Here is a 70,941-nt window from a genome sequence, read left to right on the forward strand (position 1 = left end):
ACTTGTTCAGAGGTTTGCCATTGCTTTCCTCAGAGGCTGAGAAAGTATGACTTGTCCAAGATCACCCAGGAAGTTTGATGGCCAAGCAGGAAATCAAACCCAGACCTCCAGAGTCCCAACACTCACATCACAACACCATGCTGGCTCCCCATATATGTATATATATCTGTGAATGGTTGAATACATGGATATCAGTGGGTATGGAGGGCTGTCTGTGCTTCAGCTCTTGTAATTCAAGTGCCTGATCAAGGCATCAGATCCTGCTGTCTCTTTCTCTTCCTCTTTGAAGGATGACTTAGGCGGGTTACAAACTACCTGTTTGGGGTGGCCTGTAACTGACCCTTTCCCCGCCGGATCGGGGCCTCAGCTGCCACAACAGCAGCCTCTGAGGCCCCATCTGCCGCTTTCCAGGCCGCAGGGAAGCTGCAAAAGGCCGCCTCCCCATGGCCTGAAAATGGGTGTCCTTGGGGCTTCGAGCGCCCAAGGACACCCGGCAATGGCGGGGACCAATAGAAAGGGGCCATTCGGCCCCTTTTTCATTTGCGTCACTGGCACAGCCATGTAGAGGCTGCGCCAGCGATGCAAATCCTGGAAGGAGCTCCTTCCTGCGCCGCCAAAAGAGCGCCCCAGATGCTCTTGCGCGGTGTGACTACATCACTTCCACGCCACCTCATTTGGAGGTGGCGCGGTCGTGATGTAGTCATGGCGGCGCCCGTGTGCATTGGGCACCACAATTTCTACACGCTCCATGCGTATTAGGGTTAGGGGCATCAAGAAGTGACGCCCCTTTCTAACCCTAGTATGCGCAGAGCACATACTTTTTGCCCATATGTAATGGGCCATAGTGAGCCTTAGTGACAAGGTTTCTCTGGATGTACCCCATTGTGGATGTCAAGGGTGGAGGAAATTTTGGCATTCCCAAGTATTTTCCAGGCTGCAGGTCACTAGCAGTAAGACATTTTAGGAGTTATCTAAAACAACCAAGGGACCAAAATTTCCCCTCTCTTGGCCTACATTAATGTGTTCTTTATATGCAGTGTTGCTTTTGCTGTTTCTTTCTGCCTGGCCTGTCACTATCTCAGCCCTGAATGTGGAATATTAGGCTCTACCTGATAAAAGCATACCTCTTACTCCTGCTTTTCTTTTGCTTTACCAAGAAATGCCTGGCTTGCCTACCTCTTTGATTACTGAGGATTACAACAATATTTTTCAATATGGTAGCTGTTTTTACATGGGGGGGGGGGAGGGAGCTGAAATAAACACAATAAAAATGTCATACCACACAAACAGTCCTTTCACAAATTCACTACTGTTGGCTCTCTCTATCCATGGATTTTTTATCCATGGATTCAACCATCATAGTAGACCATAAGCTGAACATGAGCCAACGGTGTGATGCGGCAGCTAAAAAAGTCAATGCAATTCAAGGCTGCATCAATAGAAGTATAGTGTCTACATTGAGGGAAGTCATGGTGCCACTCTAATCTGCTTTGGTCAGGCTCACCTGGAATATTGTGTCCAGTTCTGAGTACCACAATTCAAAAAGGATCTTGAGAAGCTGGAGAATGTCCAAAGGAGAGCAACTAAAATGGTGAAGGGTCTGGGAACCATGCCCTATTAGGAGAGACTTGAGGAGCTGGATATGTTCAGCCTGGAGAAGAGAAGGTTAAGAAGTGACATGATAGCCCTCTTCAAATATTTGAGGGGGTGTCACATTGAGGATGGAGAAACCTTGTTTTCTGCTGCTCCAGAGAATTCACCTCAACATTAGGAGGAACCTTCTGACAGTAAGAGCTGTTTGACACAGTGGAAGAAGTTCCCTCAGGGAGTAGTGGAATCTCCTTCTTTGGAGGATTTTCAGCAGTGGCCCGATGGCTTTGATTGTGAGTTCCTGCATGGCAAAAACGGGTCGGACTGGATGGCCCCCGGGGTCTCTTCTAGCTCTATGATTCTGTGCTGCCCAAAAGTTACATTTTTCAAAAAATAATAAAAATAATAAGGCACAGGAGAGCATCACATTGTTTTAAATAAGAATTATCCTTCCAAGTGCTTGTAGATGTAGGGGAATGGTTTAGGATACCATGATCTTTATTAAACAAAAATTAGCACACTTCACCTCTGTGAAGCCTGGCTCATATATTGTACTGTACCGACAGTGTAGTGTCCTAAATGTCCTACTTAAATGTCCTATTTCCTTCTACAATTGTGGCAACAACAACAACAAATTTTGATTTCTTTCCCACCCCTCCTCAAGGTAGGGTCCGGCATGATAAAATACAAAACACAATTAAAACACATAAACCCTTATTCAAAATACAATATTATAAAACCATTAAAATGCACTCATACAAGTACATATATAAATTAAGAAATCATGATTTAGCACTTAAAATGCTCCTTAGAAGGGAACAAGGAGTTTCATCCTGGCATTGATCTTTTTTTAGGTGGCACTCAGGTATCTCATGGTTGCCTCTCCTCCAAGAGAAATATAAAAGTCTCTGTTTTGTTTCTGACTTCAGGGAAAGTGGAGCCCTTTCCTTTCCTTGACATCTGTGAGTTCCATGAAAATGTTGAGTTATGAAATAGCATCCTTTCAGAAGAAGCAGAACCAGTGTGGTATATTGCTTTGAACGTTGGACTAGGACACTGGAGACCCAGGTTCGAATCTTCACTCAGCCATGGAGATTCACTGGGTAACCTGGGTCAACTCACACACCCTCAGGCTCAGAAAACCCTGTCATGGGGTTGCCTTAGTGTAGCCATAAACCAGAAAATGATATGAAGGCTCACAACAATAATAAGAACAATAGTAAAATCAGGACTTGCAGAATCAGAGAACTGTGATTTTTTTTTAATGTGGAGGATGATTGCATTAAGTGCCATGCCCCCCAGGCTCCCTTGTGTGCTTAGCAGTGCCTCCAGTAGCATGAGAGAAGAAAAGTGGGGATTTTCTCAGCTTTATGCAATCATACAAGGACAGTGTAATTCAATTCACCTTCTTCAGACTTCATGATGAACTTCCTCTGAGTATTTCTGACCCTGGGACCTTAGGGCCTAACATTTCTCTAAGCTTACAAAAATCAGCTTTCCTGGGTGAGACAGAAAAGACACAAGAGTCTATTGTTGTGAATTGTCTCAGTTGTCATGCAAAGTATTCCAGCCTGGGGTGAACTGGGATGGGCCCTTAAGACCCTTTGCTGTTACAAAAGATCTGGTCTGGTAAGAATGTAAACTGCCTGATAAGTAGCAACACAATTGCCTCCACCCTGGCATCATTTTTATAATCTCTTTTTTACTAAATGTATCTTCTGGAGGCATAATCTCTAACCATATTGCCTTACCCCCGCCCATCACAATGTTTTTTAAAAAGGTATCATTTGCTCTCAATGAAGAGGAAAAAAATATTTAGCTTTAGAAAACCTATCACAGGGTTTTCTGAGGAGTGAGCGTGTGGGTTACCCAAGCTCACCCCATGGGTTTCCATGTTTGAGTGTGGATTTGAACCCTGGTTTCCAGAGTCATATTCCAACACTCAAACCAGTACACTATGCTGATTCTGCCAAACCTCTGGTCTATTTCTTCTCGATGGCAGAGGTTTCATAATTCAACATTTCCATGGGATCCCAAGATGTAAATAAAGGCTGCCTCTTCCCTAGATGCAATCACAGCTCCAGATCTTTTCCCAATTTTAAGCAACAACTTGATATTTTCTTTTTTTAGAGTGCCTCCATGTTGGGGAAAGATCATCCAAAAGGACAGGGATCAATCAAGGATTGAAGACATCTCAGCTTTACTTGTTGGGGATTAACAAACACACGAACCAAGAAGACAACTATACTCACATAAATCTAACATGATTTAAAAACCAGATGATAACTTAATGATTTTTTTCTGACCTCTCCTCTTTCTCTCCCTGGATTCATACAACTTCAGGCTATGTTTACAAGGTGTATATGAAACATAAACTAATTTTGGGTTTAGACTTGTGTCCCATCTGCAAGATATCTCACTGTGGATGTATATGCAAATACAAGCATTCCAGAATCCCAAACACCTCTGGTCTGAAACATTTCAGACAAGGTAGACTCAACCTGGACAGGCTTGTGACTCCAGTTTTACACACTGGGAACTAAATATTTCTCTTCATTGAGAGTAAGATGCCTTTAAGAAAACCAACAACATTGTGATGGGATGGGTGGGGGGGGCAAGGCAATTTGGGCAGAGATTATCCCTGCAGAAGATAGGCTTAGTAGTAACATAGGAATGTCCCAAGAACAAGGAAGGAGTGGGGTAAGCTGTGTTGGTCCTTATCCACCCACCAGTTCTAGCAGTTTGCATTCTTTCCAGGAGCAGATCTTTTGTAAAGCTGAAGGGTCTTAAGTGCCCATCCCAGATCCTCCCCACACTGGAATACTTTGCATAACAACTGAGACAATTCACAACAATATACCCCAGTGTCTTTTCTGTCAGAACCTTAGACTACAGGAAAACTGGTTTCTGTAAGTTTAGGAAAATAGTAGGCAATGTCCATGGTTAGAAATCCTTAGAGGGAAGGGACATCTAGGGATAGCCGTGTTGGCCATATAGCAAATCCATTAACACCCAAGGAGTGATACTTTCATTGGATCAACCAAAATGCACAATTACACGTTGCAAGCCTTCAAAGTCACACTGGCTTCTTCATCAGGCAAACAGAAGAAAAAAAATTAAAGATGTTAGTCATAGGCCTGCATTTTCTGTACTGTGTCTTAGTTCAGATGGTAAGGAGGATTATGTGCAGGCTGGCACCTTGGAGAGAAGGCAGTTCATCATGTTGTGGGAAAAGTGGGTTGGATTAGGTGGAATGACTTGAATGACTGTATGAAGCTGAGACAATTCTGTCTTCTCTTATCCTGTACTACTGGAGGCAGTACTAAGCACACAAGACAATGGGAGGGATAAAGGCATAATTTTCCTTCAGATTCCGTGAGGGTGCCATCTTTCTCTCTTCCCCACCCACCAGTCCCTTCCTATGCCACTTTGTTCTTGTTGTTAACTGCCCCTGAGTTGATCCAGACTCATGGTGACCCTGTGGATGAGAGTGTGAGTTGCCCAAGATCACCCAGTGAGTTTCCATGGCCATGCATGGATTTGAACTTGGGTCCAAGCTTCTTTTCTTCTACCTCCCTAACCCTCGCCTCATGGTGCCAGTGCCACCATGCCTCCCTCCCTCCCTCCCTCTCTCCCCATTTGCCACCTGCCTACCACTTTCCCCTTTCCATTACTCCCCACCCTTTTGCCTTTCCCCCTAATTTGCAGGTGGGCATCAGTGTGGTGTTATGGTTGGATGACTGGACTAAGACCCTGGGAGACCAGAGTTCAAACTGAGTCATCTGAGTGAATCATACTCTCTCAGCCTCAGAGGAAGGCAAATGCCCGCTGAGTAAATTTTGCCAAGAGAACCCTGTGATAGGGTCACAAAGCAGCATTGGCCCAGGCTTTCCTACCCCCAGGGAGGAAGAAAAGAGCAGCCACCTTCCCCAGCCCCATTCTTTCTATCTGCTCCCTTCTACCCAGATTGGCAGCAAGGCAAGGTGAAACCTAAGGAAGGAAGGAAAGAAGGAAGGAAGACAGAAAGGCCCCTGGGCAGTGGATGAGAGTAAGCCATGCCATTTGAGACACCTCCTTGCTCTGCCCATTAGACTATTTGGGTTCCTGAGCCCTGCAGGCAAAGAGGGCAGCCAAACTGGCCGAGAGGTTGGGATCTTTCCCTCTTGACCTCTAGAAAAACAGCCTTGCATCCTTCCTAGGTCACTAAAATGAGTACCCAGTTTGTTGGGGCAATTGGCTTACAGATTATAAACTGTTTACAGAGTTCTTACATGCACTGATATGTGGTATAGAAATGTACTTGCTATTGCTGTTGCTAACAGCAGAAGAGCCCTGACCCATCCCAGGTTTCAGTCTCCAAGAAACTGTGCAGGTCTTAGGCACACTAAATCCTTCAAAACCTTTTCAAAGTTTATAAAAGGGAGACAGTTCAGAGACATGGCTGGGTTGGTCTGGAATATCAGGGTTCCAAGGGATCTTGAAACTGAGAGAAAGAACGCAAAGGGATCTTGTAGCCCCTTTGAGATGGGACAGCGTGGTGCAATGGTTTGAGCATCGTAAAAGGAGTACAGTGCAGAGACATGGCTGGGTTAGTCTGGGATATCAGGGATCCTGTAGAAAGCATCACCTTTGAGCCTAACTGAGAGAAAGGCTGCAAAGGGCTCTTGCAGCACCTTTAAGAGCCAGTGTGGTGTAGTGCCTTGAGTGTCGGACTAGGAGTCTGGAGATCAGGGTTTTGAATTGAAGATCAGGGTATGCTTGGCTGGGTGACCTTGGGCATGTCACATTCTCTCAGCCTGAAGAAGCCTGCCAAGAAAACTGTGTGATAAGGTTGCCTTAGGTTGGCCATTAGTAGGGAATTACTTTAAGGCATGTAACAACAAGCGCCTTTGAGCCTAACTGAAAGAATTTAAAAGGGGTCTTGTAGCACCTTTGAGACTGAGGTCCAATCCTTAGTACAGAAATCATCCAGTTTGAGACCACTTTATCGGCACTGGCTCAATGCTAGGGACTTATGAGAACTGTAGGTTTGTGAGTAATTGAGCCTTCTTTGTGCTCTGATGCCACCATCGACTACAGTTCCCAGGATTCCCTAGCACTCAGCTAGTCTCAAACTGGATTATTTCTGCAGTGTGTTTTGAACTTGAGGGAAAAAAATGGAAAAGGGATCTGTAGCACCTTTGAGCCTAACTGAGTGAAGGAGGCTGAAGCATTAGCTTTCATAGACCTGGTTGACTTCCTCAGGCGCATGCAACTCCCTCTTGCTATAGTCCTTCCTGTTGTTGTCCTTTCTATCCCCATCTCCTCCTCCTTTGCACACTCTCTCAGCCCCTTGACCTGAGTGGCGCATGCAGTTTCCAAACCCCAGAGGCCGCATGTTTTCTGCACACAGGCATTTTTGGCCCACTGTTTTTAGTTGCAGGGAAGCTTGAAGGCCAAGAGCCAGCATGGTTTGAGTGTTGGACTAGGACTCTGGGGACCAGGGTTCGAATCCCTGCTCAGATGGGACACTTTGGGAAAGTCTTTTGTTTTAGAGCATTTTGAATATCTTTATCTTTTTAATTGCATTTGCTCCTTTTAACAGGTAACTTGTTTTAATATTGTAATAATTTAATTCTATTTTAATGTACTGTTTTTGCATGTTTGCAATGGCACTTTTTTTTAATGTTGTGAGCTGCCCTGAGTCTCAGTTTTGGAGAAAGGACAGGATATAAATAAATATGATGATGATTATGATAGTCACACTCTCTCAGCCTCAGAGGAAGGCCATGGCAAAGCCCTCTCTTGCCAAGAAAACCCCAGGGGAGGGTCTCTTGAAGGTGGCCAAAATTTGATTGGAGAAAGGCAGACAATGGGGGGGAGGAGGAGACTGCAACCCCAAGCAACCAGTCCTGAGCCTACCAGGGTTTTAAAGTTTCCCGGGAAAGCTGGCACCTTCTTTGCCTTCTTCTTCTGCACATGGTGAGAATCCAGGGAGTGGGATCGAAGTGGGGGAAACAGACCCCCTTTATTCTTTTCACCTTGGGGACCTTTGGAAAGGGTGAGAGAGAGGCCTCAATGTGTGTCTCAATATATTGTCTGTGTTGTTGTTGTGGGCCTTCAAGTCGTTTCCGACTTATGGAAACAAGGCAAAGTTGTCTTGGCTAATTACCAACATATTAATCTTTTTGCTTCAAGCTGTTCACTTCAGCCTCTTTTTGTGTGTGTGTGAGTATTTGTAGTTGTGTAGTTGTGTGCCCTCAAGTTGAAAGTCTCCCTCTCTCATATATCTGTATCTATAGATATAGATATATAGATATCATATAGTCTAACCTTGGTCTCCAAAGTCTCTCTCTCTCTATATATAGAGACAGACAGGCAGGCAGAGACTTTGGAGGCCAGGGTTGGAGTGTGTGTGTGTGTGTGTATAGTGTTCAAATCCAAGGGTTTGGCTCTAAAGAGAAATGCAAAAGTGTTTTTGGATCCCAGCTGCTGGGATGCCTCTGTATTGGCTAGGATTGATGGGGGCTGAAGATGAACAACCTCTAGACTGGCCCAAATGCTGGTTAGGAAGGCTGCAAAGGGAGGGTTTGGGGTGAGAAGGAGAGGTCAAAGACAGGGCAGGCACTTCTTTGCTGGAAGTTACTATCTATCCCTGTTTGTGTGTGAGAGAAAGGGATATCCTGAATATCCTCAAACAGAAAAGGTTAAAGAGAGAGAGAGAAACGTTTTATATGGTCTGTGTGTTTTTAGTTACGTTTGTTTTAAATCTGCATTTAATGTTGTTTTAATTAAATGATTCTTCTGCAAAGTTTTTAAAAATGTTTTTATCCTGTGAGCTGCCTTGGGTCTCTTTCTACGAAAAAGGCAGAATGAAAATGATACTACTACTACTACTACCACTCCAGTGCATGGGGTAGAGGTTCACCTGCCTCTCAGCTTTCTATTCCATTTATTTCAGATTAATTCCCCTTTTAATATATCTTCTGGGCACTTGAGGGTAGTCCCTGAAATAGAAAAACAAGTAGTTTTTCCATTGCATGGATCCCGGGTGACCAGATGTCCTAACCATAAAGAGGGACAAGACGCCACAAAATGTAGGACGTTTGAGAAAAATGAAGGACATGACCCAATAAATGATAAAAACACTTGTAAAAATGTCAATTCCTGCTTTTTTAGTCTTGCTCAAAATGGAGGACACTTGGGAATTCCTCCTGATTGAAATGTAGGACATGTCCTGGAAAAGGAAGATGTCTGGTCATCCTTCACTGATCTCCCCCAGGTTGCATCTGCACCACGCAGGTATTGCAGTTTGAAACTGCTTTAACTGCCATGGCTCAATGCTATGGAATTGTGTAGGCAGGTCTGTGGGTGCATCTACACTGTAGGGATAGTGCAGTTTAACACCACTTTTAAGTGTTTTTGTTCCATCCTTTGAAATCCTGGGATCTGTAGTTTTACCAGTTCTTCTAGCCTTGTCTGCTGGTGCCTCACAAAGCTACACATCCAAGGAATCTGTAGCATGGAGGCCTGGCTGTTAAAGTGGTGTCAAACTGCTTTATTGCTACCATGTAGATGTGCTGTTCAATAAGATGGGATGTTTCCCTAGGTTTTCCACAGCGTCTTCCAGGAGGAAATAGGTTTCCAGTCTATCCAGAGTTGGTTTGGGTTGGCTTTTGGGGCTTGATCCAGTCTCTCAGAGGAGCTGCCTCAGTCTTCCCAACCTTCCCAGCTGAGGCAGTGTAGTATAGTGGTTTGATTGTTGGAGTATGACTCTAGAGTCTAGGGTTCAAATCCCTGTTCAGCCATGAAAACCCAGAGTGACCTTAGGCAAGTCACACTCTCTCAACCTCAGGGGATGGCAATGGTGAACACCCATTCTGAAGAAACGTGCCAAGAAAACCCTGTGACAGGTTTGCCTTAGGGCTCCGTAAACTGGAAACAACTTGACTTGATGGTGACAAACCCCACCATCAGGACCCTGATTCCTGTAGCTTTTTAAAAGCCAGGCTGGCTTTGACCCAAAGGTCCATCTGCTCTGGAAGAGTCTGTTCTTAAACCTATTGAGATTTCTCTCAGTACCTGTCTTTTGCTTCTCACTTCAGAAGCAAGATGCCCAAAAGAAATAGAGACCGCTCGCTGGAGGAGAGGAGTTTGGAGATTGTGGCTGAGAATATGAAGCATGTTTGGGCCAGAGATTACAGGAACAACCGCCTGAGTAAGTACTACTGTGGCTGTACTACTACTATGCTGTATACTTCAGCAAACTGGGGGAGAGAAAGTCACAAGAAGTGGGTTCTTTTTCCTCCTAATACCTAAATAACTCATTGGCCACTACACTCACCAAGTCAACCTGAAGGTAAAGTCAGAGATCTAGCCATGTTAGTCTGGAATATCAGTATGCAAAGGGATCATGTAGCTTTGAGACTAAAATTATGCAAAAGAACTTGCAGCATAAGCTTTCAGTAGACAAAGTATGACATCAGGCCAAGTTGCAACTGACTTAAGAGAGCCAATGTGGTGTAGTGGTTTGAGCATTGGACTATGACTCTAGAGACCAGGATTAGAATCGCAGCTGAGCCGTGGAAACCCACTGCAAGGATAGCAATGACAAACCCCTTCTGAAGAAACTTGTGAATAAAACCCCATGATTCAGGGTTTTATTTATGCAAGCCTTTGGCTTTTAACTTGTTCTAGCAGAGGAAGGGTTTTTTTTAAATGGGGCGTGTTATGTTTTAACCGTTTTAAATTAATACTTAAATGGGGTTGTTTAAGTTTTTTTGATCATTTGTTTGTTTATCTCTTGATTTTTTTTTAATTTGCATTGCATGCTGATTTGGATAAATGAAATTGTGATTGAGTGTGATTGAGACCTCTTAAAGATTTCTTCCAAAATGCTTCCAGGGGAAACGTTTGCTTTAATCATTTTTCAATTGTTTATTATTGTTTCTGTTTTAGTGGCCATACATATGGATCTGTGCTTTTTTAACATATTGGGGATACCTGGAGAGTCAGACTGGTCTCCTCTTTTCTTTCTGTTTACTATTCCCATATCCTCAGCGAGAGATTTTAGAGGCAGGTAATTTTTACCTTACCTTTTGTAGGCAGCTGTACACAGTTACAGTAGGGTTGTCTAACAGAACTCAGTCTTTCGCAGATCAAGCTTTATTGCATTGACTCCTCCAGTTACATTGCTGCAACCTTGCAACAAAAGTTAATCTAGCCCTTCCATCATCCTCTCAATGCCAATGATGCTAAAAAACTTTCTGCTACATAGAGGACCAGAGGAAAGGGAAGACTGGGCAGGTATAAAAAGATTTCTTTTTCTGCAGTTTTTCTAACAGAGGTATGCCTACTAACCAGGTCTCATCCTACTTAGTTCCAGGATCAAGTGGGATCTGGTGCCTTTAGGATACTTAGTCCTCGTACCTGACATTGTTCTCATTTCACCAACCCATCCTGGGTTGTTCCCCTTCTCTCTGCCCACATAGCTGGCTTCCATGTCCAGAAATTGATCCTGTACCTGTGGAGGACCGGGCATCTCACACGTCCCCTGCTTCATTCACTCATCGTGCCCCAAATGACAATACTCAACCTCTCCTTTTGCTCAAAGTTGGTCAAGAAGGATACTGCTCGAATCATCACAATGCGTTGCAAGGTAAGCTTACGTGTAACAATGAACTGGACATGGTGAAGTCGAAGGCCCACAAAAAACTGGATATGGATTTCTTGGGGAGTGTAAAATTAGGCACTGAGTAGAAGAAGGAAAAGCCTTTCTCCCTGCTCAGCCTGAGAAACTCAGGAGGAAGGACTTCTGGAATTCAGCTGCACAGTATGTAGTGATGACTGCCAACCTAGATGGTTTTAAAATGAGAATACACATTTATGAATGATTTGGCTACATCTCTGATTCCTTCTTATAACAGAGACATTATGCCTCTTAATATTTGAAAGGGTGGATGCTGTTCCTCACGTGGTCTTCTGGTGGCCTTCCCATTGAAACATCTCGATCGCCCTGGGGGAACAGAAGGCTTGTCAAAATGGGATTTGGGGGATGGTCCAGAAGGGCTGCACTTAGCTTCCCCCCCCCCCCCGAACGGGATAGGAATCACCTAGGGAGGCTATGTTGCTAAAAGGGCCTTGCTTTGCACTTCTCTCCTTTCCTGTGGGGGAATCCTGTTCCTGGTGGCACCTTTGTGGATTGTTTGGACCCATTGGCATTCTAGCATATGACTTTGTTCTGTGAAATCTATGTGGAACAAGGAAGAGGGTTGTCTCTCTTGTGGCTCTTGGGAACTGTCTTAATGTACAATGGTTCCACTTACCTCTGGCAAGTGAAAAAAATCCTATTTTGTTAAGCTTTGTGGAATCAGCTACAATGAGTGTATAATGACTGTCGCAACTTAAAATTATGTGCTGTTTTGTTGATTTAAATGTTATTAGAGAAAACACACACAATGTACTAATGTTTTTGTATGGTTTTTTAACCTGTTCTGATTTTAATAATTTGTCCCATTTTTGGAGGAAAGGACAGGATATAAATCAGTAATTTCCAACCTTTGGTCCTCCAGATGTTTCAGATTTCAGCTCCCACGATACCTGACTATGGTCAAGTTGTCTGGGGCTTCTGGGATATAAAGTCCAAAAGAAATGGAGTACCAAAATTTGGGAAGCACTGATACTAATGAATAAAATAACAAGTGCCCTGAGGTCAAATACTTAAAGAAAATGATAAGAGAAGGGTGAGGATCAGTGGGTGCTCCTTGCTTTGGCCAAAGTTGTGTAGTTGAGGAGCACACTACACTCCCACATGACCAGTGTGCAAACCACAATAAATGATGCCTTTGCTGTCTGACATGGTTTTCTGTTCCTTGCGGCAGAATCTCTCTTCGCTGAATCTCCATGGCTGCAAGTGGATACCGGTAGCTGCTCTAGTTTGCCTGGTGGAAGGTCTGCCCTGCCTGGTCAAACTGGACCTCTCACAGACCCAGTGCAACAAAAGAGTGTTATCAGCTCTGGCCTCCTCCTGCCGGCGGCTTCAGGAACTCGACATCTCCTGGTGTGACAAACTGTCTCTGGTTTCTCTTCCCCATCTGGCCTATGACTGCACTCAAGAGTCTTTCTCTTGCCAGGCATTGGAGAAGCTTGCTGCTTATGGACTGGGTGGCAGGGGAGACCAGTTTTCGTCCCTGGCCTTCATGCTGCTGGCATTATCCAATCTGAAGCACTTGGGTCATAAATTTGTGTCTGAAGCCATAGTAATGATCCACAAGCGGCAATTTGAGAAGGTTCCGTTGTCCTGTGGCATTCCCAGCCTTGCTGAGGTGTCACAGCTGGTGATCTCACCCCAGGTGAATGAGGGGAGATCCACATTTTCTCTGCCTCTGTTGAAAATAGATAAAGTTGGCCAGTCATGCTTGCCTATAGTTACGGCCATGTGCCCACTTTTGGAAAATGTGAAAGTGCAGATTAAAGACAACTCTGCCTTGGCCCCAAATTTCTTCCATTGCCGCCATCTTACTCACTTGAACCTCTGCTGTAGGAAAGACAGCCCCAGGGACCTGAGGGACCTTTTGCCTGTGACAGCATTCCTTGGGGCCCAACTTCAGTCCCTCTCAATCTGTAACTTCTCCTTTGTTGAAGAATTCTCTTTCCATGCTCTGCTGCACCAGTGCCCCAAGCTCCAGGAGTTTGAAGTTTCATTCTTCTCTCCTCCAAGCCCTAGGCTTGACAGGCAACCAGATGCTGAGACAATGGGCTGCGATTCCAGCCTTCCCCTTGAATTTCCTCACCTTTCTTATTTCTCCCTGGACTACTCCAAGAAGGAGAATCCCCTGCCTCGCTACCACACCATCATGTTAAGACAGTGTATTGTAGGCCTCATGAAACAATCTCCGTGCCTAAAACGCTTGATTTTTACCCATCTGCCTTTCTCCCTGGATCAGATATTTAAGGAGGTGCTGAACCCCCCTGGAGCTGCCTTGCAACAACTCTGTGAACTTAGTTTAGATCAAGTCGAGATATCCAAGGACACAATCCATCTACTGTTGTCTTTAGAGAATCCACTAGACTACCTGGTCGTGAATAGGTGCCCAGGCATAAATGAGAAAGACTATGAAGAGTTCCTCAGTAAAGCTATCAGGGAGGGCCTTGACCTAAGTATTGATTGGCAATGAAGAGCCCTCTGTAGAGATTTTTATGGGGGGCTGGAGGTAATATGCTATTTATGACAAAGCACAGCTGAAGAGTTGACTATTATCAGTTCTTTGATAAAACATTATATCTTAGTAGGCTGCCACCCTAATCAATAAGGTCATGATTGTATGGGGCTCTTCCTGTCCAAATTGTACACTTCATCTTGTCTGTTACAAAACTTACTGTTTCTCATTTCTCCCCTCTTTAGGGGATAAAAAGAAAGATAAAGGATCTTAGGTTGCACATGGTATAGCAATTTGTAGTTCTCTCTTTGGAACAGCTGCCTGTGCCACATTAATATACTAAATAGTACTTTTATATACTATCTTATAAATACAAAATGTAAACTGGAGGGGACCTTATAATTCTCTGACTGTGAGGATTGTCTTTACTACAAATTTTCTGGCATCTTGAGTAAACACACCAGGGATGGGCAACCATGGCCCAGACGAAATTTGTACGTTCTAACTCCCAGCAACCTTAGCCAATGGTGAAGGATTCAGACATTTGGTGATAGTGTAAAAATTAGCTGTTAGAGTCTTAGTATACTATATCTTGTGTTAATAGGGGGTACAGTCTCATCCTGCAATCTGTGTTTTAGGTCCATTTTGCACTATGCAGTTAACTCCTGTTTTTGTGAGGCACTGAAGTTCTCTTGCCAAGACATATCATAAAACCACAGATCCCAGCACTCCAGATGATGAATCCATCACAGTTAAAATGATATCAAAATGCTGTTCTATATGAACAGATGTTGATCTTTGAGGATCCAAAGGAGTCATTGTTAAATGTCCTGCAAAAGGATAACATGACTATACCTTGTGGTATTGAAATTAATATGCTGATATGATGCAGAGTTATTTAAAGAATAATTTAAGGTATTTATTGAAATGTGGAAAGTTTGAGAAGCTATTTTTGATTGTAATAGGTTTTATAATATATGGTAAGAACTGATAAAATGTGTCACTTTATCTGAGTAGTAGATAAAGATAATATAAAATAGATTTATATTTTTGTATAACATTTGTTTTTATATGTTGGATGGTTGAAATAAACAGACTAAAAACACAATGAAAATGTGTGATTTGGGGACTTCCGGTAAGATGGCAGAGCAGAAAGCAGCCTATTGCAGTAGCGGGTAATAGGCAGCGGCAATTCACGTCCAAGTAGCCAAAATAACAACAAATCTCCCAAAGGGAAGATAAAGGGGACCCAGACAGGCCCATCGGGGGTCCTTCTAGAGGGTGGATTATGACCAATTAAGAAGAGCTAAGGTCGGTACGAGATACCCCGAGAAGACGAGGGCGACCGCAGACGTGAAAGTGAGGCTTTTAAAGCAAAGCTCTGCTGGTTTATTTATTTTTTTTAGTAAGTTCCCTAACCCAAGAAGATTGGGGGAAGAGTAAGAAATAGAGAGGAAGGACAGTCAAGAGAAAATGCGTACCAAAATGCTCCTTCATGTGGGTATGGGTTGGAGGAGATGGGCAGCAAAAAGCAGCTCGATCCAGGATTTTCTGAAAGCAGAAATCCCTCTGTGTTGCCAGTGTGGCATAGTAGCTTGAGTGTTGGACTGTGACTCTGTAGACCAGGCTTCGATTCCCAGCTCAGCCCTGAACCCCACTGGATGACCTTGGGGAAGTCACACTCTCTCAGCCTCAGGGGAAGGCAAGGCCAAACCTCTGAAAAAAAATTGCCAAGAAACCCCCATGTTATGTCTGGCTTTGTGCCCCTGTAAGTCGGAAACGACTTTCAGGCACACACCACCACCACCAATAACCACCACACTGCATTATGGACTGCAGGTATAAGTAGCGGGACAGAACTGAGATACCAGTTCCCATCACAAGCACCCCGAATGTATGTGGACTGCGGGTTTAGACCCTAAATCTATCTGGTAAGATAGCTATCCTTGATCAAGGAGGTTCCCTTTCACCCACAAGAGAAGAGCCCAACACACTGTACAAGGAGCAAAGAACAACAACTGTATTAGCATAAACCAGAAATCTATAAGCTCACATTGATACAGCAAGCATTAAATCCATCAGATAAATTAAAATTGTTGGTCTCAGTAAGAAAAAGTTAAAGTTGAGAACCTCCCCCCCCCCCCCCATAAATTTATGATTTTGGAAAGCAATGTAGAATATTAGTATGAACTAAACGCCAATGAATAAGGTTAGGAGAATAAAAAAAAGACACAAGAAATAAGAAAGACGATAGAATATCAATGAACAATAGAAGCTAAGTATATAAGACAATTTAAACTAGCAAAAGAATACAGTTGGAAATTAAATGAGAATTTATTGCAAAAAAAAGAGATGATCATCCAAAACATTAAAACTATACTTGGAGTGAACAACTTCTTGAGGGCGAAAGGAACATAGTGCATAATGTATAATATATAATACATTCAATTTATCTTTTTTACTTTTATTTTATTTTTGCTAAAATTATATAAAAATTTAATCCTGAGTTTAACAAATGGTTAATAAGAAAGGGGAATTTATCTATATCACCCGCTGAATAAAGTCACTATATGAAGATGGGATATTTTATTTGTATTTTTCAATTTTGGATTTTTTTCCTTTTCTTTCCCTAATTATAATGGAAATAGAGATGATAATAAGACAGAGAGATAATTTAATTTGGTTTGTGACATTTATTCAAAGTCAGTTTTTGCTACGGATTATAATCGATAACTATTACACTAGGAAGTCATGTTTTATGTTTGTAAGAAGGAGACTGGTAGTATATTAATGGGTATGTATGTATGTGTCGATATGTATCTATGTTATTGTGAATGTATGTAGATGTGTAAGTGAGTTTTTGTGCAAGTTTGTTCTAGTTTTTTTATAGTTGCTGTACATTTTAATGTAACAGTAATAAACTTCATTTAAAAAAAATAAAAATATATTTCGAAGAAAATCTGAAGAAAGAAACAGTTGCAATTATGGTTTGGGAATCATAGAATCATAGAGTTGGAAGAGACCGCAAGGGCCATCCAGTCCAACCTCCTGCCATGCAGGAAAGCATCCAAAGCAGTCATGCATGGATATTTTTTATCCAACAAAATTGTGAAATGAAAAGAAAGAGGAAAGAAAAAATACAAAAAAATCATGAAAAATTGAAAGAAAAAGAAAAAAGCTTTACAAGAAAATCCTTCAAATATATCAATAATAAAAGAAATCAAAATGCTGCAGAAACAAATCTCAATAGATGAAGCAATGGAAATTCAAAATAAACCAAGGTATGTGAAACAAGCTACCGGTTCATTTCTGGGCACACTTCAAAGCGCTGGTCACGATCTATAAAGCCCTACATGGCCTTACGCCCAGACTATTTGAGAGACCCTATCTCCCCATATGAACCTACTAAAGCCCTAAGAACTTCAGGAGCAGGCTTTCTCTCAATCCCACCACCATCACTGGCTCGCCTGGTGAAGACATGAAAGAGAGCTTTCTTGGTAGCTGCTCCCATCCTCTGGAACTCCCTTCTGTGGAAGCTAGGTAGGTCCCCTCCCTGCTCTCCTTTCACCAACAGATGGAAATGTTTTTATGCAGGCAGGCTTTTTAAAATTATGGTCAGGTGGCTTTCATACAGCGAGGGGGGGGGATATTTTTAGATTACGCTTTTAACTTTTGTCTGTTTTCAGTTTTAACCTTGTAAGGTAATAAAAAAGACCATTAAAATTAAAAAAGGTAATTTTAATGGTCTTTTATAAATTTGTTTCAATGTTTTTTTTTTCCTATGAGCTGCCTTGTGTTCCTTTTTTGGGAAAAAGGCGGCATAGAAATAAAAATAAATAATAAAATAAAATGATCTTTTCTATGTCTACCAAGCTGGGTTCCATGTTCTGGAGCTGATCCAGCTGATGGGTGGTGGGGACCAAGACAATTATGTAAGGACAAATAATTTGTTGTTGTTGCTGCTAAATATTATTATATTGTAATAATATTTTTGCAATATATATTAAGAAGAAAAGTTAGTTATGTGAAAGAAAGGGAAATAAAGAAATACTAACCAGGATCTTTTGTAACAAAATCTAACAGTGACCCACAACAGCATGCTGATATAGTAATAGCAGAGGCAATAAATAAATGAAAAATAATTTCAAGAAACCGTTTCTAGAAGATCTGTCTTTTTTTCTCCCTGAATGGGTTGTTTGACAGAGGTACTGAAATCCTCGGTGCTGTCCCAGCTCAATTCAGGGGTCCAGGCATACTATGCTTATGGTTTGGATAGCAATGGAGACCTGTTGTCGGCCTTGATTGTTATGCTGCCTGCATTACTTTAGGTCCTATATTTGTCTCACAGGCTGTGGTCATGATCCACTTTGGGTATATACTCAGGTGCCCTGTGGGTTATCCTCCCTCCTTGAGTCGGCAGAGTGAGTGATGTCCATGGATACAAATGGAGAAACCTCCAGGCTTCCCTTGGATCTCTTTCTCTTGTCAGACATTATAGAACCTCACTGATTACCAGTTGGATGTCAATGGAGACCTGCTGTTGGCCTTATCTTTGAGTTGCTAGCATTGCTCCAACTGATGTCCTTTGGGTCTGGCATTTGACTGAGACCCTGTGGTCATGATCCATACACAGCACTTTTGGTATGCTCAGGTGTCTTGTGGGTTTTCTATCTTCACTGAGTTAGCAGAACATATGATGTACCCCCACACAAATGGGGGGAGCTCTGGGATTCCCTTCCCCTCTTTGTCTTGCCAGGCATTACAGAAGCTCACTGTTCATGGGCTGGATATCAAAGGAGATCTTTTGTAGGCCCTGATCTTTGTGCTCCTCTAATATTGCTTCAACAGAAGTCCTTGCACCTTACATTTGCCTCAGAGATGGTGCTCATGATCCACAAGCAGCACTTTGGGTATGTTCAGGTCCACTGTGAGTTTTCCTCCTCCCTTACTGAGTCAGCGGAGTCCATAATGTGGGGGGAGCTACAGGCTTACCTTGGCAATCGTTTGCTTGCCAGGTATTATAGAGGCTCAGTGCTTATGGCTTGATAGTGATGGTGACCTGTTATCAGCCCTGTTCTTTGTATTGCTAGCATTGCTGCAGTTGACATCCTTGACCTTCCGTTTGTCTCACAGGTTGTATTAATGATCCACAAACAGCACTTTGGGTATGCTCAGGTGCCCTGTGGGTTTTCTGCCCTTACTGAGTTGGCAGAATGTGTTACATCCAGCTACAAATGTGGGAAATTCCAGGCTCACCTTGCCCTCTTTCGCTCACCAGACATTACAGAAGATCACTGATTATGGGCTGGGTGGCAATGGAGACCTCTTGTTGGCTTCAATCATTGTGCTGCTAGTATTGTTCTAGCCTTGAGTCCTGGGTTTGTCCGAGAGGTGGTGCTCAGGATCCACAAGCAGCATTTTGGATGTGTTCTGGTCTCCTGTGGTTTATCCTCCCTCCCTGAGTTGGCAGTGCGTGTGATATCCACCCACACAAATGGGGGAAGTGGCAGGTTTAGCTTGGCTCTCTTTCTCTTGCAAGGCATTACAGAACCTCACTACATAAAGGCTGGATAGAAATGGACACCAGTTGTGGGCTCCAGTCATGCTGCCAGCATTGCTCTGATTGAAGTCCTTGAGTCCTGCATTTGTCTCAGAGGATATGGTAATGATACAGAAGCAGCACTTTGAGTATGCTCAGGTGGCCCTGTGGGGTCTCGTCCCTCGTTGACTTGGCAGAGTGTGTGATGTCTACCCAAATGAACATGATGTCTACATTTACTCTGCCACTGTTGCAAATAGATGATGTATGCCAGTCATTCTTGTCTGTAGTCAGTACCATTTGCCCACTTTTGGCAAATGTGGAAGTGCACCTTGGTGACAATTTTGCCTTGGCCTAAAATTTATTTCAGAAGATGTGGTAATGATCCAGAAGCAGCACTTTGGGTACACTCAGGTGCCCTGTGGGTTGTCCTCCCTCGTTCAGTTGGTAGACTATGTGATCTCCACCCACATAAATGTGGGGAAGTCCATGCTTACCTTGACCTCTTTCACTATCAAGTCATTACAGAATCTCATTGTTTAGAAGCTGGGAGGCAATGGAGACCTGTTGGCAGCCTCAGTCATAGTGCTGCTAACATTGTTCCAACTGAAATCCTTGGCTCCTATGTTTATCTATAGCTCTCCCTCCCGTTTGGCCTGGCAACTCCATTGGTGCTGATACCAACCTGGGTAGGAATTGTGAGGGCCTCCAAGGGCTACCCAGCCCAACCCTATTCTGCCATGCAGGAACACAAAATCAAATAATTCCTGACAGATGGCCATCCAGCCTCTATTTAAAAACCACAAAGAAGGGGACTCCACTATTCTCCAAGGCAGCATATTCCACTCTTGTCTTCAGGAAGTTCCTCCTAATAGTTTCTATGATTATAGTTTTTTGTGAGGTTTTCGAGTTATGTGGCCATGTTCTAGAGGAGGTGCTTCCTGAGGTGTATCCAGCATCTGTGGCTGGCATTTTCAGAGAATGCTTGTTTGGAAAGGAGTTCTGTGTACACACACACACACACACACACACACACACACAGAGTGTGACCTGGGAAAGCAGGAGTGATTTGCATGTGTCTTGTTCTGTTGCTAATGGCAGGCCTCAGGGTGGGAGGGTCTGCAAAAGAGGATTAGTGTCTGCTTCATTAGAGCTCATTGTCTAGAATAGAGAACACAAATCACACTGAAGAGGCAGCCACAATCAGGTAGCATAAGAAAATTCCTCTGGTCTTTGGAAGGAGGGGGTTCTTCAGATGGTAAGGGTGAGAATGCCCAGTGAAAACAGTGGAGATTGTCAGTTTTCCATCAACATAGAAAACTATGAGTGTATCTACACTGCAGAATTATAGCACTTTGACACTATTTTAACTGCCATCCTTTGGAATTCTGGGATTTGTAGTATGGGAAGGTATGTTCCTCTGGCCTAAAGCAGTAGAGCTTTCTAGCAGAGAATTCAGGAAAGCCCTTAGCAAACTACAGATCCCAGGATTCTACAGGATGGAGACATGCAGTTGAACTAGTAGCAAAGTGCAATAACTTAGTAGTGTGGATACACCCGGAGGGTGAGAATTCTGTTTCCAGTGAGACGTCAGCTTAAGTCAAAGTCAAAGGGAATTGTCCTACTCTATGTACAGTCAACAAAAGTAAAGCAGCCTAGTTTGAAACAGTGTTTCCAAGATGGTACATTAAAATAATGTACCCTCCTTTCCCTTCTCCCTGGGAGTGACAGCACTGGCGCAGACACCCGCAAGGAGGAAGGGACGGGGGGGCGCCTCCTCCTCTTCTCACCGTGGCTGCCAGGCAACCACAGGGAGAAGGGGACGGGACTGCAAACCCCAGCGGGCTTTGCGGCTGCAAGTCCCGCCTCTTTTCCCTCAGCGGCATCCCTAATTGTTTGGGAGGCCGGGAAGGGGCAGGACTTCCGGCCACAAAGCCCGCTGGGGCTTGTAGACAGCCGAAAGTCCCGCCGCTTCTCAGCCTCCCAACCAATCAGGGAGGCCACGGGCGGGACTTTCATCCCCAATGGGGGACACAGCCCAACAAAGGTTGGGAACCACTGTCCTATTGCCTTCTACCTTACCAAGCATCATTGTCTTTTCTAATGAATCATGCCTTCTCATGATATGTCCAAACTATGACAACCTCAGTTTAATCATCTTGGCATCCAGATCTTTACAACTACTGTTAGTCCTCCACATGCATAGATTGACCCATCCATGGCTTGCTTGCATATATGCCAGGGTATATACTGGGACTTGAGTATCCATGGAGCTTAATTTCCTGGAACAGTCCCTAGTGGATACCAAGGGCCCACTGTATATAAGCAGTCAAAGGAGACTTAGGTCTAAAACATACTGGTCTAAAACATACTGTAGAAATAATCCAGTTTGAGATTGCTTTCACTGCCCTGGCTCAATGCTATGAAGTTCTGGGAACTGTAGTTTTGTGAGCCATTTAGCCTTGTCTGTCAGAGAGCTCTGGTGCCACAATAAACTACAACTCCCGGGATTTCAAAGCACAGAGCCAAGGCAGTTAAAGTGGTCTCAAACTGGATTATTTCTGCAGTGTGTTTTGGACTTGGGACACTAGCGCTGGAACATGAAGCTACTAGAAAGACATGGGAAAGTTAGTGGGGGAGATTTAGCATACTAAATCAATCATTAAATCAAACAGCTAATTCAAATACAATGATGCTGAAAGGGGGATATTTCTAACAAGCTATGATTATACAAATATTACTACGCCAACAGCTTTTCAAGAATGAAAGAGGTGTTTGTATGCTGGGGATCCCATTTCCTCTGTTCTTCCCTCCTTTCACTTTTCTAGAGAAGAAAGCAGCATCACAGATGAAGATGGGTTATTTCTAACCCTCTTCTCCTTCCCTTCTATGTACTTGGAGAAAAAAAGGTGAAATACCCCTGTTCAAGAACGTGGATGGGAAAAGAGATGTGGAAATGCAAGCACCGTTTATGACCCACCCCACATCCATTCCTTCCAAGTACAATGGCAAAATGCAGACAAGTGTGCTGATTAATTCTAGCTGTTTCCATTCTCATCTGGAAATGGTCTTTAGTTAAAGTAAAAGGCCTTAATTGCCCTTTCAGGACAACTTCATCTGCAAATATTTTTGATAACTGGGATCGTTCAGTTCTGTGACTTTACAACTTATGGTGACCAAGTCAAACTTATCACATGGTTTCTTTCCTTGGCAAGAATTGTTAAGAGTTTTGCCACTGTCTTCTCGTGAGGCTGAGAGCACGTGACCCAAGATCATCCATTTGGTTTGGATGGTCAACCCTGGTCTCTAGAGTCATAGTTCAAAACTCAAACCATTATGCCATGATGGCTCTTCAGTATAATATACTGCTGCTTACACATATGAGCACATGCACACACCACTGTGTACACTGCAGTTAAACTCAGAGGGGAGGTTAAGGGGAATGGCTGATAATGCTTCTTCCTTGAGCCAAAATGCTCCAGATGTCCGGTTTTAGAAACCTTGACTCCAGTATAGAATTGGCCTAGACTCACTGAGTGCTTAAAACATTTTTGGGGGAGGAGAGGAGCATTGAGAAATTTCATTTCTAGACAGCTTTAGCTATCAAAACTCTTTTTCTTTCCCCTAGGGGAATAATAGCATCAGCCTTGTTTTGACCAGCCATTTCTATTCTTAGAGTGACTGTATGGTGGGGAAAGACCCTTCAAAAGACCATCAATTTAGCAGAGAATTCTGTGAGAGGGAATAAAAGATCTTTGGTTCACCTTTAGTAAGGAAACACCTGGTATGAGGAGGCTTGGAAATGGAGGGTATAAATATGGACTATGCCTTTGAATTTTGCTGATGCTTCCTTGGTTACTTCGAGCCTCAGTCTCCTCACCAGTCAATCACTCTACCTTTCCTAGAAGGAGATCTGCCTGCCCCATGGAGCTACTCACTCGTCCTGAGGTTTGGGAGGAACAGGGCTTTTGGGTTTCCAAAGCCAGGTGCTCTATAAAAAGGCAGCCCAAGAAGAGGGAAGGAGGACTTTACCTTCAATTGGTAGATTTTGTTAACTGCCTGGATCAAGGAGCGAGGAAAACAGAGCCCAAATCAACCTGGGGGGAAAAAAGGCAAGAAGGACCCACACAAGAGGGGCAGCCAAGGTAGTATACACTGAGCTTGGCAAGGATCTCTTGCCTCACAGCCAGGCAGCCAGGGGAGCATTTCCACTGTCTCTTTGCCAGGTGAGTTTCCCAAATGGTGGTATTCCTGCTGATCTGCTTACTTTTGAGTAGCCTCCACCATGGTTTGGCCAACCCAGATTAGGTATCTACCTAGTCACACATTCTCAGCCTCGGAGGATAGCCATGGCAAACTCCCTCTGAACAAATCTTGCCAAGAAACCCCCATGATAGGTTCTCAATAATAATAATAATAATAATAATAATAATAATAATAGGATTTATTTATATGCTGCCCAATCACTGGGAATCCGGGCGGCTTACAACAGAGGGGATAAGAGACGGTTCCCTGCCCTCAGGCTTACAGTCTAAAAAAACATGACACAAAAGGAAAAGGGAATGGTGGAAGGGGGGGAGGAGGGGATCAGGTCCAGCATTTTTTTCTCCCTCTGAGGCCTGGACCAAGGCAGATGGCCTGGAGGGAGGGCTCTTCTTCAGGCTAGCCCTGATGGAGCTGGGCCTGCCTGGTCAACTCCCTCATAGGCCGGAAGATGACAGTTATGGAGGGAGGAGTCTCCTCTTCCAGGCTTAGGTCACCATAAATTGGAAATGACTTGAAGGCACACAACAACAACCCCAACATAGGAGCCCTGGTGGCGCAGTGGTTAAATGCCTGTACTGCAGCCATTCACTCGAAACCACAAGGTTGCGAGTTCAAGACCAGCAAAAGGGCCCAAGCTCGACTCAGGCTTGCATCCTTCCGAGGTCGCTAAAATGAGTACCCAGACTGTTGGGGGCAAATTAGCTTACTTGCTAATTAGCTTACTTGCTGTTCACCGTTATGATCTTTGGAATAGCGGTATATAAATAAAAAAACACAACAAAAACCAAAAAACAAACAAACATACACACACACACTGGAAGCTCATAGGATAAAATGGATCACAACCTTAACTTCCAGAGCAACTAGATAGGTGTGATTAGCACAGCTGAAAAACCTCCATGACCCAAAATCCCAGCCAAGTAGAAATCTTTATTTGGGAAAATGGACTCCAATGCCAGGCTCACTGATAGTCTGAAGAGCTTGCCATGGTGAATTTAGTTGGTTTGGCTTGATTTGGATATGGATCTCTGAATTGTTCTCCAGAATACAGACCTTGCACCCCATTAAATAGGCATCAGATTCTGATTCCTGTAGAGGCTTTGTGATTTGTTGTATTTTCCTCACATCGTGGCTCTTTTAAGTTCCCCCACAAGTGTGCGTGGTTACTTTGGTTGCTTTAGATGACTCAGGAGCTTCCTTTCCAAGTCACTTTCTTTCCATGCCAGTTGGTGTCTTGCAATTCAGGGTTAGTAGATAAACAGTAAATAGAGCCAGTGTGACATAATGGTTTGAGTGTTGGAATACAACTTTGGATACCAGGGTTCGATTCTCAGCTCGGTCATGAAACTCACTGGGTAACCTAGGGTAGGTCACATGCTCTCAGCCTCACAGGAAGGAAATGACAAACCTCAGCTGAATAAATCTTGAGAAGAAAACCCCATTGAGCCTTAGGGTCTCCATAAGTCGGAAACAACTTGAAGGCACACAAAAACAACAACAATAATAACAAAGCACAATATTGTAAGACTTTCAGTTATGAATTACTCTTCTCCCGTGTGCCACAATAGTGTTTGTAACCTTAATTTCTTCTTCAAATAGCATGCCCCAGCCTCTTCCCATCTGCTTTTCAAACTCTCCCTAGTTTTTTCATTCCTCTCTCATGTCTCCAGCTCTAGGTACTTCATGCCCAAGAAAAAGACTGTGGACTCATTGCAGCGTTTGTGCTTGAAGTATGTGGCTGAACATATGGAAGATGTCGGTATCAAAGATTATGACACGGACAATGTGGCTGACTACCAGTCTTGTGACACCGTAGGACCCTTCCACATGTTGGGTGAGAGGCACAGGACAAGTGGCAGGAGGGGGACAGAGGTGTCAAAAGGGGTTCATGCTGCTACAGAATCAGTCATTCACTGGCATGGCATAGTTGTTTGAGTGTTGGACTATGATCCTGGAGATCAAGGTTCAAATCAGCCCTGGAACCCCACTAGGTGACCTTGGGAAGTCACACTCTCTCAGCCTTGGGGGCTGGCAATGGCACCCTCCTCTGAACAAATCTTGCCAAGAAAACATGATGATAGAGTCACCATAACCTGGAAACTACTTGAAGGCCCACAACAACAACAAAACTGGAAAGGGTTGCTGTTCCAGTGTGGCACAGCAGTTTAGACATGCCACCAGAAATCATTGCCTGACTGATGTTGTGATTTTTAGTTCCTTCAGCCCCTTCAACCAGCATGGACAATAGTCAGGAATTCTAGGCTTTTCTGTACTATGATGACAATGACAAGGCCACCTGGAGCCACTTAGGAGAAAGATGACCCCCACTTTCCCAGTTGAGGTTATATTGACTTCTTTCTTCCAGAGTGCCTGCTGAGAGACTAACCTCTCCGTCCCACCCCATGACATGCCAATCCTCCAGTTAACCTCTGAGTCACACTCTCTCAGCCTGAGAGGATGGTGATGGCAAGCCCCCTCTGAAGAAACTTGCTAAGAAAACCCCATGATACAGTCACCTTAGGGTCACCATACGTTGGGAATGACTTGAAGGCACATGACAACAACAAAACAAAATATTTGCCCTTTCCAGCTGACTTCTTTGTCCAGGAGCTCTTCAACCTAGTAATAAAGAAAAAACGTTTGACTCCTCCTGTGTTACGCTCCCTCCTGGTGCCTCTCCTGACGAAGCTGGACTTCACCTTATGCTCAAACCTGGTCAACACGTCACTCATCCAGATGATCATAGTGCGCTGCAAGGTAACTGGGGTGTGTGTTCATCCCTGTCTGTGTATTTATATGAAAGAGAGAGAGAGAGAGAGAGAGAGAATGTGTGTGTGTGCACAAACTGGATGGGTACTTCTTGGACAAGTTCTGTCTTTCAAATAAGAGTTCTGTTCCTGTTCTTTCCTTGCCTCTATGGACCTCTTGTTACTTCTGGGACTTTGTTGGGCACAATGTCCCTTGTTTGACACTGGTTAACAATAGAAAGTCACAGAACACTGCACAGTGGGCTTTTCCTTATATGATAAATGCCAGGAGGTGGTCCTATTCAAGTACTGTACATATAGAAGACTCTAAAAAAAGACCAAAAGGATGCTTTACCTATCAGATGTTGTATGGGGTCTATTTCCCCTTCTTTTTTGCAGTCTCCCAAATTATTTGGTTCCTACTTGACATGCCAGGATATTCCTGCTCCCCTATCCCACCCCACCTTGGTGATTAAAAACAAACAAACAAACAATATGTGTGGGTGTGAACTGTAATTATTAAATTAAAAGATATAGCTGTAGAATAGGTATGTAAAGTCTGTAGAATAGGTACGTAAAGAGATCTTGTAGCACCTTTGAGACTAATGGAAAGAAACAAATTGGCAGCATGAGCATGACTTCAGTCTACTTCCTATGTGAGAGTCAGCATGATGTAATGACTTGAGCATTGGACTAGGGTTCTGGAGAGCAGGGTTCAAATCCCTGCTTGGCCATGAAAATTCACTGAAAGGCCTTGGGCAAGTCAGTGTCTCTCAGCCTCAGAGGATGGCAATAGCAAACCCCCTCTGAAGAAAGTTGCCAAGAAAATCCTGTAATACGTCTGCCTTAGAGACTGGGGCTGTACATACGAGTGGCTCAATGCCACCCCTTTGTGCCCCAATGGAAGCTGCGGCAACTGCACGCCATGGCCTCTGGAAGGAGCAAAAAGAAGCTGGTAGAACCGAAAGGAGCACCATAGGCATGCCAGATGATGCCCCTTCTACACTATTATTATTATTATTATTATTATTATTATTATTATTATTATTATTATTACTATTATTACTATCATTATTATTATTATTATTAACCTTTATTTATAAAGTGCTGTAAATTTACACAGCGCTGTACATACAATCTTTTTAATTGGACGGATCCCTGCCCTCAGGCTTACAATCTAAAAAGACACGACACAAAGGGAGTGGTGGTGGGGAAGGGGCCTCTCTAGTAGGATAATACATATAAAATACATAGCAATACAGGAAATGATCCAATAAAACAGGCAACAAAAGAACATCAAACAGCAAGTGACAATTATGCAATGCCTGGGAATGCTGCCCTGAACAGGATGGTCTTCAACTCCGTTTTGAAGCTGGTTAAAGAAGTGATGGCTCTTGCTTGCGGGGGAAGAAGGTTCCAGGAGTGAGGGGCAGCAAGTGAAAAGGGGCTAAACTGGGATGGGGCAGCAGACCTTGACTACCAGAAGGGAGGACCCTAGTGGGAAGGTGAGGAGAAATAAAGTCTGATAAGTAAGGAGGGGCCAGCCCATGGAGGGCTTTAAACATCAACAGCAGGAGCTTATACTGAATGCGGAAAGAGAGGAGGAGCCAGTGAAGGGACGCCAACACAGGAGAGATATGGTCAGAGCGGTGGGTGGATGTGATAATACGTGCAGCTGAATGCTGGACAGAAATTAAAGGACGGAAGTGAGAAAGAGGAAGCCCAGCCAGAAGGATGTTACAGTAATCAAGTTGTGATACAACTAGGGCATGGACCAGGATCTTGGCAGTAGAGGCGGAGAGATAAGGTCGGATTTTGGCAATATTGTATAAAAAGAATCTACAAGCCTTGGCTGTGGTCTGGATCTGAGGGATACACGACAGAGACGAGTCAAAGATAAAACCAAGACTGCGGGCTTGCTGGACTGGTTGAATAGAAATGTTGTCCACAGAGACAGAAAAGGAGTGTTGAAGGGTGGGCTTAGGAGGAAAGACAAGAAGCTCCGTCTTGGACATGTTGAGCTTCAAGCGCCGATGGCGCATCCACTGTGAGACAGCCGTGAGACAAGATGAGACTTGCTGTTCAAGCCTTGGAGAAAGGTCAGGGGTGGAAAGATACACCTGGGTGTCATTGGCATACAGATGGTAGGAAAAACCAAAAGAGTTGATCAGTTTACCTAAGGACAGTGTGTAGAGAGAAAACAGAAGGGGACCCAGAACAGAGCCTTGGGGAACTCCAACAGATAAGGGAACTGCGATGTTTGGGCGCTGTGCCCGAGGGACGTCGTCATGGCATGTGTCATGTGGATGGGCATGCCAAGATGGTGCCTGGGCGGTGCATTGAGGGCTCGGAGCGTGCCAATGCTCAGCCCTCACCGTGTACAGGTTGGCAGTCGCCATAAGTCAGAAATGAGTTAAATGCAGACAAAACACACATCCAGTCCCTGAGGCCTCCCTATTTTCAGGATGCTTCCATTCCCTGCCCTGATTTTCTCTACTCTTCCTCATCTCAGACAGTTCCCTTTTAATGTTTTTGATGTTTAAAAACTCACTCTAGAGTTATAACGCTAATATGATAAACTTTAATAGTGCTTTTCCTATGTTATTTTTCTTGAAGCAAGATAACCACAATGCACACACACTCCCTGTGTGATCTGAGGCATTAGACCAGACTGTCCAGGGAGAGGTGTGTGTATGTGTGAGAGAGCAAGAAGGAGGGAGGAGGGGGATCTTGCTCAGGGCAAACAAACACAGAAATAGTGCATTGCATTTTTACCAGTTATTAGCACTATACCCTGGAGGGGAGGAGGGAGAAACAAAATTAAGGAGACATTGGGGGAGAAACCAAAGACGACCATGTGGGGACTGCAACATTTTGGAAGTACATCTGGGGGATTTGAGGGGCTTACAACCCACATCACAAACAAGATGCCCACAAACAAATTAAGTTGTTTTTTTGCTTCTACATTCCAGCAATGTTTTGCAGGAAGAACTGATAAGAAATGTTAATGAACTGCAGTAAGGTATACAATATAAACCACTGCATATTGACAGTCTGGCTGGGCTCAGTGACAATTTAATGCAGTTCAGGAATAAAACAGAATGTAAGCACTGAGGTTTTTACTGGCCTATGAACAAAACTAGTTTTTGAAGTGATCAGTATGAAGACAGATTTTCTAGCACCTTTGAGACTAACTAATGAAAGAAGTTGGTAGCGTGAACTTTCATAGACTTAAGTCTACTTCATTAGATGCATTTGCATTTGGTCCAAATGCATCTGAGGAAGAAGACTTAAGACTACAAAAGCTCATGCTACTAACTTCTTTCTTTAGTTAATCTCAAAGGTGCTATAAGATCTATCTACATACTGATTCTACAGACTAACATGGCTATATCGTTGAATTCTACCTCTTTGAAGTGATGATTGTGGACATCTGCTCATCATTGGCTTAGTTGCGACTTGAGCCCACGACAGTAGATGTCCAAAGTGTTGTCTGTTTTTGGATTTGACATGTTTGGGAGATTACTCAAACAACCTCCCTCTGAAGAAACTTGTCAAGAAGTCAAAAAGATCCTATGTAGGATCGGCATAAATCTGAAACGACTCGGATGCATACAAGAACAACATAACGCACAGTTTAAACTGAAATTAGACCCGGAAAAAAAGTTGTTTTGATGTTGCTTTTCGCAGTACATTGCCTCCAATCTGTAGCTGCTGTGTCCCTTTTCTTAGATGGGGGAACCCTGTCAATGAGCTTGCAATCGTGCAAGTCCCCAGGGGCTTAATGTTGCTGCTGGGGCAGCTGCGATATTGGCAGTCAGCTGGTGTCAATGTCTTTTCCTCCCCTTCCCTATTCTCAAGCAGTTTGGTTGCCTGTAATTCCCCCCCCCCCCATGTCTTTTATTATTCTTTTAAACCTTCCATTGCAGTAGCAGATTATAAAGTTAAAATTGAAAAATACCCTCAGGTAAAGGTGAATATAGGTGTATGTGTGTGTAGTTCATAAATTATGCTAGTGTGTGGGGCTAGAGGGGCGATATTGTAAAACATGCTGTGTGCAGAAATGAAAATGAACTTTGCTTTTCCTCCCTGATTTGTTTTTTTTATTGTTGCATCCTGTGCAGAACTTAACCACACTGAATCTTGAGCGTTGTACTGAGATCCCTGCCAATGCTTTGGCTGACCTGGTGAAAGCCTTCCCGCATCTCCAAAGTCTAAACCTCTCATTTACTCAGTGTGACACCCAGGTATTGTTGGCTGTGCGCTCCTACTGTCAGAGACTTCATGACCTGGACATCTCATTCTGTGCACGGCTGTCTCCATTGTCCCTCCTCCATCTGGTCTATGACCCCATTGCTGGATCCCACTGCAGCCAGGCATTAAAGAACCTCACAATTGGTCCACGGGGCCCTGGGAGAAACAAGAAAGCAGTGCTCTGGACCCTGGTCTTTGTGCTGCTGGCATTGCCCAACCTGGAAAAACTGTTTCATAACTACCAGGTAAGCGTCGTGTGCCTCATCTACCACCAGCAATTTGACAACACTCATATACCTCCTGGGTTCCCCTTTCTAGAGACTCTGGCCCATAGAAGGAAGTCCAACCTCTTGAATGAGAACAGCACTGGACTCACGGTGAGCCTCAAATTTATATATGAACTATATGTGGACTTTTGGCCTATGGTCTATTCTGTGTGTCCAAACATGAATGCAGCTTCAATGATCCTAAGGAGAAGACCTAGCTTGGACCAAAGCTTCTGGTCCTGCTCCAACCTTACTAAGCTGAGTATCAGAAGCAGGGTGCCCATGGACATGAGGGAGGTTTTGCCGATTGTAACAACCCTCAAGACCCACCTTAAACATCTCTTAGTCGGTGGCTTCTGTTTTGTAGATGAGCTCTCTTTCCATGCTTTGCTACAGCATTGTCTGAATCTTTGGACACTACACATTGTGTACTTCTCTCCATCCATGTGTCACTCTGGAAACCTAACAAATGTGCAGCCCATCCTCTGGGATGTCAATCTTCTTCCTCGTGGGTTGCCAAATCTTCATAGGTTTATCTTGTCACAGGATGACCCCGATCCTTCCCTCCCTTACTGGCATGGGCTGCAGCTAAGAGAGTGCCTTGAAGCTCTTCTGAAACATTCGCCATGCTTGGAAGAGGTGGAATTATCCTTCCTGCCTCTTAGCTTGGACGAAACATTTGTGAATGTGCTGGCAGCGACCCCTGGCACCACCTTGCGAAACTTACACAAGCTCATATTGGTTAAAGTCCACGTGTCCTTCAGCACCATCCACCAATTTTTATTGGCAGAGAATGAGCTGAGTTACCTCGTGTTGTCTTTCTGTTCTGAGATCAATAAGGAAATGTATAAGAAGCTCCTGAAGATAGTAAGAGATGAAAACCTTGATGTGGATATTGAATGGAAGTGGAAATCCCGCTGACCCACCCCAGAGTGAATGGGCAGCTCCCCTTGACTAAGGCCTCCTGTGTGTGTTTTAATAAAGTTTGTTTTACATAATAAACATTTCATCTCTGAATGTATTGAGATCAGGCTTCAGGAAAAGTAGGAAACCCAGTGGCATCATTCTAAGTATGGGCCAACCTTTTTTGCATGTGTTGCACCAGGCTGGCTGACCTGATGCCCTCCTTTTCCAGAACACGTCCTCCATTTCAACCTTCTCTCCAGGAGGAATTCCCAAATATCCTCCATTTTGAGTGTCACTAAGAATCATGAATTTAAATTTATATGAGTGGTTTGGGGTTTTTTGATTTGATTTTGGAAGGTCTTCCATTTTTCTTGAATGTCCAACGTTTTGTGGTACTCCGTCCTCCATTGTGGTTAGGACATATCTGGTCATCTTGTGCACTAGAGTGCAATTATTGTGTGCTGGGTTTGCTAAACACTCTCTTCTACATTGTTCCTTCCTGCGGCCAGCCTGTGATAGGAAGAGCCTTGCTGGATTAGACCAAGGGTGAGTCTTGTTGTTCATTCTGCTATGGGACCAACTAGATAGCTATGGGAATCTTTGGTCCAATGTGCACTGCAGAAATAATCCAGTTTGATGCTGCCTTACCTGCCATGGCACCATCTTATAGAATCCTGTGATTTGTTGTTTGTTTTGACACCACGGCTCTGTGGTGAAAAAGTCTAAATAGCTGTCCGGGAATGCTGCCAACACACACTCACACGGCTGATAAGAGCCTGCTTGATATGCCAAGAAGCAGTTCCTCCAGCAACAATGCCAAAGTCCGAAGAGAGTATGCCACAAGCCAATCCAAAGTTCAGGATTGCAGAGAGCAATATTACCAGTCCAGTCCAAGGTCAAGAATACCAGAGGTTTAGTCAACGAGTCTGGTCCGAGGTCAAGGATTACAAGATTACAAGTCAGTCAAAGGTCTAGGAGGCAAGGAGCCGGACCCAGCAGTGTTCATTTAATAAGAACAAATAGTCTCTGACAAGAGAGCTCGGCGTCTGCCAGGTATCTTAAATCTAGCTCCCTTATCACAGCTGCTGATTGCCTAATGTCTAATTAACCATTTGTAAGTCACTCTGATAACCTTTTGGCTGAAGAGCAGGGTATAAGTAAATTATTATTATTATTATTATTATTATTATTATTATTATTATTATTTATTACTGAAAGCTTTTCAGCAAGCCTCTTGGAACGCTGAAGGCATGCCGTTTCTGACCCCCTCTGGCTAAAAGTAGGAACCTCAATGCTCTGCTGCTCTATGTCTCCCAAGTCTGGCACTTCTACTGGGGCAAGACTGGACTGCTGAGCCCCAGGCTCCCTTGGAGGAGATCCCACAGAGCTAGGGTTTGGCTGAGCCAAATCTACCGGAGCTGGGAGAGCAGAGCTGGGACCTGGCAGGGCAGAACTCCAAGTCCTCCTTGTGGCTGGCCATGACAATAGCCCACAAATCTATCATTTCCAGAATTCCATAGCATTGAGCTGTAGCAGTTAAAGTGGTGCTAAACTGCATTATTTCTGCACTGCAGATTAGATTTTAGAGGTAGGGTTTGACCAAGTAAAACTTTTCCTGCTCTTGTTGGTTCTTCACTGATAATCAGTGGTAGTCATTATTACTTTGATGGCTATACTATTACCGTCTTTCCTTAAGGAAATGAAATAATATATTTTCTTTTATATACATTAACAAATAATTATAGCAGCCAGTTTTGGAGTATAGCTGCTCTTTGTCAGACCCCTTTTAGGCAGCCCACCCCAAACAATCCCAACAGCTGCTGATATGCACTGACAGGCTAATTCTAGTAGTTTTCATTCATATCATGAGCACTTTTTTTGTCAAGGGTTTTAACTGCCTGTTGAAGATCATGAAAAATACTAAACATGTTAACTGGGATGGTTTCAAACAATACAGTGCATGGTGCCAAAAGGAGTGGCACCATGCACTGGAAGAAGCAGTGGCTGCATGCCTGTGGCACACGCCACAGAGGGCACAAGCTCCATTCACTTGAAAGGGGGGGGGGAGTCCTGCCCTTGAAGCCTGCCTCCAAGGGTGGAAGTGCTGCCCACAGAGGGCAGAAGCCCCACCCCTGGCATGCGAACTTAAAAAAGGTTCACCATCACTGGTTTATCTCATAAGAGCAGGAATCCAAAAGGGTATGCTTGGAGAAAAGAGAGAGAAAAATCTGAATCAAGCAAACATCTGGAGCAAGTGAGAGTTGTGTATCCAAAGGGACATACCTAGACCTGCCTTTTCCAGCTCCAATAGGGACAAATACAATTGGTACAATTTAATCAGTGGGTCAAGAACACCAGTTTAATCAGCAAACCAAGAGTACAGATTTAGACTGGAAAATGAACTAATGCAATGATAAAATAGCCAGCATCGTCCTAGTCAACTGATAAATGGTAGGTCTTGTTTTCTGCTCCTCCAAAGACTTGAACCTTAACCAATGGATATAATTTACAAGAAACATTAGGAAAGCCTCTTTTTACTATACGAGCTGTTCAACAGCCGAATAAATTGCCTCCGTGGGTAATGAATTCTCTTACATTAGAGGTTTTTAAAGAGAAGTTGGATGATCTTCTGTTGGGAGTGCTTTCACTGTCTTATTCCTGTATGGCAGGGTGTTGGACTAAATGGCCATTATGATCCTTTCTAACTGTAGGATTCTGTGATTCTATAAATCAACAGTAGGCAAATCCAGTCAATTTAATGGGTTTATTCTAGTCAAAGAGATATTAGGCCACTGTGCAAAATGTATTTGAAATTCAGTATTTACTGCTTTTAAAACAAACAAGCAAAACCCTTCAGTCAGAATGTTGCATTCTTTACATTACTTTTGTTTGGTTGGCTTTTATCTTTTTATGTGTAGGTTTAATATAGTGAATAATTTAACTGGAAGAGCAATAGCAAGCAAGTCCATTTCTATACTGCTTATCAGTGCACTTAAGCATTCCCTAAGCGCTTTACAATTTGTAAGCAAATTGCCCCCAAACTAGCTGGGTGCTCATTTTAGTGCCCACAGAAGGATGCATGCCTGAGTTGAGCTTGAGCCCTTGGCTGGTATTGAACTTGTAACCTTGTGGTTTGTGAGTGAGTGAATGGTTGAAGTACAGGCATTTAACTACCGCACCACTAGGGCCTGCCGTAATATTGGGGATCCAACCACCAGTTAGATCATCCTGATTGGGGCTTTATGTATTATGCCACTGCTTTTCTGCCAATATCTTTATTTCCTGCGTTATGGGAGCTATCTGGAGGAAAGAGATTTTTGATGTCTTGGTGCTCATTCCCACTTACATTTAAAACAGTTTGCGAGTCGCCTTTGCTCCGTGTTGGTTAATAGATTCCAAAAGGTCTGTTGTTCCCACTATGAAAGTGGATCTTTTCATTATCCCCTTGTAATTGCTTCTTTTTTTGGCAGGATTGTCATCCCTACTAGTTTGCGCTGCTTCAAAATGCATGTCAATCATCTGTGCATAATCAGTGATGTAAGCAGCAGCCTGGCCTGGGAACTCTATATACCTATATATATATATATATATATATATATATATATATAAAATAAACTGATAGATTTGATTCATTGGTTTTGCAACTACTTGCCTCACTATGAGGTGCCGTTGAATCGCCTGGGTAATTGCACGTACTTGCAGAATCAGTGAATCGAATCTTCTATTATTATTATTTTTTTAAAAAATCATGTGCCCATAGGTCACATCACAAGCAGAAAGGCAGTGCTGGGGGGGCGGGGCGGGAGAGAATGGTGGATCTGCCAAAAATTGAGACGGGGTGGTAAACACTCTCTGTCATTAGTCCCTCCCCTCCAGAATGATGCGATTCTGATCCGTTGTTCCCACTTGTTGAACATGCTTCAGAATCAATTCTTTTCAAAAGAGCTGCCAAAGAACTAGTGTCTGGAAAGAGCGGGTCTTTTGCGTTTGCCTCGCTCCATCGCGATTGAAACCAATCACAGTAAGATCGGAACCTGTTTCAAATGGGAATGACAGTCATATAACCCAATTTGAAATTCACTTTAAATCATGGTGGAAGTTTTAGCTTCTTGGGGTTTCTGGTGCTGGAACAGGTTTCTGAATATTGCCTCCTCCTTCCTGTGGACAGCATTTTTAGACCCTGAATCTGTGTGGGAAGATTGTTATACTTGATCAAGGAGGTTCCTTTGATCAAGGAAATTCCCTCCCCTCTAGAACAGCACTGGAGAAAACAAGAACAACTTTATTAACACAAACCAGAAATTTATAAACTTGCATTGTTTATATGTGATGATTCAAAAAGGTGTAAACTCACATATAAATATAGAGGGCCTCATGACTTCATTAGGTAAAAAGTATCAGTTCAGAATTAGTTTTAACAATCAGCAATAAGGTATTTATTTCATCAGCACTGGTTAGTCCATGTTGCACAAACATAAAAGTAAATGATACAATGAGCAGAGGGAGCTGTAATTCCTAGCAGCTTCCAAGCAGCTGCAATGGTATCTGTAACATACCAGGCTGGCAAAGGTCAGTTCCCAATCTTACTATCCTCACCCCACCATTAATATGGCTGAACTCTGGGTACTTAATGATCATTGTGTTTGGGCCTTTAAATACAAATGTTTTTTCATCTGTAGAAAATCATGTCTTGAGAGCATCTAGTCTGACTGAAACTAAAAGGAAACTTGGGAATCCTGGTTTGAACTATTAGATAAATAATTGAATTACGGATATGATCTCAGGATTCCATGTACAATTTACCCCCAGTTGGAACAGATTCTCTAAGCATTAGACAAAGCTGTTCCATCATCTAGAAGAACAAGGTTCATTTAAATAAATTCCAAAAAACATTCTTTGAAAGGCATATAACTGAAGTTGAGGCTGACAAGTGGTTAAGACACTGACTTTGTTGACTGCAGGATCGGCAGGTTGGCAATTCAATGCCCGGGTGCTACATGATGGGGTGAGCTCCTGTCACTAGTCCCAGCTTCTGCCAACCTCGCAGTTCTAAAGCATGCAAATGAAAGTAGATAGATAGGTACCACTTCTCAGTGGGAAGGTACCAGCATTCAGTGGAATCATGCTGGCTACATGACCGCCAGAGCAGTCCTTGAACAATGTTGGCTCTTCGGCTTAGAAACAGACATGAGCACTGCTCCCTGCAGTCGGTTACAGCTAGACATTCATGTCAAATGACTACCTTTACCTTAGCCATCTTGATAGACAAGACTTGTGGTGATATACAGGAAGACATGCAAAGCTGGAAAAAAACAGGCATACAATGAGCAACAGAAAAATTAGGAACAAATTAGGAAAGTATGATCAGGACCACAAAGAGTTCTTTTTCTTTCTTTCTATTTTTTAATCAGACAACCAGAGAGACAAGTATCCCCAAACCCTTGGCCTTTGAATATGGCCACTGGAGATGTACGTCAGGCTACATAACAAGTCCCAGACTTTCCCCCAAGAGCTTGCCATAGTATTGAAAATCTACCCAACCATTAGACCATCAGGCCTGGGGCACAATGAGTTCCTTGGATGTACAGTACCATTTTCAAGGGCTAGAAATAAGGAAGTTCTCAAACCCAGTCTGGACACTGTGTGTCATTTTACAACCCACAAGTTTGTTTTTATTGTACCCCAAGGTCACATTCTGGGGCAGGGCCAAGCTATACAATTTGAGGTTCAGCCTAATATCAAACCTGTATTTTACACTGACCCTGTATTTTAAAGTTTGGATAATACCTTCGTTGATGTACAGATCCATCAGTGGATCCACCAACACTCAACCAAATCTAAAACACTCCATCAATATACAGATCACAGGCATTGATTACTAATTAAATAGACACAAAGTCTTCTTGCATATTCCTCCCACCTTGAGGCCTAGCTGTTCCTCAACAGGCTGACACAGATTAGCATGTAAATCACTTCCCCCCAACCAAGGGTCTCACAGTATATATACCCCACACACTTCTATGCGAACATTCCCTGAAGATGCCAGCTACAGATGTAGATGAACCATTATTTTATTAAAACATAATTGCATAAATGAAGAAACAAAACTAAAAACCATTTGGGATGCTGGAAAAGCGTTCACACGTAGTTTATTAATACAAAAATGACACAAGGTGAAAATGAAGAAAAAATAATAACCTCAAATATAGAAAAACAAATTAAACAAAAAGAAAAAGAAATCAGAGACCTATCTCATCCTGGATAGGTGCCTAGACACACATGCCGCAGACGGTGAGGAGGGTTGTTAGCTGGAGATTGAGTGAAGAGTCTTTCCTAGAGATGTGGCAGGGGTGGGGTGGGGGAGAAAAACAACAACACAGAAATCTTTAAGACACACTTTGGAGAACATGTTTGGGGGGGAGGTTAAATCCATTGGTTTGCCCCATGTCTTCTGGAAGGACAGAAACACTTTTTAAGAACTATAAAATGTAGTATGAAGATTTGTTTGTGAAACATACCAGAGCACTGGACAATTCTTTCCACAATATGCTATAGTATTATTATTATGAAAGAATATTTTCAGTTGCCAACCTTGTCTTTAAGATTATAATTTCATGAGACTGTTGCTGTCCAACTAATAAATTTTATTTTGCTTATTACAACATTTTTTGTTTGCAAGAATATTGTGGCCCTTCATTTTCCCTAGGAGAACTTCCAATAGTCTTTCCCCAACCCTCTCCAGATTTTAAAGTCTGCTTAAACTCTGTATCTCTAGTTCTCCCTCCCGTTTGGCCTGGCAACTCCATTGGTGCTGATACCAACCTGGGTAGGAATTGTGAGGGCCTCCAAATGTTGTTGGACTACAACTCCCAGCTTATGTCACCATTGGCTATGCTGAACAGGAACAGGGCCTGCAGGGAATTGCAAGCCAACTATATCTAGAGGCATGCATGATTCACACCTTAGGAGAAATATGATGGAGTAGCATAACTCATCTTAAAGGGGCACTGTCATCATATGCAGTACTATAGTATTCCATGAATGAAGGTGCTCCTTCATTCCTGCTTGTTTTTTAAACTTTAAAAATTACCACCACCCACCCTGAGCGATAGTAATCATGTCAAGAAATCGATCAACTGCATTTCATGCCAGCTCTGTTTCCAGCACTAATCATAGAATCATAAAGCTGGAGGAGACCCCAAGGGCTACCCAGCCCAATCCTATTCTGCCATGCAGGAACACAAAATCAAATGATTCCTGACAGATGGCCATCCAGCCCCTATTTAAACACCACAAAGAAGGAGACTCCACCACTCTCCAAGGCAGCATATTCCACTGTCGAACAGCTCTTGTCTTCAGGAAGTTCCTCCTAATAGTTTTTTTTGTGGGGTTTTCGAGTTATGTGGCCATGTTCTAGAGGAGGTGCTTCCTGAGGTGTATCCAGCATCTGTGGCTGGCATTTTCAGAGAATGCTTGTTTGGAAAGGAGTTCTGTGTATACACACACACACACACACACACACACACACACACACAGAGTGTGACCTGGGAAAGCAGGAATGATTTGCATGTGTCTTGTTCTGTTGCTAATGGCAGGCCTCAGGGTGGGAGGGTCTGCAAAAGAGGATTAGTGTCTGCTTGATTAGAGCTCATTGTCTAGAATAGAGAACACAAATCACACTGAAGAGGCAGCCACAATCAGGTAGCATAAGAAAATTCCTCTGGTCTTTGGAAGGAGGGGGTTCTTCTGGTGGTGAGGATGAGAACGCCCAGTGAAAACAGTGGAGATTGTCAGTTTTCCATCAACATAGAAAACTATGAGTGTATCTACACTGCAGAATTATAGCACTTTGACACTATTTTAACTGCCATCCTATGGAATTCTGGGATTTGTAGTATGGGAAGGTATGTTCCTCCGGCCTAAAGCAGTAGAACTTTCTAGCAGAGAATTCAGGAAAGCCCTTAGCAAACTACATATCCAAGGACTCTATAGGATGGAGACATGCAGTTGAACTAGTAGCAAAGTGCAATAACTTTGTAGTGTGGATACACCCGAAGGGTGAGAACTCCGTTTCCAGTGAGACATCAGCTTAAGTCAACGTCAAAGAGAATTGTCCTACCCTATGTAAAGTCAACAAAAGTAAAGCAGCCTAGTTTGATACAGTATTTCCAAGATGGTACTGTAGCCAAGGGTCCGTAGGGGAATTTTATTATGTTGTTATTAGTCCAAATATTGCAAGAGGGGGCTGGCTACCAGAGCCCACCGAGATCGTCTCCCGATATGTATACGGAGTAGACCAGGGCCTCCCAATAACTGAAGCTGAGACAGATTGCAATAACTAAATGTCTACTTTATTGAAAACAGGGGGAACACACGCAATGCCCACACTCACACACACATTCAAGGCTCAGGAAGGTAGGTTGGAAATGTGGAAAAGATGTTTAGGCTTTGCTGATGGTATACTCACCAAGATGTAGTCTTCCTCCGGGAAGCGAATGGGATGTGGGACAGTGAGACAAGTCTGCTCCGCAACCTGGGTTTGAGCAGAAATGCCGGCTACCAGAACAGAGGTAGACCTTTGGGATGGCGCGCTGAGCAGCCAAAGTTGGGACCTTTTAAGGGCGAAATCTCACCTGAGGGCAAAGAGTTTTGGTGATTGGAACAAAGGCGTTTAATTGCTTTCTTTCACCTGGATGTCTGGATCTGATAATATCAATGACTTAAGTTGTTCGGACAACAGACTTGAGGAGGGGGTGATAGCTTCAGGGAAGGCAAACATTTCACTCTTCCTGACTCAAGATAATCCCTTCATGCGACTTCCCAGACCTTCTAATATGTTAATGTGGCTGCTCCCCTAGGGGAGGTGTACATGTCCTCTCGCTTTGCCAGTAATGGCGGACAGCCTAGGAGTCTGGCCAGGGGTCATCCAAGGGTTATCATTGATTCCAAAATTTATATAAACCAGCATGGGTAACAGGTACATTAAAATAAAATAAATAAAAAATCCATAACTACTCAGCTCAGTTTGAGGCCCCAAGTAACATCTCATCCCATCCAAGTCATCACTGACCCATTACAGCTCTTTTTACCAGTTTAAAAAAACATGTTCTCAGTCTCTCTCTCTCTCTTCCGATTTCAGCCTTATGGAACAGAGGCTTAAATGATTCTTACAGTGGACCTTTGGTATCCACTGAGATTTGGTTCCAAGATCCCCCGTGGATACCAAAATCAGTGGATGCTCAAGTCCCATCAAATATAATGGCATAGCAACATGGTATCCCTTATATAAAATGACAAAATCAAGGTTTTAAATATTTTGAAACTGTGAAGGCTTACATTCATGGATAAAAAAAATCTGTAGTTGTGGAGGGCTGACTGTATTTTCAGTGAATAAGCAATGAAGTGATCCAGACTCTTTGCTGTGAAGCCAGCTTTGATGTGGGGAACCCTATGAATGAGAGCCTTCCAAGTTACCCTATCATCAACAGCCCTTACAGACTCAGGACTATGGGTTACATGTCTGAGAGTCCATCCACTTGTAATGTAGTCTCTCTCTTTTCCTACGGCCTTCTACCTTACCAAGCATCATTGTCTTTTCTAATGAATCATGCCTTCTCATGATATATCCAAACTATGACAGCCTCAGTTTAGTCATCTTGGCATCCAGATCTTTACAACTACTGTTAGTCCTCCATATGCATAGATTCACCCATCCATGGCTTGCTTGCATATATGCCAGGGTATATACTGGGATTGAGCATCCATGGAGCTTAATTTCCTGGAACAGTTCCTAGTGGATACCAAGGGTCCACTGTATATAAGCAGTCAAAGGAGACCTAGGTCCAAAACATACTGCAGAAATAATCCAGTTTGTGATTGCTTTCACTGCCCTGGCTCAATGCTATGGAATTCTGGGAACTGTAGTTTTGTGAGGCATTTAGCCTTGTCTGTCAGAGAGCTTTGGTGCCACAATTAACTACAACTCCCAGGATTTCAAAGCACAGAGCCAAGGCAGTTAAAGTGGTCTCAAACTGGATTATTTCTGCAGTGTGTTTTGGACTTGGGACACTAGCGCTGGAACATGAAGCTACTAGAAAGACATGAGAAAGTTAGTGGGGGAGATTTAGCATACTAAATCAATCATTAAATCAAACAGCTAATTCAAATACAATGATGCTGAAAGGGGGATATTTCTAACAAGATATGATTATACAAATATTACTACACCAATAACCTTCTGAGAATGAAAGAGGTGTTTGTGTACCATTACCTCTTCCCTCCTTTCACTTTTGTAAAGAAGGAAGGAGCTGCACAATTGAAGATCGGTTATTTCTAACTGTTCTGTTCAAGAATGTGGATGGAAAAAGAGATGTGGAAATATAAGCACCATTTATGACCCACCCCACATCCATTCCTTCCAAGTACAATGGCAAAATGCAGGCAGGTGTGCTGATCAATTCTATCTGTTTCCATTCTCATCTGGAGATAGTCTTTCATCTTTAAAGTAAAAGGCCTTAGTTGCCCATTCAGGACAACTCCATCTGCAAATATTTTTGATAATTGGGGTAGTTCAGTTGTTTTGTGCCTTTACAACTTATGGTGACCCTAAATCAAACTTATCACATGGTTTCTTTCCTTTGCAAGAATTGTTAAAAGTTTTGCCACTGTCTTCTCATGAGGCTGAGAGCATGTGACCCAAGATCAACCATTGTGTTTGGATGGCCAACCCTGGTCTCTAGAGTCATAGTTCAAAACTCAAACCATTATGCCATGATGGCTCTTCAGTATAATATACTGCTGCTGAAAAAGTTTACACATATGAGCACATGCACACACCACTGTGTACATTGCAGTTAAACTCAGAGGGGAGGTTAAGGGGAATGGCTGATAATGCTTCTTCCTTGAGCCAAAATGCTCCAGATGTCTGGTTTTAAAAACCTTGACTCCAGTATAGAATTGGCCTAGACTCACTGAGTGCTTAAAACATTTTTTGGGGAGGAGAGGAGCATTGAGAAATTTCATCCTAGAGAAATTTCATTTCTAGAGAGCTCTAGCTATCGGAACTCTTTTTCTTTCCAAGGGGAATAATAGCATCAGTCTTGTTTTGACCAGCCATTTCCATTCCTTGGCCCGTTACAGACGGGCACCCTAGGACAGACTCAGTCCGTGCTAGGGTTAGAAAGGGGTGTCTCTTCCAGACGCCTCTAACCCTAGCACAGACTGAGTCCGTAAGAAATGGCGGTGGCCGTTCCACACGGCCACCGCCATTTTGACGTAGCGGACACTCTGTGTCTCCACATCGCGCGGTGGAAGTGACGCCGCAAGTGCGCGACTAGCACCTCACAGCATCTCTTCCGGGGCCCAGGAAGGAGCATGATTTTTGCACTCCTTCTTTGCTGCGTCTGGGAACCGCGCCGTTTGGCTGCTGCAGTTCTCAGATGCAGCAACCGGCGGCGGCAACAGACCACCGCTTTTCGGTGGTTTGTAACTCACCCCAGAGTGACTGTATGGTGGGGAAGGACCTTCCAAAAGCCCATCAATTTAACAGAAAATTCTGTGATAGGGAATAAAAGATCTTTGGTTCACCTTTAGTAAGGAAACACCTGGTAGGAGGAGGCTTGGATAGCCTCTGTGAACCATGCCTTTGAATTTTGACAATGCTTCTTTGGTTACTTCGAGCCTCAGTCTCCTCACCAGTCAATCACTCTACCTTTCCTAGAAGGAGAACTGCCTGCCCCATGGAGCTACTCACTAGTCCTGAGGTTTGGGAGGAACAGGGCTGTTGGGTTTCCAAAGTCAGGTGCTCTATAAAAAGGTAGCCCAAGAAGAGGGAAGGAGGACTTTACCTTCAATTAGTAGATTTTGTGAACTGCTTGGGTCAAGGAGCAAGGAAAACAGAGCCCAAATCAACCTGGGGGGAAAAAGCAAGAAGGACCCACACAAGAGGGGCAGCCAAGGTGATATATACTGAGCTTGGCAAGGGTCTCTTGTCTCACAGCCAGGCAGCCAGGGGAGCATTTCCATTGTCTCTTTTACCAGGTGAGTTTTCAAACTGTGGTATGCCTGCTGATCTGCTTACTTTTGAGTAGCCTCCACCATGGTTTGGCCAACCCAGATTAGGTAACTACCAAGTCACACACTCTCAGGCTCGGAGGATAGCCATGGCAAACTCCTTCAGAACAAATCTTGCCAAGAAAAACCCATGATAGGTTCCCCTTAGGTCACCATAAATTGGAAATGACTTGAAGGCACACAACAACAACACAACATACACACACACACATATATATGTACACACACTGCAGGCTCACAGGATAAAATGGATCACAACCTTAACTTCCAGAGCAACTAAATCAACTCAGCATAGATAGGTGTGATTAGCACAGCTGAAAAACCTCCATGACCTAAAATCCAAGCCAAGTGGAAATCTTTTTTTGGGAAAATGGACTCTAATGCCAGGCTCACTGATAGTCTGAAGAGCTTGCCATGGGTGCCTGGTGAATTTAGTTGGTTTGGCTTGATTTGGATGTGAGTCTCTGTTCTCTGGAATACAGACTTGCACCCCATGAAATAGGTGCCAGACTGTGATTCCTGTAGAGGCTTTGTGATTTGTGGTATTTTCCCCACATCGTGGCTCTTTTCGTTTCCCCCACAAGTGTGCATTGGTTGCTTGGATGACTCAGGAGTTTGCTTTCCAAGTTACTCTCTTTCCATGCCAGTTGGTGTCTTGCAATTCAGGGTTAGTAGATAAACAGTAAATAGAGCCAGTGTGGCATAATGGTTTGAGTGTTGGAATACAACTTTGGATATCAGGGTTCGATTCTCAGCTCGGTCATGAAACTCACTGGGTAACCTAGGGTAGGTCACATGCTCTCAGCCTCACAGGAAGGAAATGACAAACCTCAGCTGAATAAATCTTGTGAAGAAAACCCCATTGAGCTTTAGGGTCTCCATAAGTCGGAAACAACTTGAAGGTACACAACAAAAACAACAACAACAAAGCACAACATTGTAAGGCCTTCAGTTTTGAACTACTCTTCTCCTGTGTGCCATAATAGTGTTTGTAACCTTAATTTCTTCTTCAAATAGCATGCCCCAGCCTCTTCCCATCTGCTTTTCAAACTCTCCCTAGTTTTTTCATTCCTCTCTCATGTCTCCAGCTCTAGGTACTTCATGCCCAAGAAAAAGACTGTGGACTCATTGCAGCGTTTGTGCTTGAAGTATGTGGCTGAACATATGGAAGATGTCGGGATCAAAGATTATGATACAGACAGTGTGGCTGACTACCAGTCTTGTGACACCGTAGGACCCTTCCACATGTTGGGTGAGAGGCACAGGACAAGTGGCAGGAGGGGGACAGAGGTGTCAAAAGGGGTTCATGCTGCTACAGAATCAGTCATTCACTGGCATGGCATAGTTGTTTGAGTGTTGGACTATGATCCTGGAGATCAAGGTTCAAATCAGCCCTGGAACCCCACAAGGTAACCTTGGGAAGTCACACTCTCTCAGCCTTGGGGGCTGGCAATGGCACCCTCCTCTGAACAAATCTTGCCAAGAAAACATGATGATAGGGTCACCATAACCTGGAAACTACTTGAAGGCCCACAACAACAACAAAACTGGAAAGGGTTGCTGTTCCAGTGTGGCACAGCAGTTTAGACATGCCACCAGAAATCATTGCCTGACTGATGTTGTGATTTTTAGTTCCTTCAGCCCCTTCAACCAGCATGGACAATAGTCAGGAATTCTAGGCTTTTCTGTACTATGATGACAATGACAAGGCCACCTGGAGCCACTTAGGAGAAAGATGACCCCCACTTTCCCAGTTGAGGTTATATTGACTTCTTTCTTCCAGAGTGCCTGCTGAGAGACTAACCTCTCCATCCCACTCCATGACATGCCAATCCTCCAGTTAACCTCTGAGTCACACTCTCTCAGCCTGAGAGGATGGTGATGGCAAGCCCCCTCTGAAGAAACTTGCTAAGAAAACCCCATGATACAGTCACCTTAGGGTCACCATACGTTGGGAATGACTTGAAGGCACATGACAACAACAAAACAAAATATTTGCCCTTTCCAGCTGACTTCTTTGTCCAGGAGCTCTTCAACCTAGTAAAAAAGAAAAAACGTTTGACTCCTCCTGTGTTACGCTCCCTCCTGGTGCCTCTCCTGACGAAGCTGGACTTCACCTTATGCTCAAACCTGGTCAACACGTCACTCATCCAGATGATCATAGTGCGCTGCAAGGTAACTGGGGTGTGTGTTCATCCCTGTCTGTGTATTTATATGAAAGAGCGAGAGAGAGAGAGAGAGAATGTGTGTGTGTGCACAAACTGGATGGGTACTTCTTGGACAAGTCCTGTCTTTCAAATAAGAGTTCTGTTCCTCTTCTTTCCTTGCCTCTATGGACCTCTTGTTACTTCTGGGACTTTGTAGGGCACAATGTCCCTTGTTTGACACTGGTTTACAATAGAAAGTCAAAGAACACTGCACAGTGAGCTTTTCCTTACATGATAAATGCCAGGAGGTGGTCCTATTCATGTACTGTACATATAGAAAACCCTAAGAAAAGAGCCAAAGGATGCTTTGCCTATCAGATGTTGTATGGGGTCTATTTCCCCTCCTTTCTTGCAGTCTCCCCCCAAATTATTTGGTTCCTACCTGACATGCCAGGATATTCCTGCTCCCCCATCCCACCCCACCCTGGTGATTAAAAAGAAACAATTCATGTGGGTGTTATGTGAACTGTGATGATTAAATTAAAAAATATAGCCCTGTAAGTCTGTAGAATCAGTTGGAGCACCTTTGAGACTAACTGAAAGAAAGAAATTGGCAGCATGAGCATTCACAGACTTCAGTCTACTTCCTATGTGAGAGCCAGCAAGGTGTAATGACTTGAACATTGGACTAGGGTTCTGGAGAGCAGGGTTCAAATCCCTGCTTGGCCATGAAAATTCACTGAAAGGCCTTGAGCAAGTCAGTGTCTCTCAGCCTCAGAGGATGGCAATAGCAAACCCCCTCTGAAGAAAAATAGGTCCGCCTTAGAGACTGGGGCTGTACATATGGGTTGCTCAATGCCACCCCTTTGTGCCCCAATGGAGACCGCGGCAACTGCATGCCATGGTCTCTGGAAGGAGCAAAAAGAAGCCGGTAGAACCGGGCTTCTTTTTGTGTCCCGGAAGGAGCACCATAGGTGCGCCAGCATGCCATGATGATGCCCCTTCTACACTGCGATGTTTGGGCGCTGTGCCCGAGGAATGTCGTCATGGCATGTGCCATGTGGATGAGCATGCCAAGATGGTGCCTGGGCAGTGCATTGAGGGCTCGGAGCGAGCGAATGCTCAGCCCTCACCGTGTACAGGTTGGCAGTCGCCATAAGTCAGAAATGAGTTAAATGCAGACAAAACACACATCCAGTCCCTGAGGCCTCCCTATTTTCAGGATGCTTCCATTCCCTGCCCTGATTTTCTCTACTCTTCCTCATCTCAGACAGCTCCCTTTTAATGTTTTTGATTTTTGAAAACTCGCTCTAGAGTTATAACGCTAATATGATAAACTTTAATAGTGTTATTCTTATGTTACTTTGCTTGAAGCAAGATAACCACAATGCACACACACTCTCTGTGTGAACTGAGGTATTGGGGGAGACTGTCCAGGGAGAGGAGTGTGTATGTGTGAGACAGTGAGAATGAAGGAGGAAGGGCATCTTGCTCAGAGCAAACAAACACAGAAATAGTGCATTGCATTACATTTTACCGCTTATTAGTACTATACCTCTAGAGGGGAGGGGGGAGAGAGAAAATTAAGGAGACATTGGGGGACAAGCCAAAGACCACCATGTGAGGACTGCAGCATTTTGGAAGAACATCTGGGGGATTTGAGGGGCTGACATTTAATGTCACAACCCACATCACAAACAAGATGCCCACAAACAAATTAAGTTGTTTTTTTTTGCTTCTACATTCCAGCAATGTTTTGCAGGAAGAACTGATAAGAAATGTTAATGAACTGCAGTAAGGTATACAATATAAACCACTGCATATTGACAGTCTGGCTGGGCTCAGTGACAATTTAATGCAGTTCAGGAATAAAACAGAATGTAAGCACTGAGGTTTTTACTGGCCTATGAACAAAACTAGTTTTTCAAGTGATCAGGATGTAGACAGATATTCTAGCACCTTTGAGACTAACTAATGAAAGAAGTTGGTAGCGTGAACTTTCATAGACTTAAGGCTACTTCATTAGATACATTTGCATTTGGTCCAAATGCATCTGAGGAAGAAGACTTAAAACTACAAAAGCTCATGCTACTAACTTCATTCTTTAGTTAATCTCAAAGGTGCTGTAAGATCTATCTACATACTGATTCTACAGACTAACATGGCTATATTGTTGAATTCTACCTCTTTGAAGTAATGATTGTGGACGTCTGCTCATCATTGGTTTAGTTGGGACTTGAGCCCATGAGAGTAGATGTCCAAAGTGTTGTCTGTTTTTGAATGTGACGTATTTGGGAGATCAACCTCCCTCTGAAGAAACTTGCCAAGAAAACCCTGTGACAGATTAGCTGTAGGAGCAGCATAAATTTGAAATGACTCAAATGCACACAACAACAACATAACGCACAGTTTAAACTGCAATTAGACCCGGGGAAAAAGTTGTTTTGGTGTTGCTTATTGCAGTACTGTACAGTGCCTCCGATCTGTAGCTGCTGTGTCCCTTTTCTGAGATGAGGGAAACCTGTGAATGAGCTTGCAATTGTGCAAGTCTCCAGGGGCTAAATGTTGCTGCTGGGGCAGCTGTGATACTGGCAGTCAGCTGGTGTCAATGTCTTTTCCTCCCCTTCCCTATTCTCAAGCAGTTTGGCTGCTTATAATCCCCTCCACCCAATGTCTTTTGTTATTCTTTTAAACCCTCCCTCTCTTCCTCCTCCTCCTCCTTCCTCCTTTCCTTTCTCCCTCCCTTCCTCTCCTCCTCTCCCTCCTTCCCTCCTCCTTCCCTCCTTCCTGGGGCCCCTGCAGGTGGCGATGGCAGTGGCGGAGAAGGCTGCCAGCCGGGGCTCTTCCATGTCTCCATCCAGCATGCCTTAGTCCTCCAGTGACGGCCAGAACAGAGGCACATCCAAAGTCCCCCGGCCGGCAGCCTTCTCCACCACTGCCGCCCTGCTCCTGTCCTCCAGGTTGCCAGAGCAACCTGGAAAACCCAGCTCCTTTTTGACTCGGGATAAATGGAGAAAAATTATCCCCCCCCCCCAGTAATTGATTCCAAATCGATTCCCAAGAGGGAACCATGGTGGTTTAAATCAGATCATAATTCGACACGATCCAATTCAAACAATAGTGGGAATGGGCCCAAAAAATACCATCAGTTAACAGTGAATAAAGGAAAACAATCCAGAAAAATGAGGTGTGTGTTTGTGAAGTTCCCCTCATAAATTATGCTAGTGTGTGAGGCTAAATTATGCTGGTGCGTGTGGCTAGTGTGTGGGGCTATATTTTCAAACATGTTCAGCACAGAAATGAAACTAAACTTTGCTTTTTCTCACTGATTTGTGTGTTTTATTTTTAATTGATGCATCCTGTGGCAGAATCTGACCACACTGAATCTCTTTCGCTGTGCTGAGATCCCTGCAGATGCTTTGGCTGACCTGGTGAAAGCCTTCCCGCACCTCCAAAGTCTAAACCTCTCATTTACTCAGTGTGACACCCAGGTATTGTTGGCTGTGCGCTCCTACTGCCAGAAGCTTCATGACCTGGACATCTCATTCTGTGAGCGGCTGACTCCATTGTCCCTCCTCCATCTGGTCTATGACCCCATTGCTGGATCCCATTGCAGTCAGGCATTAAAGAACCTCACAATTGGTCTACGGGGCCCTGGGAGAAACAAGAAAGCAGTGCTCTGGACCCTGGTCTTTGTGCTGCTGGCATTGCCCAACCTGGAAAGACTGTCTCATAAATACCAGGTAATTGCTGTGTGCCGCATCTACCACCAGCAATTTGACAACACTCATATACCTCCTGGGTTCCCCTTTCTAGAGACTCTGGCCCATAGAAGGAAGTCCAACCTCTTGAATGAGAACAGCACTGGACTCACGGTGAGCCTCAAATTTATATATGAACTATATGTGGACTTTTGGCCTATGGTCTATTCTGTGTGTCCAAACATGAATGCAGCTTCAATGATCCTAAGGAGAAGACCTAGCTTGGACCAAAGCTTCTGGTCCTGCTCCAACCTTACTAAGCTGAGTATCAGAAGCAGGGTGCCCATGGACATGAGGGAGGTTTTGCCGGTTGTAACAACCCTCAAGACCCACCTTAAACATCTCTTAGTCGGTGGCTTCTGTTTTGTAGATGAGCTCTCTTTCCATGCTTTGCTACAGCATTGTCTGAATCTTTGGACACTACACATTGTGTACTTCTCTCCATCCATGTGTCACTCTGGAAACCTAACAAATGTGCAGCCCATCCTCTGGGATGTCAATCTTCTTCCTCGTGGGTTGCCAAATCTTCATAGGTTTATCTTGTCACAGGATGACCCCGATCCTTCCCTCCCTTACTGGCATGGGCTGCAGCTAAGAGAGTGCCTTCAATCTCTCTTGAAACATTCGCCATGCTTGGAAGAGGTGGAATTATCCAACCTGCCTTTTAACCTGGATGAAACATTTGTGAATGTGCTGGTGACCCCTGGCACCGCCCTGCGAAACCTAAGCCAGCTCATATTGGTTAAAGTCCACGTGTCCTTCAGCACCATCCACCAATTTTTATTGGCAGAGAATGAGCTGAGTTACCTCGTGTTGTCTTTCTGTTCTGAGATCAATAAGGAAATGTATAAGAAGCTCCTGAAGATAGTAAGAGATGAAAACCTTGATGTGGATATTGAATGGAAGTGGAAATCCCGCTGACCCACCCCAGAGTGAATGGGCAGCTCCCCTTGACTAAGGCCTCATGTGTGTGTTTTAATAAAGTTTGTTTTACATAATAAACATTTCATCTCTGAATGTATTGAGATCAGGCTTCAGGAAAAGTAGGAAACTCAGTGGCATCTTTCCAAGTATAGGCCAACCATTTGTTGCATGTGTTGCACCAGGCTGGCTGACCAGATGACCTCCTTTTCCAGAACACGTCCTCCATTTCAACCTTCTGTCCAGGAGGAATTCCCAAATATCATCCATTCTGAGTGTCACTAAGAATGATGAATTTAAATGTATATGAATGGTTTGGGGCTTTTTGCTTTGATTTTGGAAGGTCTTCCATTTTTCTTGAATGTCCAACGTTTTGTGGTACTCCGTCCTCCATTGTGGTTAGGACATACCTGGTCATCCTGTGCACTAGAGAGCAATAGTTGTGTGCTGAACTTGCTAGACATTCTCCTCTACAATGCTCCTTGCAGCGGCCAGCCTGTGGTAGGAAGAGCCTTGCTGGATTAGACCAAGGGTGAGTCTTGTTGTTCATTCTTCTATGGGACCAACTAGATAACTATGGGAATCTTTTGTCCAATGTGCACTGCAGAAATAATCCAGTTTGACACTGCTTTACCTGCTATGGCACAATCTTATAGAATCCTGTGATCTGTAGTTTGTTGTGGCACCAGAGCTCTCTGATTAAAAAAAGTCTAAATAGCTGTCCAGGAATGCTGCAAACACACACTCACACGGCTGATAAGAGCCTGCTTGGCAAAAGGTAAACACACCGAGCTGCCAAGAAGCAGTTCCTCCAGCAACAATGCCAAACAAAGCCCAAAGAGAGCATTCTACAAGCCAGTCCAAAGTTCAGGATTACAGAGAGCGATACTACCAGTCCAGTCCAAAGTCAAGAATACCAGAGGTTTAGTCAGCAAGTCCGGTCCGAAGTCTAGGATTCCGAGGCAGTCAAAGTCTAAGAGGCAAGGAGTCAGATCCAGCAACATTTGCTTAATGAGAACAAATAGTCTCTGACAAGAGAGCTCAGCATTTTCCAGATGTCTTAAATCTAGCTCCCTTATCACAGCTGCTCTTGCCTAATGAGCACTTCTCAGCAAGTCTCTTGGAACGCTGAAGGCACGACCTTTCTGATCTCCTCTGGCTAAAGGTAGGAACCTCAATGCTCTGCTGCTCTATGTCTACCAAGTCTGGCTCTTCTATTGGGGCAAAGCTGGGCTGCTGAGCCCCTGGATCCACTGGAGGAGATCCCACAGAGCTAGGGTCTGGCTGAGCCAAATCCACTGGGGCTGGGGGAACAGAGCTGCGACCTGGCACAGCCTCAGGTTTCTCCGGCACCTGAGGAGCTGAATCCTCCTCCTCCTCCTCCAAGTCCTCCCCATGGCTGGCCATGACAATAGCCCACAAAACTATCATTCCCAGAATTCCATAGCATTGAGCTGTAGCAGTTAAAGTGGTGCTAAACTGCATTATTTCTGCACTGCAGATTAGATTTTAGAGGTAGGGTTTGACCAAGTAAAACTTTTCCTGTTCTTATTGGTACTTCACTGATAATCAATGGTAGTCATTTTGCCCCTGAACATCATGGAGCATGAAAAGTCCTGAAGATATAAATCACTTTCATAGATTCTAGAAGCAGCCAGTTGTTTCTACTGTTATGATTTCTGAAAAGCACTTCTCTATTTGTGATGTCGAAGGCTTTCATGGTTGGCATGCATAGTTTTTTGTGGGCTTTTTGGGCTATGTGGCCATGTTCTAGAAGAGTCCTGGCAAAATGTCAGGAAGAAACTCTTCTAGAACTTGGCCATATAGCCCTAAAAACCCACAAAAAACTAATTCTCTACTTGTCAAAATTAAACAGTAACAGACTACCAAAAACTGAAACAAACAGATGAGGCAGAGGTTCACACAACTTAAATTTGTGGGCCCTTTACATTGCAGAAGCACTATGCAAACCTGCTAGTGAGAGGGACATAATAATGGTTAAACTTAAGCTGTCGCTTCTGTAGATAGCTTCTGCAAAGAGCAGTGATTTACGATAGACTCATTGAATGAACAAACTGCAATATCCCCCACTCTTTTTTCCTGTAGCCACCACTCCACACCCCCTCCGCCAGAGCCATGAGAACACAGCACCATGGCCTTGAGTTAGCCTCTTCCCAGATAGTTATCTCTTTGCATTCCAATCCCCAAGTAGGTCCCAATACAGAGTTATAGAGCCAATAGGAGAGCGCATGAACAGTGCGTAAACAGTGAATGCAACCAATTACTTGTTGTCTCAACAATAGCCAATTAACTACCTGTTGCCTAATCATGTGTGTACTAATAAGCCAGTCAAGCTAATGCTATGTAAACAATGAACTGTGTTTTGCTATAAAAAGTTTTGGAAATGGCTATTGGGCGCAACAGCAATTTTATCACCATCTACTGGCATGCTGTCGTCTTGGCCAAATAAACTGCGTTTTGCTTTGGACTTCTTCGATCTTCTGTGTCCTCACTTCTGGGCACTCCTTTCAAATGAACTTTTGAGGCGTTTCCCTTACATTTTCTTGGGGGCTCGTCCGGGATCTGAAAGGAGGACGTCCGTGAGGTTCAGGAGAAATCTTTGGAGACTCGCCAGGTCGGCACAGCTTCGGGGGACGATGGTGACCACGGTGCGCTGAGAAGGGGCCCCACCTGATAGACCAGTGGCCGTGGTTGCGGCGTCCCAGGGAGAAGTCTCGAGCCTGTGCGTCGAAATTACAAGTCCTGAAAGCAACCGCACAAGGGATGTCCAGCCGGCTGGAGGAGGAGGCAAGTATAAGAGATTCTCTTGGGAGGGACTCTTCTTGTCAGTATGAAAGTGTGAAGTATGTTGTGAAGTATGACTGGCCGCTACGTTTTCTGCAACTAGCCGTTGGAACGTCCGGTGGTTCAGGCTAGCGGCGTGTGCAAGAAATCCCACTGGCTAACTCCCCCAATTCCTAAAAGTAGCCAGTTCCCTGTCTAAACCCTTTGTGTTTGTCTTGATCTATCAGTGCGGGAGGATATTTTTATATAGAAACAGCTGTTTAGACAGACTAGTGAGGGTGCCCCAACATCTGGTCTGCAATGGGAGGCAAAAGTTCAAAAGGCAAGATGCCATTAGATTGATAAAAGCAGCTGTCAGAGACAGGCTAGTGAGGGTGCCCCAAAAATCTAGTCTGCAATGGGTTAATGGAAAATAAAAAACTGAAGGCAAGACCCTTTGGATTGTATGCTAGCAAACACATTTCGGCAGGCAGCCGGAAAGCAGGAAAGTTTTTTAAAAAAAACTTTTGTATGTTAGAGTGGCCACTTTTCCCTTTAGATTCCCCATGGCCAGCCATTGTGTCCTTGGACCTAGAACTTATAAAGAAAGTGTTAGCCTTTACAGCAAAAGTACCATCCAGATCAATACTACTACATTAATGCATGGTACAATGTTGTAAAAGAAAATCCGCCATGGTTAAGAACAATGTTGTGGATGCATGGTAGTTAAAATACAAACTACACAAGAAAAATCTACCATTCTGTGATTCTTCATGTACTGAAGACATGGAGACCAATTGTGAGGGAGACTGGCAACAGTGACGTAAGTTTGCCTAAGGCAAGAGGAAGATTCAAAAACAACAATAACAACAACAACAGAGAGGGTTCTCAAGTTTTGTGATCTATGGCCCAATGAATGAGAACCTGAAGGAAAAACAGAGACTGAGAAATAAAATGCTAGGAGTTTTAATTGTAAAATAAGACCCCTTTTGTCAACCTATTGGAAGAGATTAAAGTTTATACAATCCACTGAACCATAAGTTCTAAAATGCTCCTGGATGCCCGTGCCTTTGAAACAGACTTGAAGAAAATGTGCCAGGAAACTGAACTAAATTGGGTTAAGGTTTTACCAATGGCATTGTTAAAAATTAGATGCACTCCTACCAGGTTTTTGGGATTGTCACCATATGAAATGGTGTATGGTAGACCACCCCTGGGAATCCATTTAATGAAAGGAGACCCTGAACAATTGGGGAAACAGGAATTAATTAAAGAAGTGCAATTATTGACAATGGTGTTAAAACAATTATATCAATTTGTGGGTGAAATCAGATACCCCTTTCCTGTCACTGCTCCAAATTTTTCTCAGGAAGGCCTCAGGTGCCATAGCTTGCTCTTCCCTTCCAAGGATGATTTTAGGGCCCCAGTGACTTTAGATACACATGCTGTTTGTGTTAAAACACTTTTGATGTTGCGCAGCGCATGCGGCAACACATCAACGTTTGGCACCAGATTTCCCACGTTCCTGACTGTAGTCAGCAGCTTGTGAGCTGGAGAAACACCTCTCCCTTTCTTAATGAGCAAAGAGACACTGTAACTTCTCTCAGATGAGGCTTTTATTCTTAGAAGTCCCACTGTGTACAACAATATATACATTGACACCATCCACACTAGTAGCAACCCACTATGTTGTAAAATGCTCGTCACTACTGTAGCAAAGGCTCCGTGAGGCCTACGAGGCCTTGCCTCTCCCTTTGGTCTCACAAAGGATCCAGCCATCATGTCTGAGTGACTTTTCAGACTGGCAGCATTCTACAGTACTTTATAGCACTTGTTGACTATCTCTTGATGTCACTGTGAAGTTTACCACATGGGCCCCTAAAACGGACATGTTGCGTCCTAAAACATGCATGCTCAGGGGTGCGCACGGAACAGGATGGGGCTAAGAACGGCATTTTACCACACACTGGAACGCTGCCTTTGCCGCTGGGCATTCCGATTGCATCCTCATTCCATTCCAGAGGGCGCCATTTCTGAGAACGCTTTAGAACAGTTATTCCAGTTTGAGATTGCTTTAACTGTCCTGGCTCGATGCTAGGGAATTCTGGGAACTGTAGTTTTGGGAAACATTGTGGGGCCATTCAGACTACCTTTTACCCTGATTCACAAACCAGTTTTGAAAATGGGTAGTTCATACTGGTGCCGGATTTTTAACACTCGATTTGGTGTTTTACACACCCGTTCAGGGGCAAATGCCCCTCGGCGCAGGTCTTTTGAATGTGGGATATTTCCCATTTCTTTTCAGAAAAACCAGGGTGCCAGCAAATGTGAACTTGTCCCCAGTCATGATTGGGTCAATTGCAGGGAGAGGGTCAGGTTGTTGGAGGTGGGCAGTTGAGCAGAAACGACCCTTCCCTCCATCCCCCCTCGCTTGCCAGTGCCATTTTTGGACAGTCTCCGCCTGTTCCCAGTAGGGTCCCCTTCAAGAACTGATTTTTTTAAGCCACAGTTGTGACAGCATATGTGAACAGTGGCTATCCTGACCTCTTTGGGCTCACTTCCCCCCATCCCTGTGGCTTCACTACAGAGGGGTTTGGGCAGTAGTTGCATACCCATCCCCCACTCTTGTTTGAGAGGCGCAATCTGTGTGGTACTGGTACCGCTCCAGGACAGGCAATGGACACCAGTGGTTTAAAAGAATATGCAAAGGGGCGGTAAAGATACGGTGGCCCTCTGTGGGCATAGCGGACACCCCCCACCCCTTGACCTGGTTGCTAGCCATTGCATAGAGAGAGACTGTGGACCCGCTTTGATCCCCCCGTCTGTTTTTCCGCAAAGTGCCATATGAAAAAGTTTTGATAGAATATGCAATGTGTATAACGACTTGGCTTGATGCTGAGCACCATGCTTTTGGGATTATGAACGCCATGTCAAGACATGGGCAATGCACCAGGAAATGCCCTTCCATTGACCTTTCACCCCTCCTTCCTAAGTTCTTTTGTCTTCCATGGCACCATAATGTGTTGCTCTCACGGCACGTTCCTGAAAGTGCAGCCCTCCCATATGGAGACCTCTGACCTGCCCCAAACCCTTATTTGGGATTACCTGATGGCCCTGTATAGGCTAGCCATCCAATGGCCACATTTGAAACTTGCCAGGTGGGCAATGCCAGCCCATGACCTCCCACCTTTTGATTTTTGCCCACTCCCCCTTTTTTGTGCCAGGCGCCATTACTTTTGGAAAATTCCAACAGGCACCATCTTGAAACTTCCTGTGATGGTTGGATCCCAAAATTCAAGGGTGACAGAATCCCAAAAGTCCAGGAGAGCAGGGAGAGGAATTTCTTGAAAACATGACGAGACATTGGATTTGATAGCTCTTTGGGGCCAAGAAAAAGTTCAGCAGCAACTCTGGGAAAATCACCGCAACATTTATGTGTTTGAAAATATTGCAGTTGAGATGAGGAAAAGAGGGCACAACCAGGTGGCCGAGGAATGTAGAACGAAATCTAAGGCAATGAAGCGCAAGTTCAAGGAGGAGAATCAAAAAGCCTCCAGGAGTGGAAGTCGTGCGGTAGATATGCCTTTTTTTCACTAGCTGAATTTTTTTTTGATGGGGGATGCCAGTGTCGAACTAAAGCGGCTGACAACATCCACAGAAGTAGTTTGGATCCAAGTCACGGATTGGGACCAGGCAGGGCCCTCGTGGCCCATCTCGGATCAGGACCCCATACCTGAATCCCAGGAATTAGTTACGTAAGGTAACATGTGGCTACAATAATTTTTTCTCCTTTTTGGTAGCCTTGACAGAATATGTGCACATTATGTTATGGCTCTCATAGTTTGTCATATTAGATTTTCTGTATTCCTCCTTAGCTGTTGGCACACCCGCATGGTTTGTCCCATTGTAATAGGATGTCCCCCTTAAATCTCTATACCCTCGTGTTGGTTGTATGGATGTGTTGCATTTTTGTGTGGCTGACTGTAGCCAATTCACTATGGTGCATGCATGTCTCTCTACTCTTTAGAAGCCCGACCAGGAAGTGGAACTGATTCTGGAAGAGGTGGATCCACAGACTCTTGTGGAGGAAGTCCAGCTGCTCGAATCAGCGGGCACGAGCTTGGGGTCCAATGGCACCCCTCCCCCAAAACAGTTCTGGAAGCAATGATAAGTAGGAGCCCAATGATGGCAGTGGACGCCAGTGGATAGACAGATGCCGTCATTAGCCAACCAACCTGGGACCCTTTGACCCATAACATGCCCTTATTCGAGGTACATTGATGGCCCCCTATGGGATGCCCAATGTATTTCAAAAGAGCCTGGTACAGTGTGCCAGTCCATGGCCTCCCACCTTTGCAATCTTGGGCCCTCCAGTTTTTGTTTGTTTGTTTGTTTGTTTGTTTTCTTGGCCTCCATATCCAATGGCACAAACATCACCACACCAAAAACTGCCCTTCAAACAATCCTAGCTATTGGCCTCATCAGGCAGCATCATGCACTGATCCATTTCCGTACACATGTATATTATGCACTCCCGTTCCTGTATGTCCCCCCGCAACTCCTCTTCATTGCTGGAGAACTAAAAGTTTGTTAATTCATGACCAAATTGGTCATGACTCCGTCAGAAAGACTTGCCTGCATCAAAAGAAAGAAAGTGAAGGATACCGATGCCTCAGCTATAGAGAAAATAACCAAGCATTCCTCTGTCCAGATGAGGACCCTGCTGTCCTATCTGGGGGAGCAGTGGAACAAGGAAGAGAATTTGGAAAGGGAGGTTATGCTGAACGATCTCTGGTCCAGGGAAGGTCTGGCAAAAACTATAGCTGAGGAAGGTGCCCCGGGGAGGTTCAAACGGGGAAAAGGCAGTGGGAATTTTGCCCCGGAAGGATTCGGTAGTGGGCTACCAATTCTGACCCAGATCTAACCAGGGTAAATGTGCTAGTGGGAAAGGAGACTCTACTACACCCTCGGAGTGTAGTGGAGTCTCCTTCCTTGGAGGTCTTCAAGCAGAGGCTGGATGGCCATCTGTCGGGGATGCTTTGATTGTGATTTCCTACATGGCAGGGGGTTGGACTGGATGGCCCGTGCGGTCTCTTCCAACTCTACAATTTTATGATTCTATGAGCCTGTGCCTTCTCTATCAGAGAGCTCTGGTGGTGCCACAATAAACTACACTTCCCAGGATTCCCTAGCATGGAGCCAAGGCAGTTAAAGCAGTCTCAAACTGGATTGTGTCTTTTGGATTTGGAACACTAAATAATAAACAAACAAACAAACAAACAGAACTTTATTTATATCCTGCCTCTCTGTCCATGACAATCGAGGCAGCTTACAGTTAAAAGAATACTAGTGCTGGAACATGCAGCTGCTAGAAAGAGATAGGAAAGTTAGTGGGGGAGATTAAACATGTTAAATTAATCTTCAAGCTGAAAGCTAATTCAAGTATAATGATATTGAAAGGGGGTATTACTAACAAGTTATTATTATACAAATATTCCTACATCAACAAACTTATCAGAATAAAGGTGTGTGCATGGGAAGGGAATCCCAATACTTCGCTGTTTGTCCCTTCTTCCACTTTTGTAGAAAAGGAAACAGCTGCACATTTGAAGATTGGTTGTTTCTTACCCCTTTCTCCTTCTTCTGTATCCCTGGAGAACCAAAGCTGAAGTACCCTTGTTCAAGAACATGGATGGAAAAAGAAACATGGAAGTGCAAGCATCCTTTATGACCCATCCTATAGCCAGCTCCTCCAAGCACAACTGCAAAACGCAGACAGGTGTGTAGATTGCTATCAGCAAAGTAATTCTTGTTGTTTTCAATCCCATTTGGAGTTGGCTTTTATTAAAGTAAAAGTTCTCAACTGCCCATTCAGGACAACCCTATCTGCAAATGTTTTTGATAATTGGGATAGTGCAGTTCAATATGGGTGTGTGTGTTGTGTGCCTTCAAATCCTCCGACTTATGGTGACTCTGTCATGGGGTTTTCTTGGCACAATTTATTCAGGGGAGGTTTGCCATTGCCTTCCCCTGAAGCAGAGTGTGTGTGACTTTCCCAAGGTCACTCAGTGGGTTTCATGGCCGAGCTGGGAATTGAACCCTGGTCTCCATAGCTGAAACCACTATGCCACACTGGCTCTTCAGTACAATGTACTGTTGCTGAAAAAGTTGACACATATGGGCACATACACATGCCATTGTGTGGACTTCAGTGTAATTCAGAGAGACACTTAAGGGGGTGGGGGTGGCAGATAATGGTCTCTCCATGAGGCAAAATGTTCCAGATGTCTGGATCTGGAAATCCTGGCTCTACTATATAACTGGCCTAGGCTCATGGGGTGCTTAAAACATTCCTTGGAAGGGGATGACTGATAAGTTTCATCTCAGAGGTTTTCTAAGAAGCTCTAGGTATCACCTCTCTTCTTCTTCCCTAGGGGAATAGCACTCTCTCTCTTCCCTAGGGGAAGAATGGTCTTGTTTCAACCAAACATTTCCATTTCTAGAGTGGCTGCATGGGGGATATAGTAAAGAGCCTCCAAAAAATCCCCATCAGTTTAGTGGAGAATTCTGTAAGATCTCTGGTTCACTTTTTGGGGTGGCTGGATAAGGAAATACTTGTCCTCAGTGCAGTACTTGGACTTTGCCTTTGAATTTTCCTGATGCTTCCTTGGTTTCTTCCAGGTGCACTATCTTTATCAGTAAATTGCTCTACCTTTCCTAGGAGGAGAACTGCCTGCCCATGCAGCTACTTGCTGCTCCTGATGTTCAGGTGCCATCAGCTATATAAAAAGGAAGCACAACAAGAGGGAAAGAAGAGTCTACACTCAATTGGTAAATTCCTTTAACTGCCTGGGTACAAGGAGGGAGAAAACAGAGCCCAAATCAAGAAGGAGGGAAAAAAGGCAAGAGAGACCCACACAAGAGGAACAGCCAAGGTTGCGTACACTGAACCTGGCAAGGGTCTCTTGCCTTCCAGCCAGGCAGCCAGGGGGACACTTCCATTGTCTCTTTTACCAGGTGAGTTTTCTAAATGGTGCCATTCCTGCTGATCTGCTCACTTTTGAGTAATCCCATCTCCATGGTTTGGGCAACCTAGTTTAGGCATCTATCAAGTCACACACTCTCAGCCTCAGAGGATAACCATGGCCAACCTCCTCTGAACAAATCTTGCCATGAAAACCCCACGATAGGGTCGCCTTAGGGTTGCCATATGTCAGAAATGACTTGAAGGCACCTGAAACAGGCCAAGGAAAAACTGGGAGGTGATACCCTACATTTTGTCATAGGACAAAATGGAACACAACCTTAACTTAGAGCAACTGAATCAATTCTGACAAGATAGGAGTGATTAGTAAAGGTGAAAAATCTCCTTGACCCAAAATCTCAGCCAGGTGGAAGGAAGTCTAAATTTGGGGGAAAGGGTCCCAATGCCCAGCTTGCAGCTAGTCTGAATAGTTTGCCATGGGTGCCTAGTGAATTTGGTTGGTTTGACTTGATTGGGAGGGACCTGGGTTTCTGAGCTGTTCTCCAGAATACAGATCTTGCACCCCATGAAATAAGTGCCAGACTATCATTCCTGTGCAGGCTTTGTGGCTCTTTGCATTTCCCCCACAAAGTTTGCTTGGGCTTGTTACAGACTGCCAAAATAAAGCTGCTTCGGGTCTCTTTGGAGGTATGCTATTTAAATGATGCATGGGTCCTAAGAGTCCGGAGGTCGCACCAAAGCCACACTCCATTCCTAAGCACTGGAGTGCAGCTTTGGTGCAGCTTCCAGATTCTTAGGATGCATGCATCATTTAAACAGCATACCTCCAAAGAGACCCGAAGCAGCTTTATTTTGGCAGTCTGTAACAGGCCTTGGTGATTTTTGGTTGCTCTGGGTGGCTCAGGAGCTTCTTTCCAAGCCACTCTCTTTTCAGTTGGTGTCTTGTAATTCAGGGTTAGTAAAAGTAGAGTAGATAAATAGTAAATAGAGCCAGTGTGGTGTAGTGGTTTGAGTGTTGGACTACGACTCTGGAGACCAGGGTTCGATTCTTAGCTTGGCCATGAAACCTACTGGGTGACCTTGGGCAAGTCACTTGTTCTCAGCCTCAGGGGAAAGCAATGGCAAATCTTCTCAGAATAAATCTTTCCAAGAAAACCCCATTGAGCCTTAGGGTCTCCATAAGTAAGAAATGACTTGAAGGCACACAAAAACAACAAAGCATAATACAGTGCGCCTGCATCATATGCGGGGGCGTTTTACGCGGCTTTCAGCTTAAGCTGAAAGCCATGCTACGGAAATTGAATGGTGCGTGTGCTGCACCACACCTCATGCACAAGCACTATTATTTTCAATAGGGCTTCAACATACACGCTATTTACTTTATTTGGCGGGGGGGAGTCCAAAACGGATCCCTGCATAAAGCAAGGATGCCCTGTATTGTAAGGCTTTCAGTTCTGAATTACCCTGCTCCCATGTGTCGTAATAATGTTCGCATCCTTCCTTTCTGCTGCAAATGGGATGTCCCAGCCTCTTCCCATCTGTTTTTAAGCTCTCCCTAGTTTTTTCATTCCTCTCTCATGTTTCCAGCTCTAGGTGCTTCATGCCCAAGAAAAAGACTGTGGGCTCATTGCAGCGTTTGTGCTTGCAGTATGTGGCTGAACATATGGAGGACATCGGGGTCAAAGATTATGACACGGACAATGTGGCTGACTACCAGTCTTGTGACACCGTGGGACCCTTCCACATGTTGGGTGAGATTCACAGGACAAGTGGCAGGAGAGGGACAGAGGTGTTGAAGGGAGTTTGTGCTGTGATTGAGTCACTCACTGGGTGAGGGTCAAAGCCGCCCTGTAGGTACTGCACTATATACTGTCAAGTAGTCTGGGCAAATGCTGAAGACATCAGGTGGTCATTTTATTCATTTATTAAAATACTTTCATCCTGCCTTTTTCTCATGGGAGCTCAGGGCACCTGTAGTGAGCTGGGCCTTTGCCATGAGGCAGATGGTTTTCTGAAGCCTAAAATTGGAAACAGACAGCATGACGTAGTGGTTTGAGTACTGGGCTATGACTCTGGGGACCAGGGTTCAAATTCAAGCTCAACTGTGTGACCTTGGGCATGTCACATTCTCTCAGCCTCAGATGATGGCAATGGCAAACCCCCTCTGAACAAATCTTGCCAAAAGGAAAAAAAACATGATAAGGTCACCATAAATTGGAAACTACTTGAAGGAACACAACAACAACAACAAAATTGGAAAGGATTGCTGTTTCAGTGTGGGACAGCAGTTTAGGCATGTCTCCAAAAATAATTGCCTGCCAGATGTTGTGTTTTTCGGTCCCTTCAGTCTCTGCTAGCATGGACAATAGTTAGTAATTTCATGCATTACAGTTCAGAACATCAGGAAAGTACTATGTGGTGGCAATGATGGAGGCCACCTGTAACCTCTCGGGGGAAAACCTACCCTCCCATTCGTAGTTGGGTTTCTTGGCTTGTATCTTCCAAGATAAAGAGTGTATGCCTGAGAGACAAATCCCAGGACAGGCTGATCCTCCAGCTAACGTCTGGGTCACACTCTCTCAGTCTGAGAGGACAGCAATAACAAACCCCCTCTGAAGAAACTTGCCAAGAAAACCCCATGATATGATCACTTTAGGGTTTCCATGAGTCGGAAACAACTTGAAGGTGCACACAACACCAAACAACAAAACAAAATATTTGCTCTCTGCAGCTGACTTCTTTGTCCAGGAACTCTTCAAGCTAGTGAGAAAGAAAGAAAGAATGACTCCTCCTGTGTTGCGCTCCCTCCTGGTGCCGCTGCTGACAAAGCTGGACCTAAGCTTCTGCCCATCCCTGGTCAACAGTTCACTCGTCCAGATGATCACAGTCCACTGCAAGGTAACTGGGGTGTCATACAAGTATGTGTGTGTGTGTGAGAGAGAGAGAACAGAAACTGAACAGGTACTTCTTGGACAGGTCCTATGTCTCAAATATAGTTCTGTTCCTATTCTTTCCTTGCATCTATGGGCCTCTTGTTCCTTCTGGAGCTTTGTAGGGTAGTGTCCCTTACATGATCCTGGTTAACAACAGAAAATTATTTTATTTTATTTATTTCAAGGATTTTTATCTCACCTTTCTCCCACAGTAGGATGCAAGGCATAGAACACTTCACAGCGGTCTTTTCCATACAGGATAAATGCAGGAGGTGGTCATATTTATATACTGTACATATTGTACAACCTTATGTACTGTACATACTCTACAACCTTAAAATCCAAATGACACTTCAACTATCAGATGTTGTGTGGAGGCTATTCCCCCTCCTTTTTTTTTTTTGCAGTCTTTCAAAATACTTGACAGGTGAAGATATTCCTATCCCCCACCCTGGGATTAAAAACAAACAATACATGTGGTAGTTACATGAAATGTGACAATTAAAGTAGATGTGAGAGTCAGCATGGTGTTGTTGTTTGAGTGTTGGACTATGACTCTGGCGAGAAGGATGCAAATCCTGGCAATGAAAACCCACTGGGTGACCTTGGGCACATCACACTCTCTCAGCCTCAGAGTCTGGCAATGGCAAACCCCCTCTGTAGAAACCTGTCAAGAAAACTTTGTGATAAATTTGCCCTAGGATGGCTGTAAGTCAGAAATGACTTGAAGGAAAACAACACAAACATCCAATCCTTCAGTCCTCCTTATTTTGAGAATGCTTCCACCCTTTGCTCTAATTTTCTCCCCTCTTCTTCACCTCAGACAGTATCCTTTTCATGTTTTTGATTTTTAAAAACTCAGTTACAATGCTAATGTGATAGATTTTAATAGTGCTATTTCTATGTTAGTTTCCTTGAAGCAAGATAACAACCATGCACAAACATTCCCTGTATGGACTGAGGCATTGAAAGAGACTGTTCAGGAAGGGAGGGTTGTGGGTGTAGGTGTTTGTGTGGCTGTGTGGCAGATAGAGAAAGAGAGAGAGAATACGCAAGTAAGGATGTTATCAGTAAAGGGAAATTGGAAGTATAATCCAATGGCAATCTGAACGCAATCATGGGGTTTAATGTTATTGCGTGATAGACTACCACACACAATTTTGGGCAATGGCAAGCTATTTTTGGGCAATGGGAAGTCAGTTCAAACGCAATTCGAATTCACGTAAATTTGCTGAACTAGCGAATTCATGTGAATGTGTTCTGGCCCCACTTTCTTTTCATTCGAAATTAAGAGAAATTCCTCCTGTGTGATAAACTCCTTCGTGTGAATGGAGAAGGAGATGGATCTTGCTCAGAGCAAACAAATACAGACATATTTCCATTATCTGTTACCACTTTAGCAGTATACCTCTAAAGGGGGAGGGGGGAGAAAATTAAGGAGACATTGGAGGAGAAACCAAAGAAAACCATGTGGGGATTGCAACAATTTGGAAACACATCTGGGGGATTTGAGGGGCTGACATCTCATGTCACAATTCACCCGCAAGGTGCCCACAGAGCAATGAAGTTTTTTTTTCTTTTCTTTCTAAGTTCAGGACATCTTTTGCAAGAGGAACTGATAAGAAATGTTAAGGGATGGCATGAAGGGGTGCACTACAAATTGGTGAAGGTTTCCAGTGAAAACTCAGGCAGTTCAAGCAAAAAGAGAACGTAGGCACTGATGTTTTCACTGGGCCATGAACATGACTAGTTCTTTGAAGTGATAACTGTGGAAGTCTACTCATCACCGACTTTGTTGTAACATGAGCCGATGAGAGTAGATGTCCACAGTTGAATATGGCATATTTGGGAGATTACTACAGATAGCTTTTAAACCATGATTGAACCTGGAATAAAGTGGCTTTGGCAATACTTACCACACGACAATGCCTCTGGCCCATAGCTGCTGTGTCCCTTTTCCTTGATAGGGGAAACCCATCAATGAGTTTGCAACCGTGCAATTCTCCAAGTATGAAATGTTGCTGCTGGGCAGTTGTGATATTGGCAGTCACATAGTGTCATTGCCTTTTCCTCCCACTCCATATTCTCAAGTAGTCTGGTTCCCTGTAAATCCCACCCACCCCCCCACCCCCCCCCACCCCCCCACCCCCCCCACCCCCCCACCCACCCCCAATTTCTTTTGTTGCTGTTTTTAAACTTCAACTGCAGCAGCAGATTAAAAAGTTAAAATTGAAAAATAAATAAATAAAAAATAAAAATAGTTTAAAGGCATGCTGGGCAGGGCATAGGGCAGGGAGATCTTGTTATGGGGGAGTCAGGAAGAAGCATGTTGGTAGCAGTTGTGCGATGGTGAAGATGTGTGATAGTGGCTGCTCTGAACCTGGTGTGGTTCCATTTTTTTAAAAATGCTGCAAGAACAGGGTGTGTGTGGTAATTTCCTTAGAGTGACCTCCAGTTTGGACATTTCAGTGAGATCCAGCATAGTGTAGTGGTTTCAGTGTTGGACTATGACTCTGGAGGCCAGGGTTGGAATCCCCGCTTGGGCAAGTCACACGATCTCAGCCTCAAGGAAAGGCAATGGCAAACCACCTCTGAAAAAAACTTGCTAAGAAAACCCCATGATAGGTTCTCCATAACTCTCAAATGACTTGAAGGTACATAACAACACCAAACAACAAAAGCTCAGCAGTGCATCAGATGGACAAAGAGTCTTCCTTGGTTAAGTGGGAGGTTTGTTTTGCATGTGTTTTGCAAATGAGATATGAACCAATGGATCCACATGGGCTTCCTCTCTCAATATTCAGCTCTTTACAAAAGGCCAAAGATGAGACGTAAGCCCCCCCAGGGTAACTGTAATATAGGAAAATAACCAGAAAAATGAATTTAAAGATCTAAGAGTTTATCAAATGGGAGGAATTTCTCTTAAATTTGAATGAAAAGAAAGTGGGGCCAGAACACATTCACTTAAAGTCGCTAGTTCAGCGCAATTACGTGATTGTGCATTGCATTTGAACTGCCTTCCTATTGCCCAAAAATAGCATGCCATTGCTTGAATTTGCATGTGGCAGTCTATCACGCAATAACGTTAAACCCCATGATTGCGTTCAGATTGACATTGGATTATACTTCCAATTTCCCTTGTCTGATAAACTGCATAGTCTGTAGGATCAGTATTTAGAGAGATCTTGTAACACCTTTGAGACTAACTGAAAGAAGGAAGTTGGCAGCATGAGCATTTGTAGCCTAGATTTTCATAGAAAAATGAGGTGTGTGTGTGATTCCCCCTATAGATCATGTTAATGTGTGAGGCTAGAGGGGCGATATTTTCAAACATGTTCAGTGCACAAATGAAACTAAACTTAGCTTTTTCTCACTGATTTGTGTGTTTTATTTTTAATTGATGCATCCTGTGGCAGAATCTGACCACACTGAATCTCTGTCGCTGTGCTGAGATCCCTGCAAATGCTTTGGTCGACCTGGTGAAAGCCTTCCCCCACCTCCAAAGCCTAAATCTCTCACGGACCCAGTGTGACACCCAGGTATTGTTGGCTGTGCGCTTCTACTGCCAGAGGCTTCATGATCTGAACATCTCACATTGTGAGCGGCTGTCTCCATTGTCCCTCCTCCATCTGGTCTATGACCCCATTGCTGGATCCTACTGCAGCCAGGCATTAAAGAACCTCACAATTGGTCCACGGGGCCCTGGGACAAACAAGAATGCAGTGCTCTGGACCCTGGTCTTTTTGCTGCTGGCATTGCCCAACCTGGAAAGACTGTTTCATGATTTCCATGTAGTTGCCGTGTGCCTCATCTATTACCAGCAATTTGACAACACTCATATTCCTCCTGGGTTCCCCTTTCTAGAGACTCTGGCCCATAGAAGGAGGTCCAACCTCTTGAATGAAAACAGCTCTGGACTCACGGTGGGCCTCAAAGTTATATATGAACTCTATGAGGGCTTTTGGCCTATGGTCTATTCTGTGTGTCCAAACATGAATGCGGCTTCGGTGATCCTAAGTGGTAGACCTGGCTTGGACCAAAACTTATGGTCCTACTCCAACCTTACTAAGCTGAGTATCAGAAGCAGGGAGCCCATGGACATGAGGGAGATTTTGCCAGTCGTAACAAGCCTCAAGGCTCAGCTTAAGCAACTCTTACTCGGTGGCTTCTGTTTTGTAGATGAGCTCTCTTTCCACGCTTTGCTGCAGCAATGCTTGAATCTTCAGACACTACAAATTGTGTACTTCTCCCCATTTGTGAGTCATTCTGGAAAACCAACAAATGTGAAGCCCATCCTCTGGGACGTCAACCTTCTTCCCTGTGCACTGCCAAATCTTCGTGGGTTTGTCTTGTCACAGGATATCCTGGAGGATTCTCTCCCTTATTGGCATGGGCTGCAGCTGAGAGAGTGCCTTGAATCTCTTCTGAAACATTCGCCATGCCTGGAAGAGGTGGAATTATCCTGCCTGCCTCTTAACCTGGATGAAACGTTTGCGAATGTGCTGGCAGCAGCCCCTAGCACTGCCCTGCGAAACCTACGTAAGCTAACATTAGACAATGTCAATGTGTCCTTCAAGACTACCCACCAGCTTTTATTGTCAGAGAATGAGCTGAGCTGCCTCAAGTTATTTTTATGTTCTGAGATCAACAAGGAAATGTATAAGAAGCTCCTTAAGATAGTCAGAGATGAAAACCTTGAGGTGGATATTGAATGGAAGTGGAAATCCCGCCAACCCACCCCAGAGTGAAAGGGCAGCTCCCCTTGGGCTGAGGCCTCATCTGTGTGTTTTAATAAAGTTTGTTTTACATAATAAACGTTTCACCTCTGAATGTATTGAGATCAGAGTTCAGGAAAAGTAGGAAAGTCAGTGGCATCTTTCCTAGTATAGGCCAACGATTTGTTGCATGTGTTGCACCAGGATGGGTGACCAGATGTCCTACTTTTCCAGGACACGCCCTCCATTTCAACCTTCTGTCCAGGAGGAATTCCCAAATATCATCCATTCTGAGTGTCACTAAGAATGATGAATTTAAATGTATATGAATGGTTTGGGGCTTTTTGCTTTGATTTTGGAAGGTCTTCCATTTTTCTTGAATGTCCAACGTTTTGTGGTACTCCATCCTCCATTGTGGTTAGGACATACCTGGTCATCCTGTGCACTAGAGAGCAATAGTTGTGTGCTGAACTTGCTAGACACTCTCCTCTACAATGCTCCTTGCAGCGGCCAGCCTGTGGTAGGAAGAGCCTTGCTGGATTAGACCAAGGGTGAGTCTTGTTGTTCATTCTTCTATGGGACCAACTAGATAGCTATGGGAATCTTTGGTCTAATGTGCACTGCAGAAATAATCCAGTTTGACGCTGCCTTATCTGCCATGGCACAATCTTATAGAATCCTGTGATCTGTAGTTTGTAGTGGCACCAGAGCTCTCTAAACAGCTAACAAAACTATCAATCCCAGAATTCCATAGCATTGAGCTGTAGCAGTTAAAGTGGTGCCAAACTGCATTGCTTCTGCAGTGCAGATTAGATTGTAGAGGTAGGTTTTGACCACATTAAACTTTTCCTGCTCTTATTGGTACTTCACTGATAATCAGTGGAAGTCATTTGGCCCCTGAACATCATGGAGCATGGAAAGTCCTGAAAATATAAATTAATTTCACAGGATCTAGAAGCAGCCAGGTGCTTTTACTGTTATGATTTCTGAAAGGCAAGTCTCTGCTTGTCAAAATTAAACAGTAATGGACTACCAAAAACTGAAACAAGCAGGTGAGGTGGAAGTCCGTTTCTGCACCGGAATATGACGTTTCAGTCAAATTTGTGGACCCTTTACATAGCAGAAGCACTAAACAACTCTTCTAGTATTTTTTTAACTTTATTGAAATTTTATTTTTAATACATAATAATACACATACGTTATGTACATATACAATCTCTGACCCTCCGACATTTCCTGGAGTTTTAAAACACCAAATCAACAATCATTCTCAGATAGTTTTCCATCTACTTTCTCAATCACAATTCTCCATTTATCTCTCAGATTCTTTGTTATTTTGTCCTCTGTACGTTTGCTGTCTTTCCCTAAGGAAATCAAATAATATATATTCTTTTATATACTTTAACAACTAAACATAGTAGCCTGTTTTGGAATACAGCAGCTCATTGTGAGACTCCTTGTAGATAGCCCACCCTAAACAACCCCAAAATGCAGGAACATCTGCTGATGTGCACAGAGGTGGCACAGACAAACAAATGTAGTTTTCATTCATATCAGAAGCATGTCTTTTGTCAAGGGTTTTAATGGCCTGTTCAAGATCAAAAAAAATACTAAGCACATTACCTGGGATTGTTTCAAACAATGTACTATTTCTGGGGTTGAAATGAGTATCTGTTCCCATGTCCAGTGGGGACAAAAACCTACTGACAAACCAATACTAGAAGTTTTCATTCAGATCAGAAGCATGCCTTTTGTAAAGTCACCAGTCCTTAATTGCACAGTTAAGATTCTGGAAAACGCTAAGCACAGCAACCAAGTATATTGCAATGGAAAATATAGACCTCTGCTACCCACCGCCAAGATGCGATGGTAATTCCCTTACATGGTTTTAAAGTGTTGCAGTTTTAAGGATATACATACATGTGAGCCAGTGTTGTGTGATGTTTTGAGGATCGAACTATGACTCTGAAGATCAGAGTTTGAATCTCAATTCAGCCATGTTCTTCTCTAGATTTAAACTCTATTCCTTGTTCATTAATTTTATAATCTTTATATCTCAACCAGTGTTTTCCTGGTTCCCACCTTCCATAAAACAATTCTTGCGTTGAGATCCATAATGGAATCTTAAGATAGAACTTTTCTTTTATAATCTTCCAAGTTTCCATAGAAGCTCTCCTGATTGGATTATTATAAAAATCTTTGTTGACTGATGTCTTATTATACCAAACGTATGCATGCCAACCAAAGTGTAAATCGGCACCTGTGAAGACTCCACTCCTTCACCTTACTACTTTCCCCTAATTTGCACACTCTCTTTAAACTGCCACCAAAATTATATTTATGTGACAGTGAGTCCCCAAATTTGAGCAGACCCCTTTTTAAAACTGTGGTTCACAATACTGTCTAATAGTAGCATGGATATAATTTATACTGCAGACAAGCCTTTTAATAAAACAAAATATGAACTTTATTGAAAAGAAGATATAAACAGGTGTTACTAGTTGAACTGAATTGAATTAAAGAGTTGTTGGTTAAGGCACTTGTTATTTCTTAGAGGATACTCTGGCCTCATACAGACAGGCCAAAATAAAGCTCCTTCAGGTCACTTTGGAGGTATGCTGTTTAAATGATGTATGCATCCTAAGAGTCCGGAAGCTGCGCCAAAGTCAAGATCTAGTCCTAAGGATGGGAGCACAGCTTTGGTGCAGCTTGACTCTTAGAATGCATATGTCATTTAAACAGCATACCTCCAAAGAGACCCGAAGGAGCTTTATTTTGTCCTGTCTGTATGGGGCCTTTGTTGCAAATCATGGAATCATAGATTCATAGAGTTGGAAGAGGCCACAAGGGTCATCCAGTCCTGGCGGTGATAGTAGGGCTCAGGAGCACACACCAACTGCACGCTCCCGAGCCCTGCT

At 43.9% G+C, this 70,941-nt stretch overlaps 4 protein-coding genes across 4 annotated transcripts; all 4 read left to right on the forward strand.

Annotated features, from left to right (window-relative positions):
- Positions 1-9,681: 9,681 nt before the first annotated feature.
- Positions 9,682-13,745, forward strand: LOC149321011 (uncharacterized). The gene is made up of 3 exons (XM_089494499.1): positions 9,682-9,787; positions 11,061-11,227; positions 12,450-13,745. The coding sequence occupies exons 1-3, from the start codon at positions 9,682-9,684 to the stop codon at positions 13,743-13,745; spliced, it is 1,569 nt and encodes a 522-aa protein (XP_089350625.1).
- Positions 13,746-14,867: 1,122 nt separating this feature from the next.
- LOC149321012 (uncharacterized) lies at positions 14,868-31,720 on the forward strand. The gene is made up of 5 exons (XM_089495572.1): positions 14,868-14,902; positions 25,203-25,366; positions 26,123-26,289; positions 30,404-30,910; positions 31,346-31,720. The coding sequence occupies exons 1-5, from the start codon at positions 14,868-14,870 to the stop codon at positions 31,718-31,720; spliced, it is 1,248 nt and encodes a 415-aa protein (XP_089351698.1).
- Positions 31,721-44,878: 13,158 nt separating this feature from the next.
- Positions 44,879-50,606, forward strand: LOC149321013 (uncharacterized). Its single transcript, XM_089496641.1, has 3 exons — positions 44,879-45,029; positions 45,786-45,952; positions 49,293-50,606. The coding sequence occupies exons 1-3, from the start codon at positions 44,879-44,881 to the stop codon at positions 50,604-50,606; spliced, it is 1,632 nt and encodes a 543-aa protein (XP_089352767.1).
- An 11,369-nt stretch (positions 50,607-61,975) lies between these two features.
- On the forward strand, positions 61,976-68,056 carry LOC149321014 (uncharacterized). The gene is made up of 3 exons (XM_089497405.1): positions 61,976-62,126; positions 63,107-63,273; positions 66,725-68,056. The coding sequence occupies exons 1-3, from the start codon at positions 61,976-61,978 to the stop codon at positions 68,054-68,056; spliced, it is 1,650 nt and encodes a 549-aa protein (XP_089353531.1).
- The last annotated feature ends 2,885 nt before the right edge of the window (positions 68,057-70,941 follow it).

This window comes from Sceloporus occidentalis, unplaced genomic scaffold, assembly GCF_023333645.1.
Source record: "Sceloporus occidentalis isolate IW3139 unplaced genomic scaffold, rSceOcc1.0.p SCAF_1, whole genome shotgun sequence".
Classification (NCBI taxonomy): Eukaryota; Metazoa; Chordata; class Lepidosauria; order Squamata; family Phrynosomatidae; genus Sceloporus; species Sceloporus occidentalis.

Coding starts and splice junctions, on each gene's coding strand:
- LOC149321012 (XM_089495572.1), top strand. CDS start 14,868: ATGGCAGAGCAGAAAGCAGCCTATTGCAGTAGCGG. Junction 25,367..26,122: donor AGGACCCTTCCACATGTTGG/GTGAGAGGCACA, acceptor TGCCCTTTCCAG/CTGACTTCTTTGTCCAGGAG. Junction 26,290..30,403: donor TGATCATAGTGCGCTGCAAG/GTAACTGGGGTG, acceptor CATCCTGTGCAG/AACTTAACCACACTGAATCT.
- LOC149321013 (XM_089496641.1), top strand. CDS start 44,879: ATGCCCAAGAAAAAGACTGTGGACTCATTGCAGCGTTTGTGCTTGAAG. Junction 45,030..45,785: donor AGGACCCTTCCACATGTTGG/GTGAGAGGCACA, acceptor TGCCCTTTCCAG/CTGACTTCTTTGTCCAGGAG. Junction 45,953..49,292: donor TGATCATAGTGCGCTGCAAG/GTAACTGGGGTG, acceptor ATCCTGTGGCAG/AATCTGACCACACTGAATCT.
- LOC149321011 (XM_089494499.1), top strand. CDS start 9,682: ATGCCCAAAAGAAATAGAGACCGCTCGCTGGAGGAGAGGAGTTTGGAG. Junction 9,788..11,060: donor TTACAGGAACAACCGCCTGA/GTAAGTACTACT, acceptor CTGCCCACATAG/CTGGCTTCCATGTCCAGAAA. Junction 11,228..12,449: donor TCATCACAATGCGTTGCAAG/GTAAGCTTACGT, acceptor TCCTTGCGGCAG/AATCTCTCTTCGCTGAATCT.
- LOC149321014 (XM_089497405.1), top strand. CDS start 61,976: ATGCCCAAGAAAAAGACTGTGGGCTCATTGCAGCGTTTGTGCTTGCAG. Junction 62,127..63,106: donor GGGACCCTTCCACATGTTGG/GTGAGATTCACA, acceptor TGCTCTCTGCAG/CTGACTTCTTTGTCCAGGAA. Junction 63,274..66,724: donor TGATCACAGTCCACTGCAAG/GTAACTGGGGTG, acceptor ATCCTGTGGCAG/AATCTGACCACACTGAATCT.